Below are 71,927 nucleotides of genomic sequence, written 5' to 3'. Positions count from 1 at the left end.
AGTCCTGCCTAGCCTGCTACAGCCCGGGTTCCCGGAGTCCTGTTAGCCCAGTGCTACAGCCCGGATTCACACGCTGCTGACCGACATGCTCGATGTGATTCATGTATGCCTGTCCCCATAGGTTGGTGCCGCTTTGGGTTCACGACTAGCCATGTCAGCCCGGGTTCTCTGTCATATGGATGCTAGCGACACTCTCATATACGTGAGCCAAAAGGCGCAAACGGTCCCGGGCCATGGTAAGGCGACACCCGTGGGAATACCGTGCTTGAGGCCGGAAAGTGATATGAGGTGTTACCGGCTAGATCGATGTGACTTGGAATCGGGGTCCTGACACCTACGGTATCCGGGAGTTGCACAATCTCATGGTCTAAGGAAATGATACTTGACATTCGGAAAAGCTATAACAAACGAACTACACGATCTTTGAGCTATGCTTAGGATTGGGTCTTGTCCATCACATCATTCTCCTAATGATGTGATCCCGTTATCAATGACATCCAATGTCCATAGTCAGGAAACCATGACTATCTTTTGATCAACGAGCTAGTCAACTAGAGGCTCACTAGGGACGTGTTGTGGTCTATGTATTCACACATGTATTACGATTTCCGGATAACACAATTATAGCATGAACAATAGACAATTATCATGAACAAAGAAATATAATAATAACCATTTTATTATTGCCTCTAGGGCATATTTCCAACAGTCTCCCACTTGCACTAGAGTCAATATTCTAGTCACATTGTGATGAATCGAACACCCATGCAGTTCTGGTGTTGATCATGTTTTGCTCTAGGGAGAGGTTTAGTCAAAGGATCTGCCACATTTAGGTCCGTATGTACTTTACAAATATCTATGTCTCCATTTTGAACACTTTCACGAATGGAGTTGAAGCGACGCTTGATATGCCTGGTCTTCCTGTGAAACCTGGGCTCATTGGCAAGGGCAATTGCTCCAGTGTTGTCACAGAAGAGAGTCATCGGGCCCGGCGCATTGGGTATGACTCCTAGGTTGGTAATGAACTCCTTCACCCAGATTACCTCTTGTGCTGCCTCCGAGGCTGCCATGTACTCCGCTTCACATGTAGATCCCGCCACAACGCTTTGCTTGCAACTGCACCAGCTTACTGCCCCACCATTCAAAATATACACGTATCCGGTTTGTGACTTAGAGTCATCCAGATCTGTGTCGAAGATAGCATCGACGTAACCCTTTACGACGAGCTCTTCGTCACCACCATAAACGAGAAACATATCCTTAGCCCTCTTCAGGTACTTCAGGATATTCTTGACCGCTGTCCAGTGTTCCATGCCGGGATTACTTTGGTACCTTCCTACCAAACTTACGGCAAGGTTTACATCAGGTCTGGTACACAGCACAGCATACATGATAGACCCTATGGCCGAGGCATAGGGGACGACACTCATCTTTTCTCTATCTTCTGCCGTGGTCGGGCATTGAGCCGTGCTCAATCTCGTACCTTGCAATACAGGCAAGAACCCCTTCTTTGACTTATCCATTTTGAACTTCTTCAATATCTTGTCAAGGTACGTACTCTATGAAAGACCAATGAGGCGTCTCAATCTATCTCTATAGATCTTGATGCCTAATATGTAAGCAGCTTCTCCAAGATCCTTCATTGAAAAACACTTGTTCAAGTAGGCCTTTATGCTTTCCAAGAATTCTATATCATTTCCCATCAACAGTATGTCATCCACATACAAAATGAAAAATGCTACAGAGCTCCCACTCACTTTCTTGTAAATGCAGGCTTCTCCATAAGTCTGCGTAAACCCAAACGCTTTGATCATCTCATCAAAACGAATGTTCCAACTCCGAGATGCTTGCACCAGCCCATAAATCAAGCGTTGGAGCTTGCACACCTTGTGAGCATTCTTAGGATCGACAAAACCTTCCGGCTGCATCATATACAATTCTTCCTTAAGGAAACCATTAAGGAATGTCGTTTTGACGTCCATTTGCCATATCTCATAATCATAGAATGCGGCAATTGCTAACATGATTCGGACGGACTTCAACTTCGCTACGGGTGAGAAAGTCTCATCATAGTCAACCCCTTGAACTTGTCGATAACCCTTAGCGACAAGCCGAGCTTTATAGATGGTTACATTACCATCCGCGTTTGTCTTCTTCTTAAAGATCCATTTATTTTCTATGGCTCGGCGATCATCGGGCAAGTCAGTCAAAGTCCATACTTCGTTTTCATACATGGATCCTATCTCGGATTTCATGGCTTCCAGCCATTTGTCGGACTCCGGGCCCGCCATCGCTTCTTCATAGTTCGAAGGTTCACCGTTGTCTAACAACATGATTTCCAAGACAGGGTTGCCGTACCACTCTAGTGCTGAACGTGTCCTTGTGGACCTATGAAGTTCAGTAGCAACTTGATCTGAAGTTTCATGATCATCATCATTAACTTCCTCTCTAGTCGGTGCAGGCACCTCAGGAACAATTTCCTGAGCTGCTCCACTCTCCGGTTCAAGAGGTAATACTTCATCAACTTCTACTTTCCTCCCACTTATTTCTTTTGAGAGAAACTCTTTCTCTAGAAAGGATCCATTCTTGGCAAGAAAGATCTTGCCTTCAGATCTGAGGTAGAAGGTATACCCAATAGTTTCTTTAGGGTATCCTATGAAGATGCATTTTTCCGACTTGGGTTCGAGCTTTTCAGGTTGAAGTTTCTTGACATAAGCATCGCATCCCCAAACTTTTAGAAACGACAGCTTAGGTTTCTTCCCAAACCATAATTCATACAGTGTCATCTCAACGGATTTCGACGGAGCCCTATTTAAAGTGAATGCGGCAGTCTATAAAGCATAGCCCCAAAATGACAGTGGTAAATCGGTAAGAGACATCATAGATCACACCATATCCAATAGAGTGTGATTACGATGTTCGGACACACCATTACGCTGAGGTGTTCCAGGCGGCGTGAGTTGTGAAACTATTCCACATTTCCTTAAGTGTGTGCCAAATTCGTGACTCAAGTATTCTCCCCCACGATCTGATCGCAAGAACTTGATTTTCCTGTCACGTTGATTCTCAACCTCACTCTGAAATTCCTTGAACTTTTCAAAGGTCTCAGACTTGTGTTTCATTAAGTAGACATACCCATATCTACTCAAGTCATCAGTGAGGGTGAGAACATAACGATAGCCACCGCGAGCCTCAACACTCATTGGACTGCACACATCAGTATGTATGATTTCCAATAACTTGGTTGCTCGCTCCATTGTTCCTGAGAACGGAGTCTTGGTCATTTTACCCATGAGGAATGGTTCGCACGTGTCAAATGATTTGTAATCAAGAGACTCCAAAAGTCCATCTGCATGGAGCTTCTTCATGCGTTTGACACCTATGTGACCAAGGCGGCAGTGCCACAAGTATGTGGGACTATCATTATCAACCTTACATCTTTTGGTATTCACACTATGAATATGTGTAACATTACACTCGAGATTCATTAAGAATAAACCATTCACCAGCGGAGCATGACCATAAAACATATCTCTCATATAAATAGAACAACCATTATTCTCGGATTTAAATGAATAGCCATCTCAAATCAAACGAGATCCTGATACAATGTTCATGCTCAAAGCTGGCACCAAATAACAATTATTGAGGTTTAAAACTAATCCCGTAGGTAAATGTAGAGGTAGCGTGCCGACGGCGATCACATCGACCTTGGAACCATTCCCGACGCGCATCGTCACCTCGTCCTTTGCCAGTCTCCGCTTATTTCGCAGCTCCTGCTTTGAGTTACAAATGTGAGCAACTGCACCGGTATCAAATACCCAGGAGCTACTACGAGTACTGGTAAGGTACACATCAATTACATGTATATCACATATACCTTTAGTGTTGCCGGCCTTCTTGTCCACTAAGTATTTGGGGGCAGTTCCGCTTCCAGTGACCACTTCCCTTGCAATAAAAACACTCAGTCTCAGGCTTGGGTCCATTCTTTGACTTCTTCCCGGTAGCTTGCTTACCGGGCACGACAACTCCCTTGCCGTCCTTCTTGAAGTTCATTTTACCCTTGCCTTTCTTGAACTTAGTGGTTTTATTCACCATCAACACTTGATGTTCCATTTTGATTTCCACCTCCGCTGATTTCAGCATTGAATATACCTCAGGAATGGTCTTTTCCATCCCCTGCATATTGAAGTTCATCACAAAGCTGCCATCATCTTTCTTGGCAGCTATGAGGATGATCCTCAGGTTCCGGACCCAGTCCGTTTAGTTGCTACCATCATCTTTCAGCTTGGTTTTCTCTAGGAACGCGTTGAAGTTGAGGGCAACATTAGCGTGGGCCATTTGATCTACAAGACATAGTGTAAAGATTTTAGACTAAGTTCTTGATAATTAAGTTCATCTAATCAAATTATTCAATGAAATCCCACTCAGATAGACATCCCTCTAGTCATCTAAGTGAAACATGATCCGAGTCAACTAGGCCATGTCCGATCATCACGTGAGACGGACTAGTCAACATCGGTGAACATCTTCATGTTGATCGTATCTTCTATACGACTCATGCTCGACCTTTCGGTCTTCCGTGTTCCGAGGCCATGTCTGTACATGCTAGGCTCGTCAAGTCAACCTAAGTGTATTGCGTGTGTAAATTTGGCTTACACCCGTTGCATTCGAACATTAGAATCTATCACACCCGATCATCACATGGTGCTTCGAAATAACGAACCTTCGCAACGGTGCACAGTTAGGGGGGAACACTTTCTTGAAATTATTATGAGGGATCATCTTATTTAAGCTACCGTCGTTCTAAGCAAATAAGATGCAAAACATGATAAACATCACATGCAATCAAATAGTGACATGATATGGCCAATATCATTTGCTCCATTTGATCTCCATCTTCGGGGCTTCATGATCATCGTTGTCACCGGCATGACACCATGATCTCCATCATCGTGTATTCTTGAAGTTGTCTCGTCATCTATTACTTCTACTACTATGGCTAACGGTTTAGCAATAAAGTAAAGTAATTACATGACATTTATGTTGACACGCAGGTCATAAATAAATTAAGACAACTCCTATGGCTCCTGCCGGTTGTCATACTCATCGACATGCAAGTCGTGATTCCTATTACAAGAACATGATCAATCTCATACATCACATATATCATTCATCACATCCTTTTGGCCATATCACATCACACGGCACATGCTGCAAAAACAAGTTAGACGTCCTCTAATTGTTGTTGCAAGTTTTTACGTGGCTGCTATAGGTTTCTAGCAAGAACGTTTCTTACCTACCCCAAAACCACACCGTGATATGCCAATTTCTATTTACCCTTCATAAGGACCCTTTTCATCGAATCCGATCCGACTAAAGTGGGAGAGACAGACACCTGCTAGCCACCTTATGCAACTAGTGCATGTCAATCGGTGGAACCAGTCTCATGTAAGCGTACGTGTAAGGTCGGTCCGGGCCGCTTCATCCCACGATGCCGCCGAATCAAGATAAGACTAGTAACGGCAAGCAAATTGACAATATCCACGCCCACAACTGCTTTGTGTTCTACTCGTGCATAGAAACTACGCATAGACCTAGCTCATGATGCCACTGTTGGGGAACGTAGCAGAATTTTAAAAATTTCTACGCATCACCAAGATCAATCTATGGAGTCATCTAGCAACAAGGGAGAGGGGAGTGCATCTACATACCCTTGTAGATCACGCGCGGAAGCGTTCAAGAGAACGGGGTTGATGGAGTCGTACTCATCGTGATCCAAATCACCGATGACCTAGCGCCGAACGGACGGCACCTCCGTGTTCAACACACGTACGGTTGGGAAGACGTCTCCTCCAACTTGATCCAGCAAGGGGGAAGGAGAGGTTGATGAAGATCCAGCAGCACGACGGCGTGGTGGTGGAAACAACGGTGATCTCGGCAGGGCTTCGCCAAGCTCAGGGAGAGGGAGGAGTGTCACAGGAGGGAGAGGGAGGTGCCAGGGGCTAGGGTGCGGCTGCCCCCCCCCCCACTATATATAGGACCCCTAGGGGGGCGCCGGCCCTAGGAGATTGAATCTCCAAGGGGGGCGGCGGCCAAGGGGGGTGGAGTGCCCCCCAAGCCAAGTGGGGTGCCCCCACCCCTAGGGTTTCCAACCATAGGCGCAGGGGAGGCCCATGGGGGGGCGCACCAGCCCACTAGGGGCTGGTTCCCCTCCCACTTCAGCCCATGGAGCCCTCCGGGATAGGTGGCCCCACCCGGTGGACCCCCGGGACCCTTCCGATGGTCCCGGTACAATATCGATTACCCCCGAAACCTTCCCGATGGCCGAAACTTGACTTCCTATATATAAATCTTAACCTCCAGACCATTCCAAAACTGCTCGTGACGTCCGGGATCTCATCCGGGACTCCGAACAACTTTCGGGTTACCGTATGCTAATATCTCAACAACCCTAGTGTCACCCAACCTTAAGTGTGTAGACCCTACGGGTTCGGGAGACACGCAGACATGACCGAGACGACTCTCCGGTCAATAACCAACAGCGGGATCTGGATACCCATGTTGGCTCCCACATGCTCCTTGATGATCTCATCGGATGAACCATGATGTCGAGGATTCAATCGATCCCGTATACAATTCCCTTTGTCAATCGATACGTTACTTGCCCGAGACTCGATCGTCGGTATCCCAATACCTCGTTCAATCTCGTTACCGGCAAGTCACTTTACTCGTACCATAATGCATGATCCCGTGATCAACCACTTGGTCACATTGAGCTCATTATGATGATGCATTACCAAGTGGGCCCAGAGATACCTCTCCGTCATACGGAGTGACAAATCCCAGTCTTGATTCGTGCCAACCGAACAGACACTTTCAGAGATACCTGTAGTGTACCTTTATAGTCACCCAGTTACGTTTTGACGTTTGGCACACCCAAAGCACTCCTACAGTATCCGGGAGTTGCACAATCTCATGGTTTAAGGAAATGATACTTGACATTCGGAAAAGCTATAGCAAACAAACTACACGATCTTTGAGCTATGCTTAGGATTGGGTCTTGTCCATCACATCATTCTCCTAATGATGTGATCCCGTTATCAATGACATCCAATATCCATCGTCAGGAAACCATGACTATCTTTTGATCAACGAGCTAGTCAACTAGAGGCTCACTAGGGACGTGTTGTGGTCTATGTATTCACACATGTATTATGATTTCCGGATAACACAATTATAGCATGAACAATAGACAATTATCATGAACAAAGAAATATAATAATAACCATTTTATTATTGCCTCTAGGGCATTTTTCCAATAGTATCTTCCTTTGTGTTCATGGATCTAGCGCATGTGTGATCGTACTTGTTGGTTTGAGTGTTCTCTTGTGTTCCCCTTGTGGTTTCCCCTTATTCCCCTCCTCGTGTTCTTCTGTTCATCGCGGGATTCGCTCCTTTCATGAAATATTGGCCGATTAGGGTTCCGACCCAACATCATCTTGGTATCAAGAGCCACGTTGATCACGATTTCGAAGCCTCCCCGTTGTGTTGCTAGCCTAGTTTTTGTTGATTTTGTCCCTAATTCGAAAATTCCCCACAAAAATAGCCCCAATTTTTTTTGTGATTTGTTGGTGTGTTGAAATTTTGTTGGATTTGATCCGTGGATTTGATTTGTTTTGAGTGGATCTAGCTTTTCCCCCCTTTCGCCACCTTTTCGATCCACGAAATTGCCCCAATTCGACGATTTTCACCACATGCACCCCGCCCACGTGAAGTTCATCTTGTGCCTGAATTTCGCCCAGGCACTGTACGTTCGACGACCGGCCCAGCCTGGACGTCCGACAAACCCTGACGAAACTGAATTTTTTTAGTTTAGTCACCACCACCACCCCACAATTCCGCCTACGCACTCCTACCACCTATACACCATCACTACTTCCGCATACCACCACCTTCGCTTACCCATTTCGTACTCCGACACATGTTGCCACTTTGAGCTTTGAGAATTTGAGTTGCGGTTCCATATCCTCTTGCGTTTAGGCTATCTAGGTACGGTTCGACATCAACATCACCGCCGCTCATCTTTGCCACGGACGCGCCATCAACAACGACCACCTCGACTACATCTTGGTATTCGTGCCACCATTTTGACACCATATCGTAAGCAAGAACGGTAACCTCGTCTTGGTATTGAACATATTACTCTTGCCATTACATTGATAGCCATCATAGCCTTACTCCTTTGTGTCGCTTACCCATCGAGACTAGCCTTTGAGTATTGCTGGCAATGAGACTTGTGCACATTAGTGATCATACTTCCCATAGCATACATACATCATTGTTGCATATCTTGGTATCATCTCTTGTGTCACAAGGTTGTCATTGTTGGGGAACGTAGTAATTTCAAAAAAATTCCTACGCACACGCAAGATCATGGTGATGCATAGCAACGAGAGGGGAGAGTGTGATCTACGTACCCTTGTAGACCGACAGCGGAAGCGTTAGCACAACGCGGTTGATGTAGTCGTACGTCTTCACGGCCCGACCGATCAAGCACGGAAACTACGGCACCTCCGAGTTCTAGCACACGTTCAGCTCGATAACGATCCCCGGACTCCGATCCAGAAAAGTGTCGGGGAAGAGTTCCGTCAGCACGACGGCGTGGTGACGATCTTGATGTTCTACCATCGCAGGGCTTCGCCTAAGCACCGCTACAATATTATCGAGGATTATGGTGGAAGGGGGCACCACACACGGCTAAGAATATGATCACGTGGATCAACTTGTGTGTCCAGGGTGCTCCCTGCCTCCGTATATAAAGGTTCAAAGGGGGGGTGCGGCCGGCCAGGAGAGGGCGCGCCAGTAGGAGTCCTACTCCCTCCGGGAGTAGGATTCCCCCCCCCCCTTTCCTAGTTGGAATAGGATTCGGGAGGGGGGAAAGAGGAGAGAGAGAAGGAAGGGGGGCGCCGGCCCCCTCTCCTTGTCCTATTCGGACTAGGGGGGAGGGGCGCGCGGCCCAGCCCTGGCCACCTCTCCTCTCTTCCACTAAAGCCCACTAAGGCCCATATACCTCCCGGGGGTTCCGGTAACCTCCCGGTACTCCGGTAAAATCCCGATTTCACCCGGAACACTTCCGATATCCAAATATAGGCTTCCAATATATCAATCTTTATGTCTCGACCATTTCGAGACTCCTCGTCATGTCCGTGATCACATCCGGGACTCCGAACAAACTTCGGTACATCAAAATGCATAAACTCATAATATAACTGTCATTGAAACCTTAAGCGTGCGGACCCTACGGGTTCAAGAACAATGTAGACATGACTGAGACACGTCTCCGGTCAATAACCAATAGCAGAACCTGGATGCTCATATTGGCTCCTACATATTCTACAAAGATCTTTTATCGGTCAGACCGCATAACAACATACGTTGTTCCCTTTGTCATCGGTATGTTACTTGCCCGAGATTCGATCGTCGGTATCTCAATACCTAGTTCAATCTCGTTACCGGCAAGTCTCTTTACTCGTTCCATAATACATCATCTCAAAACTAACTCATTAGTTGCAATGCTTGCAAGGCTTATGTGATGTGCATTACCGAGAGGGCCCAGAGATACCTCTCCGACAATCGGAGTGACAAATCCTAATCTCGAAATACACCAACCCAACATGTACCTTTGGAGACACCTGTAGAGCACCTTTATAATCACCCAGTTATGTTGTGACGTTTGGTAGCACACAAAGTGTTCCTCTGGCAAACGGGAGTTGCATAATCTCATAGTCATAGGAACATGTATAAGTTATGAAGAAAGCAATAGCAACATACTAAACGATCGGGTGCTAAGCTAATGGAATGGGTCATGTCAATCAGGTCATTCACCTAATGATGTGATCCCGTTAATCAAATAACAACTCTTTGTCTATGGTTAGGAAACATAACCATCTTTGATCAACGAGCTAGTCTAGTAGAGGCATACTAGTGACACTCTGTTTGTCTATGTATTCACACATGTATTATGTTTCCGGTTAATACAATTCTAGCTTGAATAATAAACATTTATCATGATATAAGGAAATAAATAATAACTTTATTATTGCCTCTAGGGCATATTTCCTTTGGTCTCCCACTTGCACTAGAGTCAATAATCTAGTTCACATCGCCATGTGATTCAACACTAAGAGTTCACATCACCATGTGATTAACACCCATAGTTCACATCGTCATGTGACCTATACCCAAAGGGTTTACTAGAGTCAATAATCAAGTTCACATCATTTATGTGATTAACACCCAAAGAGTACTAAGGTGTGATCATGTTTTGCTTGTGAGATAATTTTAGTCAACGGGTCTGTCACATACAGATCCGTAAGTATTTTGCGAATTATATGTCTACAATGCTCTGCACGGAGCTACTCTAGCTAATTGCTCCCACTTTCAATATGTATCTAGATCGAGACTTAGAGTCATCCAGATCTGTGTCAAAACTTGCATCGACGTAACTTTTTACGACGAACCTTTTGTAACCTCCATAATCAAGAAATATTTCCTTATTCCACTACGGATAATTTTGACCAATGTCCAGTGATCTACTCTTAGATCACTATTGTACTCCCTTGCTTAACACAGTGTAGGGTATACAATAGATCTGGTACACATCATGGCATACTTTATAGAACCTATGGCTGAGGCATAGGGAATGACTTTCATTCTCTTTCTATCTTCTGTTGTGGTCGGGCTTTGAGTCTTACTCAATTTCATACCTTGTAACACAGCCAAGAACTCTTTCTTTGACTGTTCCATTTTTGAACTACTTCAAAATATTGTCAAGGTATGTACTCATTGAAAAAACTTATCAAGCGTCTTGATCTATCTCTATAGATTTTGATGCTTAATATGTAAGCAGCTTCACCGAGGTCTTTCTTTGAAAAACTTCTTTAAAAATACTCCTTTATGCTTTGCAGAATAATTCTACATTATTTCCGATCAACAATATGTCATTCACATATACTTATCAGAAATGTTGTAGTGCTCCCACTCACTTTCTTGTAAATACAGGCTTCACCTCAAGTCTGTATAAAACTATATGCTTTGATCATACTATCAAAGCGTTTATTCCAACTCTGAGAGGCTTGCACCAGTCCATAAATGGATCGCTGGAGCTTGCACACTTTGTTAGCTCCTTTTGGATCGACAAAACCTTCCGGCTGCATCATATACAACTCTTCTTCCAGAAATCCACTCAGGAATGCAGTTTTGACATCCATTTCCTGGATTTCATAATCATAAAATGCGGCAATTGCTAACATGATTCGGACAGACTTAAGCATTGCTACGGGTGAGAAGGTCTCATCGTAGTCAATCCCTTGAACTTGCCGAAAACCTTTTGTGACAAGTCGAGCTTTGTAGACAGTAATATTACCGTCAGCGTCAGTCTTCTTCTTGAAGATCCATTTATTCTCAATTGCTTGCCGATCATTGGGCAAGTCAACCAAAGTCCATACTTTGTTCTCATACATGGATCCCATCTCAGATTTCATGGCTTCAAGCCATTTTGCGGAATCTGGGCTCACCATCGCTTCTTCATAGTTCGTAGGTTCATCATGATCTAGTAGCGTGACTTCCAGAAAAGGATTACCGTACCACTCTGGCGCAGATCTCACTCTGGTTGATCTACGAGGTTCAGTAGTATCTTGTTCTGAAGTTTCATGATCATTATCATTAGCTTCCTCACTAATTGGTGTAGGTGTCATAGAAACAGGTTTCTGTGATGTACTACTTTCCAATAAGGGAGTAGGTACAGTTACCTCGTCAAGTTCTACTTTCCTCCCACTCACTTCTTTCGAGAGAAACTCCTTCTCCAGAAAGTTTCCGAATTTAGCAACAGAAGTATTGCCTTCGGATATGTGATAGAAGGTGTATCCAATAGTTTCCTTTGGATATCCTATGAAGACACATTTCTCCGATTTTGGGTTCGAGCTTATCAGGTTGAAGCTTTTTCACATAAGCATCGCAGCCCCAAACTTTCAGAAACGACAACTTTGGTTTCTTGCCAAACCACAGTTCATAAGGCGTCGTCTCAACGGATTTTGATGGTGCCCTATTTAACGTGAATGCAGCCGTCTCTAGAGCGTATCCCCAAAACGATAGCGGTAAATCAGTAAGAGACATCATAGATCGTACCATATCTAGTAAAGTACGATTACGACATTCGGACACACCATTACGCTGTGGTGTTCCGGGTGGCGTGAGTTGCGAAACTATTCCACATTGTTTCAAATGTACACCAAACTCATAACTCAAATATTCTCCTCCACGATCAGATCGTAGGAATTTTATTTTCTTGTTACGATGATTTTCAACTTCACTCTGAAATTCTTTGAACTTTTCAAACATTTAAGACTTGTGTTTCATTAAGTAGATATACCCATATCTGCTTAAGTCATCTGTGAAGGTGAGAAAATAATGATATCCGCCACGAGCCTCAACATTCATCGGACCACATACATCTGTATGTATGATTTCTAACAAATCTGTTGCTCTCTCCATAGTACCGGAGAACGGTGTTTTTGTCATCTTACCCATAAGGCACGGTTCGCAAGTACCAGGTGATTCATAATCAAGTGGTTCCAAAAGCCCATCAGTATGGAGTTTCTTCATGCGCTTTATACCGATATGACCTAAACGGCAGTACCACAAATAAGTTGCACTATCATTATCAACTCTGCATCTTTTGGTTTCAATATTATGAATATGTGTATCACTACGACCGAGATCCAATGAACCATTTTCATTGGGTGTGTAACCATATAAGGTTTTATTCATGTAAACAGAACAACAATTATTCTCTAACTTAAATGAATAACCGTATTGCAATAAACATGATCAAATCATATTCATGCTCAACGCAAACACCAAATAACACTTATTTAGGTTCAACACTAATCCCGAAAGTATAGGGAGTGTGCGATAATGATCATATCAATCTTGGAACCACTTCCAACACACATCGTCACTTTACCCTTAACTAGTCTCTGTTTATTCTGCAACTCCTGTTTCGAGTTACTAATCTTAGCAACTGAACTAGTATCAAATACTGAGGGGTTGCTATAAACACTAGTAAAGTACACATCAATAACATGTATATCAAATATACTTATGTTCACTTTTCCATCCTTCTTATCTGCCAATCACTTGGGGTAGTTCCGCTTCCAGTGACCAGTCCCTTTGCAGTAGAAACACTTAGTCTCAGGCTTAGGACCAGACTTGGGCTTCTTCACATGAGCAGCAACTTGCTTGCTGTTCTTCTTGAAGTTCCCCTTCTTCCCTCTGCCCTTTTCTTGAAACTAGTGGTCTTGTCTACCATCAACACTTGATGTTTTTCTCGATTTCTACATTCGTCAATTTCTGCATTACGAAGAGCTTGGGAATCGTTTCCGTTATCCCTTGCATATCATAGTTCATCACGAAGTTCTACTAACTTGGTGATGGTGACTAGAGAATTCTGTCAATCACTATCTTATCTGGAAGATTAACTCCCACTTGATTCAAGCGATTGTAGTACTCAGACAATCTGAGCACATGCTCACTAGTTGAGCGATTCTCCTCCATCTTTTAGCTATAGAACTTGTTGGAGACTTCATATCTCTCAACTCGGGTATTTGCTTGAAATATTAACTTCAACTCCTGGAACATCTCATATGCTCCATGACGTTCAAAACGTCTTTGAAGTCCCGATTCTAAGCCATTAAGCATGGTGCACTAAACTATCAAGTAGTCATCATATTGAGCTAGCCAAACGTTCATAACGTCTGCATCTGCTCCTGCAATAGGTCCGTCACCTAGCGGTGCATCAAGGACATAATTCTTCTGTGAAGCAATGAGGATAAACCTCAGATCACGGATCCAATCCGCATCATTGCTACTAACATCTTTCAGCACAATTTTCTCTAGGAACATATCAAAATAAACACAGGGAAGCAACAACGCGAGCTATTGATCTACAACATAATTTGCAAAATACTACCAGGACTAAGTTCATGATAAATTTAAGTTCAATTAATAATATTACTTAAGAACTCCCACTTAGATAGACATCCCTCTAATCCTCTAAGTGATTACGTGATCCAAATCAACTAAACCATGTCCGATCATCACGTGAGATGGAGTAGTTTCATTGGTGAACATCGCTATGTTGATCATATCTGCTATATGATTCACGCTCGACCTTTCGGTCTCCGTGTTCCGAGGACATATCTGTATATGCTTGGCTCGTCAAGTATAACCTGAGTATTCTGCGTGTGCAACTATTTTGCACCCGTTGTATTTGAACGTAGAGCCTATCACACCCGATCATCACGTGGTGTCTCAGCACGAAGAACTTTCGCAACGGTGCATACTCAGGGAGAACACTTCTTGATAATTAGTGAGAGATCATCTTATAATGCTACCGTCAATCAAAGCAAGATAAGATGCATAAAAGATAAACATCACATGCAATCAATATAAGTGATATGATATGGCCACCATTATCTTGTGCTTGTGATCTCCATCTTCGAAGCACCGTCATGATCACTATCGTCACCGGTGCGACACCTTGATCTCCATCGTAGCATCGTTGTCGTCTCGCCAATCTTATGCTTCCACGACTATTGCTACCGCTTAGTGATAAAGTAAAGCATTACAGCGTGATTGCATTGCATACAATAAAGCGACAACCATATGGCTCCTGCCAGTTGCCGATAACTCGGTTACAAAACATGATCATCTCATACAATAAAATTTAGCATCATGTCTTGACCATATCACATCACAACATGCCCTGCAAAAACAAGTTAGACGTCCTCTACTTTGTTGTTGCAAGTTTTACGTGGCTGCTACGGGCTTAAGCAAGAACCAATCTTACCTACGCATCAAAACCACAACGATAGTTTGTCAAGTTGGTGTTGTTTTAACCTTCGCAAGGACCGGGCGTAGCCACACATGGTTCAACTAAAGTTGGAGAAACTGTCGCCCGCTAGCCACCTATGTGCAAAGCACGTCGGGAGAACCGGTCTCACGTAAGCGTACGCGTAATGTCGGTCCGGGCCGCTTCGTCCAACAATACCGCCGAACCAAAGTATGACATGCTGGTAAGCAGTATGACTTATATCGCCCACAACTCACTTGTGTTCTACTCGTGCATATAACATCAACATATAAAACCTGGCTCTGATACCACTGTTGGGGAACGTAGTAATTTCAAAAAAATTCATACGCACACGCAAGATCATGGTGATGCATAGCAACAAGAGGGGAGAGTGTGATCTACGTACCCTTGTAGACCGACAGCGGAAGCGTTAGCACAACGCGGTTGATGTAGTCGTATGTCTTCACGGCCCGACCGATCAAGCACCGAAACTATGGCACCTCCGAGTTCTAGCACACGTTCAGCTCGATGACGATCCCCGGACTCCGATCCAGCAAAGTGTCGGGGAAGAGTTCCGTCAGCACGACGGCGTGGTGACGATCTTGATGTTCTACCGTCGCAGGGCTTCGCCTAAGCACCGCTACAATATTATCGAGGATTATAGTGGAAGGGGGCACCGCACATGGCTAAGAATATGATCACGTGGATCAACTTGTGTGTCTAGGGGTGCTCCCTGCCTCCGTATATAAAGTTTCAAAGGGGGGGTGCGGCCGGCCAGGAGAGGGCGCGCCAGGAGGAGTCCTACTCCCTCCGGGAGTAGGATTCCCCCCTTTCCTAGTTGGAATAGGATTCGGGAGGGGGGAAAGAGGAGAGAGAGAGAAGGAAGGGGGCGCCGGCCCCCTCTCCTTGTCCTATTCGGACTAGGGGGGAGGGGCGCGCGGCCCAGCCCTGGCCACCTCTCCTCTCTTCCACTAAAGCCCACTAAGGCCCATATACCTCCCGGGGGTTCCGGTAACCTCCCGGTACTCTGGTAAAATCCCGATTTCACCCAGAACACTTCCGATATCCAAATATAGGCTTCCAATATATCAATCTTTATGTCTCGGCCATTTCGAGACTCCTCGTCATGTCCGTGATCACATCCGGGACTCTGAACAAACTTCGGTACATCAAAATGCATAAACTCATAATATAACTGTCATCGAAACCTTAAGCGTGCGGACCCTACGGGTTCGAGAACAATGTAGACATGACCGAGACACATCTCCGGTCAATAACCAATAGCGGAACCTGGATGCTCATATTGGCTCCTACATATTCTACGAAGATCTTTTATCGGTCAGACCGCATAACAACATACGTTGTTCCCTTTGTCATCGGTATGTTACTTGCCGGAGATTCGATCGTCGGTATCTCAATACCTAGTTCAATCTCGTTACCGGCAAGTCTCTTTACTCGTTCCGTAATACATCATCTCACAACTAACTCATTAGTTGCAATGCTTGCAAGGCTTATGTGATGTGCATTACCGAGAGGGCCCAGAGATACCTCTCCGACAATCGGAGTGACAAATCCTAATCTCGAAACACGCCAACCCAACATGTACCTTTGGAGACACCTGTAGAGCACCTTTATAATCACCCAGTTACGTTGTGACGTTTGGTAGCACACAAAGTGTTCCTCTGGCAAACGGGAGTTGCATAATCTCATAGTCATAGGAACATGTATAAGTTATGAAGAAAGCAATAGCAACATACTAAACGATCGGGTGCTAAGCTAATGGAATGGCCCATGTCAATCAGATCATTCACCTAATGATGTGATCCCGTTAATCAAATAACAACTCTTTGTCTATGGTTAGGAAACATAACCATCTTTGATCAACGAGCTAGTCTAGTAGAGGAATACTAGTGACACTCTGTTCGTCTATGTATTCACACATGTATTATGTTTCCGGTTAATACAATTCTAGCATGAATAATAAACATTTATCATGATATAAGGAAATAAATAATAACTTTATTATTGCCTCTAGGGCATATTTCCTTCAGTCATCGCATACACAATTGCTATCTTGGTTCGTGAAGCATTGCATGAGAAAAGAGCTCAAACTTCAAAGAGCCAAACAAGCTTTTAAGCAAAATGGTAAGATAAGAAAAGAGCTTTTAAGCAAGAACCATAGCAGCATACAACATTAAGATTGTCATATTAGATCATCTTGGATCATATCATAGAAACACCTTGCATAGAGCATACTTGGGATAGAAGTCGTTGCATTTTTTCTTAGTAGGTTGTGCACAAGTCTTTGTATCCGCCTATTGTGCAATTGTGCTAGCGTCTCTCTAGTGTTGTGCAACAAGAGCATTTTTGTGGATTCCACATTTTGGCTCACCCTTGGTTGCACGACCCCACTTATCTTTTTGCGTGTGTGTTTCCGTGTACCTTATATTGCTTGGTCTACTTGTTGCATTGCAATCTTGCGAATCTTTTCCAACATTATTGAAGCTGACTTACAATTGCATCAAATTTTGTGCTAACCAAGCTCCACCATAAGCTTTTACTTGTGTAGGTGTGAGAAATCGACAAGAATTGGTACCAATTGTGCTATTTCCTTGTCCACATTGGAGTGATCATTGATCCACTTTCAACTTCGGTCAAGGTACATTTGGTATTCGTTATTCTCTTTCTACCACTCACATTTTTCTCTTTGAATGATGGATAGGCCAAATACTTCTACCAACCCACTCTTTATTGAGCACGACGACGACATGAACTCCTACGTCACCAAGAGTCACCTCTTTGGTGCACAACGTGCTTTGCATCAAGAGCAACAAGCAATGAGTGAATACATCGATAACCTCGCCGCCGACTTGCGACTCTCCGAGCAACATACAAGGGACTGCTTCGACCACAAGCTTGACGATCACAAGCAAGAGAACGATGCAAGAATGGACGAGATCCGCGCTTTGTTGCTCAACCACTCTTCTTCCACTTCTCTTCATCAAGAAGGACTCGCTCAAGTCGACACTCCGACTTCACCCTCTACGGCTCAAGTACACCGACATTGAACACTCTTCGACGTGCCGCGCGCAACGATCCTCAAGCAAGCTTCAATCCTCTACGCGACACAAACTCTCAAGAGCACCGACAACGTCAAACCCAAGCGGCTTTTGCGCTAGCACGAGAACGGCAACGACAATGCCAACATGAAGAGGAAGAGCGCGTGCGTCTACACCAAGATGCACAAGATGTCGAGGCACAACGCCAAGAACAACAACTTCATGAAGCTCAAGCACTTGCGGCGCAAAGTGCCCTTCAAGATTCAAGTCATGCCGTCGCCACACGCAACCGCCATCGGCGTGAACAAGACGAAGCACTTCGCGAAGAGGTTCAAGAAAGAAGATTTCAAGCTCGAGTGCATCGTCAAGTTCCTCAAGTTCCTCCTCGATCTTGACAAGCTCCTCCACAAGATCGCCAAGAACATCAAGTTCATCAAGAGCATGAATACAATGGAAATCCTCCATGACAAGAGCAACATGAGGTTGACAACCCTCATAGCCAAGAGCAACACGAGTTGGACAATCATCAACAACATGGGCGTCATCTTCCCCGACCCCAACACAATGAAGATCAACGCTACGGCAAGCTCAAGTTCACCATGCCCAAGTTCAGTGGAAGCAACGATCCCGAAGAATATCTTTCATGGGCATTTAAGGTCGACAAAATCTTCCGTTTGCACAACTATGACGAAGAGAAGAAGATCGTGATGGCATCACTTGAGTTCCAAGACTATGTCCTCATTTGGTGGGAACAAGTTATGGAGCGCCGAGAGGCAAGAGGTGAACCACCCATCACTACTTTGGCGCAAATGAAGGATGTCATGAGAGCATGCTTTGTGCCTACCTACTACAACCGCGACCTCTTCAAGAAACTTCAACTACTCAAGCAAGGAACCAAGAGCGTTGAAGAGTACTACAAGGAGATGGAGATTGTCATGATAAGAGCAAACATCACGGAAGATGATGAGCAAACAATGGCACGTTTCTTGAATGGACTCAACCATCCTATCAAGAAGATCGCCTACTTCCAACCATACCCGAACCTCATCGAGCTTGTGCATCAAGCTACAAAAGCGGAACGTCAAGTGCAAGACGATTTCAAGTATGCCAAGTTCTCATCCAAGTCCTACGGCTTCTCCAACGCCCAAGCTTCTACAACTCCAACACCGTCTACCAAGCCTTCTACAAGCAACATCGACAAGTTGAGTTACAAGAAAGCTTCGTCAACTCCAAGTCATCCTCCGACTACAAGCAACTTCAAGATGAGAGCTTCATCATCATCCACTCCAACCTATGAGACCGTCAAGACAAGTTCCTTCAAATGCTTCACATGCGGAGGCTGAGGCCACAAGTCCTATGAGTGCACCAACAAGTGGACCATGATCCTCAACGACGACGACACTTACGACTCAATGAGTGAAGGAGAACTGGAAGCCATCGAGCAAGTCGCCATGCACCGGCAAGTGAACGATGATGAGGAACAAGTCTTTTGCGATGAAGATTCAAGTCCCGCTCTTGTTGTCTCCAAGGTCTTGACTCTCCAACATCACCAAGAATATGACCAACGATGCCACATATTCCACACCAAGGCCAGCATCAATGGAAGATCCGTCAAGGTCATCATCGATGGAGGGAGTTGTCATAATCTCGCAAGTGAAGTACTTTGCTCCAAGCTCCAATTGCCCAAGACGAAGCACCCACATCCCTACAAAGTTCAATGTCTTAGCGACTCCGGCACACTCCAAGTTGAGCATCGAGTACAAGTCTCTTTCAAAATTGGCGCCTATGAAGACACTTTGGAGTGCTACGTCATTCCAATGACCGTTTGCCACCTTATCCTTGGACGCCCATGGCAACTTGATAGAGGAGTCATCCACAACGGCCGAACGAACCACTACATCTTCAAGATGAAGGGAAAGGAGTACGTACTTTGTCCCATGTCTCCAAGCCAAGTGGTCGCCGACAAGCAAGCCACCCATCGTGGAGAGCATAGTGAGAGAGTGAGCCACCAAAAAGAGAGTGAGCGCCATAAGCCAAAATCGAGCGCCTCCATGATGAGAGATAAGAAAAACTTGGTCATATTTGCCTCCAAAAGTGAGATAGGAGGAGTGTGTGAGAACCCATCTAGTGTCCTACACTACGTCCTTTTGTGCAAGGACAATGAACCACAAGCTACCACCTCTCACACTCTTCCTCTAGTGTTGTCTTCTCTTTTGCAGGAATTTCATGATGTTTTCCCCTACGAGCTACCTCCGGGACTACCTCCACTACGAGGCATTGAGCACCACATCGACCTCATCCTCGGAGCACCACTTCCGAACAAAGCTCCCTACCGCGTCAACCTCGTAGAAACCAAAGAAATACAAAGGCAAGTAAATCATATCATAGACCATGGACATGTGCGTGAAAGCTTGAGCCCTTGTGTCGTCCCGGTCATTCTTGTGCCAAAACGAGACGGTAGCTTTCGCATGTGTTGTGATTGTAGACCTATCAATGCTATCACCTTCGTTATAGGTATCCCATTCCACGCGTTGACGATATTCTTGATGAACTTAGTGGTGCCACTATCTTTTCAAAAATTGATCTTAAGAGTGGTTACTATCAAATCCTCATACAAGAGGGTGATGAATGGAAAACCGCTTTCAAAACCAAGTTTGGGTTGTATGAGTGGTTGGTCATGCCTATGGGTTTATTGGAAGCACCGGGTACTTTTATGCCTCTTATGAATCATGTTTTTCACCCTTACATTGGTGTGTTTGTTGTGGTCTACTTCGATGATATCCTTGTTTTTAGCAAGTCTCTCAAAGAGCATGTCACCCATGTCCGCACCGTTTTACAAACTCTTCGAAAAGAGCGTCTCTATGCAAATATGGAGAAATGCCTTTCTGGTGTTGATAACCTTGTTTTCTTGGGTTTTGTTGTTTCTTCTAAGGGTGTTCATGTTGATGAGTCCAAGATCAATGCTATTAAGACTTGGCCACAACCAACCAACTTGCAACAAGTGCGTAGCTTTCTTGTCCTTGCGGGTTTCTATCGTCGCTTTGTGAAGGATTTTAGCACCATTGCTTTGCCTTTGCATGCTTTGAGCAAGAAGAATGTGCCTTTTGTTTGGGGACCATCCCAAGATACCGCTTTCAATGAGCTTAAGAATTAGCTTACTCATGCAACCGTGCTTGCATTACCCAACTTTGACAAACCCTTTGAGATTCATTGTGATGCTAGTGGTAATGGCATAGGAGGCGTGTTAACGCAAGAGAAGCGCCCCATAGCTTAATTTAGTGAAAAACTTTCCGGAGCGCAACTCAATTACCCCATCTATGACAAAGAGCTATATGCTTTAGTCCGTGTTTTGCATGAATGGGAACACTATCTTCGCCCTCATGAATTTATCATTCATACCGATCATGAAACGCTCAAGTATCTTAAGGGCCAAACCAATTTGAACAAGCATCATGCTAAATGGAGTGAATTTATTGAGTCTTTTCCTTATGTCATCAAGTACATTAAAGGTAAGGAAAACATTGTGGCGGATGCCCTTTCCCGCATATGCATGCTTGTTACTCAACTTGAATTGGATGTCATTGGCTTTGAGCATATAAAAGACTTGTATGAGCATGATCCTACTTTTTCTACTCCTTATGCCAAGTGTTTGACGCACACCTCTTGGGAACGCTATTACATCAAAGATGGATATCTTATGAGAGCTAACAAGCTTTGCATCCCCGAGTCTTCTCTTCATTTGTTGCTTTTGCAGGAATCTCATGGAGGAGGCTTAATGGGACATTTTGGACGCGACAAGACTTTCGCCATGCTCTCCAAGAACTACTATTGGCCCAAGATGTTTCACGACGTCAACCGTTTCACCAACCGATGATCTACATGTCACAAAGCTAAGTCTAAAGCTCAATCCCATGGCCTTTACATGCATCTCCCAAATCCATATCAACCATGGGAAGACATTAGCATGGATTTCGTACTTGGATTGCCTAGGACTAGAAATGGAATTCGGTATTTGTCGTTGTGGACCGTTTCTCTAAGATGGCACAGTTTATTCCTTGCAACAAGATAGGCGATGCTTCACATGTTGCTAATCTCTTTTGTAGGGAAATATTGCATCTACATGGAGTGCCAAAGACGATCGTCTCAGATAGCGACGTCAAATTCCTTAACTACTTTTGGAAGACCCTATGCGCCAAGCTCGGAATCAAGCTACTCTTCTCCACGGCATATCATCCATAAATCGACGGCCAAACGAAGGTGACCAACCGCACACTCTCCGCTCTACTTCGAGTACGCATCAAGAAGAACATCAAGGAGTGGGAGGAGTGTCTACCTATTGCCGAGTTCGCCTACAACCGCGCAAGACACTCCACAACCGGCAAGTCCCCCTTCGAGGTTGTCTACGGATTCAACCCTTTGTCCCCATTGGACATTCTCCCTCTACCACTCCAAGAGCGCATCAATTTGGACGCAAGTGCACGTGTGAATCATCTCAAGAAGGTGCATGAAGATACAAGACATACTCTCGAGCGCCAAGTACAACAACTTGCGACCCAGCTCAACATCAACAAGCACCCCATGGTCTTCAACATTGGTGATTTCGTGTGGCTACAACTTCGCAAGGACCGCTTTCCCCAAGAACGCAAGTCCAAACTTCGACCACGAGCGGATGGACCCTTCAAGGTGCTTGCATGCTACAACAACAACGCTTACAAGATCGACCTCCTGCGCGACAAGTATAACGTGAGCGACATCTTCAACGTCAAAGATCTCTCTCCCTACCATGGTGATGAAGAATTTGATACAAGGACGAATCTTCCCCAAGGGAGGGGAGATGATGCGGAGCATCCCAAGGTCATCCCCATGGACCTACCATCGCCTCACCAAGTGCCTAGCGGACCCATGACACAAGCACGTGCAAGAGCTCTCGAAACCGAGGTGACATCTCTCCTCTCACATTTCCACTTCGATGCACATGAGACATGGCTACTACCTCAAACGGAGATATTGTGCATACTCAGGTATCAAGGAGTTGGCCATGAAGAAGCCAAGGAGCAAGGAGGATCAGAAGAGGAAGATGGACGTGAAGACGGAGAAGAAGGAGAGCTTGAGAAGAAGTCCCAGCCACCGGACGATCGGTCGGGACCGGACGTCCGGAGCCTGAAGCTCCAGCCAAACCCCAGCGAGCGGACATCCGGCCCAGACCGGACGATCGGTGCCCCTGCACCCGAGCCAAACGAGCGGACGACCGACGCCACCGGACGTACGGCGACGGGACGACCGGCCTCCTCCGGAAATCCGCTACACCAGCATCCGAGCCAGAACGAGCAGACGACCGGCAACCACCAGACGTCCAGCTGCCCATGAGACACCGGACGATCGGTCCCCAGCGGACGTCCGGTACCTGGCTGTGTCCAGTTTCGGGCCCGAAGCCCATGTACCCCCCCCCCTTTCTCCCCCCATTTGCACTAAGACTATAAATAGACCTCCTATTCATCCTAGCTAGGGTTAGCAAAGGTTTAGCTCATATTTCGTGTGAGAGCTTTGCTCATCCACTTGGTTACCTTCTCCTCGGAGATAGCACCTCCTCGGAGAAGATCCCCCAAGCGGATTCAACACCCCTTTACGGGAAGAACCTCAAAACCTCCTCTCAGAGAAGACTGGCTACCTTTGTATCGTCCGTTGTTGACTTTGGATCTTGTATCTTCCTTTGTGTTCATGGATCTAGCGCATGTGTGATCGTACTTGTTGGTTTGAGTGTTCTCTTGTGTTCCCCTTGTGATTTTCCCCTCGTTTCCCTCCTCATGTTCTTCGTGTTCATCGCGGAATCCGCTCCTTTCGTGAAATATCGGCTAATTAGGGTTCCTACCCTACATCAGCGGGGGCCCTCACGTTTGCGCGGGAGAGGAGGGCACCATAGGACAGCACCATAAATAAAATATACAATCATACCAACCAAGATCATGATTAACCCATAGGAAAAAATGGATCTACTGAAACATCATAGGGTAACCATAGATCATTGGGAAATAATATATGGAGTTGAGCACCATGTTTAAGTAGAGATTACAGCGGGGGGAGAGGTGTTACACCGCTGCATAGAGAGGGAGAAAGTTGGTGTTGACGGTAGCAAGATTGTTGATGTAGATCGTCGTCCTGATCGTTGCCCCGGTGGCACTCCGGCGCCACCGGAAGCGAGGGGGAGAGAGCCCCCCTCCTTATTCTTCTTCCTTGGCCTTACCCCTATATGGGAGGAGAGTTCCTCCTCCGGCCATGGAGTTTCCAGAAGTTAGTCCAATAGGTTAGTCCAATAAATCATATAAAAAGTTGCCAGAAGTATGTAAAACTTGTATAATATTGGCATGAAACAATCAAAAATTCTAGATACGACGGAGACGTATCAATGCCTTTTACGCAAGGCATGATGATTTTGATGATGCTCGCATAAAATATAAGAATTGAAACATGAAGAGAGCATCATGAAACATATTACTAGCACATTTAGGTCTAACCCACTTCCTATGCATAGGGATTTTGTGAGCAAACAACTTATGGGAACAAGAATCAACACATCGTATGCATAGGAAGGCAAAACAAGTGTAACTTCAAAACAATCAACACATCGAGAAGAAACTTGATATTATTGAGATATGTATAAGGGCATAAGTTCCGTTCTCATAATAATTTTCAGAGGCATCATGAATAAATTCAACAATATAACCATCACATACATCACTCTTTTCATGATGCACAAGCATAGAAGATTTATCACTCTTTATGGCATAGATGTCATCATAATAATCATCATAGATAGCAACTTCATTGTCATAATCAATTGAACCTCTTCCAAAATAGTGGATGTATTACTAAATAAAGTCATGACCTCTCCAAATCCACTTTCATCAATATTGTAATAAGATTCAACACCCTCCAAAATAATGGGATCACTACTACCTAAAGTTGACACTATTCCAAACCCACTTTCATCAATGTAATCATCCTAAATAGGAGGCATGCTATCACCATAATAAATTTTCTTATCGAAAGTAGAAGGAATCAAAGGATCATATTCATTAAGCAAAGCTTCCCCAAGCTTAGGAAAAGCATTATTTCCAGCAAATAAATCATCAAACATATCATACTCATCAAACATAGCATCCCCAAGCTTGTGGTTTTACATATCATCACAATCATTTTATCAATAGCATGAATGGTGCCAATAGTATAGCAAACATTATTATCATGTTCTTCCAAGAAAGTGCAAAAAATATTTTCAAGATCATAATTGTTGTCTTCCCAATCATAATAATCACAACAAGCAATAGGCATAACAAAATCATCATTAATATCATCATCCTCCATCAACATATTTGATTCACTTTCATGAGGCACAATGCTGATGGGAGCAACTTTATTTGGGAGAGATACCTTTTTACCTCTATTCTTTCTTCTTTTATTCTTCTTCACCACACCATGTGTGGGTTTAATTAACTCTTTCAAGCTTCTTGTTGAAGAGATTGATTGGATAGGAAGCTCCTCCTCGTTACCTGATTCATCATAATAAACACTAGGAGGGTATTGGGAAATATTTTTCCCTTTCATTAGTAGTATCTTCATATTTCATTTGTTTTCTTGTCTTTAGATAGTTGGCAATATAAGGATTCTCAATTCAATTTACTGCACAAAACATATAAATTTCCTCTAGGTCAAAATCAAGAAATCTCTCGGGATTTGGAAATCCCTTAGTTATATGTTTCATTTCTTCATACCCCAAAAGAAGACTAAGCTCCTTATGATGCTCAAGGGAAATCAAGTTATCATAATTTTTGGACACGATTTGATCATAAACAATTTGTATTGGAGATTTAAATGACGATGTTCATTGCAAAGTTCACAAGGATGGTGAAAAAAAATTACATCTTTCAACACAATCATCTAGCCTCTCTTGCAACTTTTTTCATTTCTAAATATTTATGCTTCTTACAAAATCTATCTTCCCTTTTTGGTGTGCAAATGCACTCCCAATTCACTCCACAAAAAGTGACATGCTTATAAGAAACTTTTTTGTCATGACTTGTGCAATCGTCATTAGCATTTTGGATATTCAAAGAATTCACACTAACAACATTGAAATCACGCTCATCATTCAAATATTTTATGCCAAGCATTTTATTTACGTCTTCTTCTAACAATTGAGCACAATTTTCCGGACCATCATTTTCAAGAAAGATACTATAAAGATGACCAATAATATGGTGCAACCTAAATTCCATTTTTTTGTAGTTTTCTTTTATAAACCAAACTAGTGACAAAACAAAAAACTAAAAGATCCAATTGCAAGATCTAAAGATATACCTTCAAGCACTCACCTTCCCGACAACGGCTCCAGAAAAGAGCTTGATGTCTACTACGCAACTTTATTCTTGTAGACACGTGTTGGGCCTCCAAGCACAGAGTTTTGTAGGACAGTAGCAATTTTCCCTCAAGTGGATGACCTAAGGTTTATCAATCCGTGAGAGGTGTAGGATGAAGATGGTCTCTCCCAAACGACCCTGCAACCAAATACAGGAAATCTCTTGTGTCCCCAACACACCCAATACAATGGCAAATTGTATATGTACACTAGTTTGACGAAGAGATGGTGATAAAAGTGTAATATTGATGGTAGAAATATATTTTTATAATCTGAATAAATAAAAACAGCAAGGTAGCAAATAGTAAACGGGCACAAAAACGGTATTTCAATGCTTAAAAACAAGGCCTAAGGTCCGTACATTCACTAGTGCAATCTCTCAACAGTGCTAACATAGTTGGATCATATGATTATCCCTCAAAGTGTAACGAAGAATCACTCCCGAGTTCCTATTAGCAGAGAACAAAAGATAGGAATTGTTTGTAGGGTACGAAACCTCCTCAAAGCTATTCTTTCTGTTCAATCTATTCAAGAGTCCGTACTAAAATAACACAAAGCTATTGTTTCCGTTCGATCTATCCTAGAGTTCATACTAGAATAACACCAAAGAAAATTCATATTCATAATACTCAATCCACACAAAGAACTACAAGGAGACCCCAAAGTTTCTGTCGGAGAAAAGATAATAAAAACGTGCATCAACCCCTATGCATAGATTACCCCAATATCACCGCGGGAATCCCCGAGTTGAATGCCATAAGATATATCAAGTGAATCGATAAGATACCCCAATTGTCACCTCAAGTATTCATACCGCAAGACATATATCATGTGTTCTCATCTCTGAATATTCAATCCGACAAGACAAAACTTCAAAGGGTAAAGACTCAATTCATCACAACAAGAGTATAGAGGGGAGAAACATCATATGATCCGACTATATTAACCAAGACCATGATATAGATCACGAGAGAGAGGGATTTATCACATAGCTACTGGTACAAACCCTCAGCCCCGAGGGTTGACTACTCCCTCCTCGTCGTGGTGGCCGCCGGGATGATGAAGATGGCTACCGGAGATGATGCCCCCCCCCCTCTAGCAGGGTGCCGGAATGGGTCTAGATAGGTTTTCGGTGGCTACGGAGCCCTGCGGCGGCGGAACTTCTGATCTAGGTTAACCCCGAAGGATTTCGGAATATTTGGGAATTTATAGTGCAAAGAAGGGGTACGGGAGGCCACCGAGGTGGGCACAACCCACTTGGGCGCACCAGGGGGCCTTGGCGCGCCCCGGTGGGTTGTGCCCCCCTCGGGGCACCCCCCCCCCCCCAGGTGCAGTTCTGGCCATTGGGTTCCTTATGATATTGATTTCCTGCGAAGTTTCGCGGTGTTTGGATTCCATTTGATACTGATTTCCTGCGATGTAAAAAGCAAGCAAAAAACAGCAACTGTCACTGGGCACTGGGTCAATAGATTAGTCCCGAAAAATGACATAAAGTTGCCATAAAATGATTGTAAAAACACCCAAGAATGATAAAATAATAGCATCAATACTTCATAAATTATAGATATGTTGGAGACATACGACCCCAGAAGGCTTTTTTAAGACATTCGGCTATTATTTGGGAAACGGGCATAAACTTCGGCAACTTAAACAGTTTTTACATAGCGAATTTAAAATTTACTAAAAAAACAAAGGCCTAGACTAAGAACGCGCTCAGCGCGGCGAAGTCGCCGCCATCGCCGTTGTCCTCGTCATCCTTCTCCTCTTTGATGCGGCCGCCCCTGCTGGACCCCTGCCCGGGGTCGCCCTGATGGACCAGTGGCGGCGCGTCGTTGTCGTTGTCGTCGTCGAGAACGACGACGCCTCCCTCGTCGCTGCCACGGCGCCGAGCGGCGAACTGCTCCAGGGCGCGACACTGGCGCTCTAGCTTGGTCTTCTCCCAGTCTTCACGCGTCCATTTCAATGCCGCCTCGTCGGAGAGCCCCGGCTCCGTCTTCACGGCAGCGAGCCTGGCTTCGTCTTCACGATGGCGAGCCCGAGTTCCGTCTTCACGGCGGCGAGCCCCGGCTCCGTCTTCGGCTTGACGAAGCGGGGAGGAGCCGACGAGGAGGCGCGCCCGCCCTCGTTGATGACGATGCCGGCGATGCGGGTGCGCCGTCCGAGCGATGTCTCCGCGGGCTCGGCCTTGGCGCTGAACAACGCCGGTGACCCGGAGGAAGAGGAGCGGGAGGAGAAAGAAGAAAAGGATGCCGTCCTCCTCGGCATCCATTGACCGCCGCTACGGGCGGCCGGGGCGGCAGCGTGCCTCAAGGGCGGGTCGTTGGCGCCCTCGAGGTGCCGGAGAATGGCGTGAAACGAGCGGCCGGGGGCGCCCCACCACAGGCGGCGCCCCTTACTGTTCTTGGTGCCCCGCACCACCGGCGCCCCGTTGGTGGAGGCCAGCCGCTGCGCCTGCAGGTGCTAGAAGTACGCCTCCCACGCCTCGTGGTTGCCAACAGCGTACTGCGGGAGGGCCCGCTGCTCCTCCGTTAGCAACGCCCACACGCGGTCGACCTCATCGGCGAAGTAGTCGACGTGCACGACGACACCGGGCAGTGGGGGGATGGGGACGCCATGGGCGCTGAGCCTCCACCCGCATAGCCATGCGCACATGTCGGGAGGCTCCGGGATGTTGGCCTCGAAGAGCAAGTAGGCCTTCCATTCGTGCAGTGAGCGGCGGCCGAAGCCGTTGGCCGCCGCCCCATCGTTGGGGAATCGCTTGCACATGGTTTGTGGCTGGGCTTGGGGAGAGAGGGGAGGAACGTCGGCGGCGGCTGTGCACGGGGAGAGAGAGGTAGAGCACGGCGGGGTGTGGCCAGGGGCGAGGGGGAGGTGTTGCTTTTATAGTGGCCGGGCATCGTGTCTACGCGTGGCGGGAGGGAGGGTGTCGCCGCACCGCCCGTGAGGAATCAATGGAAGGCTGACCGTCGGTAGTCTTGGCATTAATTCCCCGCGGGAAACCGAGGCGTTGTGAGGACGACGAGGTGAATGTCGCTGACTCGGCGGGCCCGCAGTTAGTTCACACCAAAATCGCTTGCCCCGGGCGCCCCCCAGCGCGCCAGGTTCAGCCTGGGTCTGTCGGCGTCAATTTCGGCTCAAACCGGTGAAAAACGGACTCCTGAGGACGCGACTGGGTCGATTTTTGGGCGCCGGCACGAAAAAATCACCTGAGAGGGGTGTGTGGGGCGCGGCTGGAAATGCTCTGATACGGTGGGAGGCAAGACCGTGATTTTGGTAGTACTAGTAGGCGGGCGGGCAAGGTAGTCTGCGTGCACTGCAGCGGAGCATAAGGGTGTGTTTGGTTGCGTTCTCGTCTCAGCATAGTTGTTTCCTCTTCATGCATACTCCACTCAACACCCCTCTTCATGCATGCTCTCTTCATGCATGCTTTTAGTGTATTTGTGCTAAGCTAGTGTGGACTCATGCACCCTCCATACACTCTACCAAACACCCAAAAGTGGGTCGAGAAGGGAACTCTTGGGCTCATGCACCCTTCATACATCCTGCCAAACATACCCTAAGTGGCGCCGCCTCGTTGGTCATATTAAAATCGGAGCATGTGATGGGCAGGCGCACCGGATAAGAGGAGGCGGGCATCCATCAGGGTTGGCAGGGAGCGTGCGTAGGATAACACGTACCAGTTGGTAGGAGTAGGCATGTGCGTGAGTGCAGTGTCATCGGCGTGCACTCCATTTCGGTTCAGATGATTAGATCTGTGTGGGTGCTCCCAGTTTTTGGCCTAGCTCGGCTAGCCGCGTCGGCAATCGATCAGGCCAATTCCACCGGCGGCTATTTGGCTGGCGTAGTTTCTCGGCATAATGCTAGTATTGATTTGTTAAAGCGATAAAAACTTGTCATTTTTATTAATTAACAAAAAAAACTGCGTGAACAACTTCATCGCTGCACGCAGGCGACCAGCCACCCCGACATCACCGAAGGACACCCTGAGCAAAGCAATCATCCCAAATAGATGCACGAAATCAAAAGGGCATTCGAAGCGCCCATCAAAAGAGTTTTTTTTTCCGTAATACCCACACTAGTCTTTGGACGTGCTGAAATCAAGTTTAAAAATCAAATGCCCCTTTAAAATCAACATCTTTATACGATTCGTGCATACGGGAGTAATTTTAACAGAGGACAACTTGGTAAGCCCAACTCTAATCGATCCCAAAATAAAGAATGGGGGGGGGGGGGGTAAATTTGGTTTTCCTCCTTTATGCCGCACCTACCCAAAGCACTAAAACTTATATGGGAGCCTAAATTTTACTCCTCCACCTATCCAACCACTAAAATTACTCCTCCTAAAGGCGGCCGGGTAAAATCTGTGGCCTCTCCTAAGACCGCCCGTCCCCACTCTATGGCTACCTGGTGACCACCCGCAGCCTCAGTCACCCCCTCCCCCGGTGACCTCACCGCCACCACTGGCTTCTCCCCGGGTCATGTCCCTCCTCCTCGGCGTGGTCGTCGAAATCATCATGGGTGGCGTTCGACAGCGACAGTGTCCTCTCCTTGCGGTGCTCGGACAGGGACACGTCTGTCGCATCATCGCATGTGCCGTAGTCGAAGGCGATCTCGAGCTGCATCATCACGAGCGACTGTGGCATGAGCTTTTGGCACGACCTCAAGCTGCAGCTCATGCTGCCATCGTGCCATGCAGCACCACACTCACTGCCGGTGCCCATCTCGCAGGCAGTCGACGACGCCATCCAGTTTCAGCTTTCTTTAGGCCTGTCCAACGGAGGAGTTTAGGCTCTTCAGGCGCTACATGGTCGAGCCCGGTGGTGGGGTGCAGTCCACCGTCAGGGGGAAGCAGTAGGAGCTGCAGCACGCGATGGGGATGAGGCGGGGTCCAGGCCGAGCAGGATCATGTGAGTAGCAAGCGGAGCTGGGCGGTGATTGGCAATGTCTAGCTTGCCAGCAGAACCAACAAGCTGCAATTGCCAATGTCTAGCTTGCCATTTCGGTGGCAGCTATTTGTCAATGTCTGCATCCTGGTCAGCTATGTGTTTAACCCGTGTTCCTCGCCATCGGGGTGCTCGTCATGCCGGAGTCCCCAAGCATACGCACACCAAATGTGCGACAAATTGCATAAGACAATTATAAGTTTTACTCTTTTATATTTAGGGGATCGACTATGTCCGGCCAAAAGTTAGTGGAGTAAATACACTACACCAAGCTTTACTCGGACGGAGCATCCTCTATTTTGTAGGGGATCGGTTAGAGTCGGCCTAAAACGTAGGTGGGAGGGGAGTAAATGGTGTAGTTTTGCGATCAAGATGAATCGAGTAAATAGTGTAGTTTTGGAACATTTGTCTCTCATTTGCCCCATATCCAACTTACCTTGACGAACAATACAAGTATCATTGAACGTAACTCCTCTTAATATTATCTCCAATTTGCTTGGTAACTGGCTAGACGGGGTTGACCCCAATACTACGGCATGAATTAGTTTCTGCATTAATTTGTGCTATTTGAAACTATCAGAATGATTGTGTTTTTAACAGGACAAATATCACAAGCTTTTTGCAGGTTATCTACCAGGGCGGCTGGCAAGATCCCTAAGTGGTCATTACTACACCGTGCGGTAGAGTGGGGGCTTATGGCTTTTGGGTGCAACCGATGGGACATGGTAGCACGAGCTACGTACAACATGTTTAGATGGTGGTCCACTAATAAGATAGGTGTTTAGGCATATTCCTATTTTGCCAGTTGTGGCTATTTGTTTGATTTCTTGTTCTTGTTTGACAACTTGAGATGCTACTCATATTGGAGACCCGATACTTTTTAATAAATGACTATGTGCATCGCTTGATGCAGAGGCCGACACTGGTGATGGTTAGAACTAAACCCGGGCATGGACAGGTTGGTCCCGGCCGAGCTTGACATTCAGGCTGGGCTCGGGCCTTGTTTCGCAGCCCAGAAGATAATTCAGGCCGGGCTTGGGCTTCTCTTTATCTGTATTTCGGGTCGGGCTTGCACGTGCGTACACTAAAAACAACGTTCAAGCAGGGCTTTCGGGCTTGATTTTGGGCTGGGTTTGGGCTAGAAAATAGAGCATTTTGGGCTTTGGGCTGGGCTTGGGCTTGAGAAATGAAGGTTGGGCTTTTCTAAGCGCGACCCGGCCTAACGTTTGCCCGGGTTTAGTTAGAACAACCAAACCGCCTACAAACGGTTGGTAATAACAAACAGCATCTAGTGTTGAAATTGAGTGCGCATAGTGAGTAGCTTGGGGCATAGACTTCGCTTCTCTTTGTCTATGGGTTCTCTGCTTCACTTCATTTTTCGTCTATTTTCCTTACGTAAGACCCTATACCAAACCCCTAGGACCAAAGCCGTTATCTTGACCTCACCCGCAGATCGAGTTCGGACACACCATTGAAGAAGGCCTCCGCCAACGACCAAGACCGTCGATCGCAGATCCAATGGACAGTGCTATGCGTGACCATGGAATATATGGAGATTGCTTCCATTTGATGACCTTTTTAGTGGGGAGAGGAAGAGACTGTGTAGTGCCTATATTGAGATGGGAGTTCTTTTTTTTCTTTTGAATTGTTGAGACTAGAGAATGAATTGTAATTTTTTAGGGTTCTATTTTTACAACTAAGTTTTGAGTGATTATTATTTGGATTTACTAGAATGGTGCAAAATTATGGCCAAGGACAATATGGGTTGATCTAATAACTTAGTCCCACCAGATGGGTGGCTTAAAATTACTGTATAATCTGTATTAATGTGAGAAAATTTTAAAACATCTACACCGTAATAATTCGGTCCCAGTAGATGAGCAGTTCATATTTTCTGATTAATCGTGGGAATTTTGAAATAGTCTCTAATTAGTATAGTAATAGATTAACAGATAGAATACACATATAGGATCCACGGCAAACAAACCTTCGTGCTCCATCAAAGAATAAAAAGTTGTATCCATATACTGTTTATTTGACTATTTTTTGAGAAATTGAGCACTCACTTGAAAAATGTAGAGAATGATTTACCCTGGCTCTAAGGTTGTTCTGGAAATCCAAAGGCGACGTCGAGCTTTGCTAACACCGTACAAGTCTGGAAGGAAGACGCCCTTGATATAACCCAGGATATGTTTTCTATTTTCTTCTTTTGTAAGGATGGTGTTGTAAGGGTTGGACAATTTTAATACGTGGCCTTGGCCTTCTTGCAAAAAAGGAAGAGAGTGTGGATCCCTTGATTCATTAACAAGCATCGCCAAACAGTGGTTGGTTTCTATTAATTGGTGATGTACTCCATCACTCAATAAATGATATAAAAAGTTATGACCTCTGTGAAAAATAAAGCATGTTGCCACGACCCCAGACAATCTCGACAAATGGAGGACCAACGGAACGATAAAACAGAAATTCCCAAAGGCACGCACCTCACCACACGTTTTTTAGCCACAAATCAATGCGGCCAAGTAATCTTGTTTCCAAAAGGACTAAAGTAAACATAAATTTGAATCTCTTTGCAGTATATTTAAAACTATATATATAATAATCTCCTCCAATTTTATTAGATAAGTAGCTAGTACAATATATTCTTGAAAATAGCATCACAAATATTCGGGAATAGGTAACACATGAAACAATAACACTACATATATCATTTATATGCCAAGCTTACTACCGCGAGGAGAATAAAACCACACATCATGGCTCAATGGATGGCGCGGGTGCATTGGCGAATGCGCCACCGAACCCGCAACAGTAAATGTTCCTAGGGCAGCACACTGGATTGTACCCCACTGGCCTAGCACCTGCATGTGCTGCCGGTGCTGCCATCATCATGAGCAAGCAGACTTGCACCATAAGAAAAACAATGATCACTTGGAAGATGCTATTTTTCGCCATTGCTTAAGAACACAGACCAACGGAGAATATGTATTATGCAATAGTCTATCAATCGATATGTTTTTTGTGGTCATGACTAGTACCGTTCAGTCGTCTTATATAGATGTGGTTGCATTAAGATTGTCCTTATCCAATTAATGTCATTAAACGACATGTTTCAGTTTCTTTTGCATCAAGCTTATCCTTATCCGACCCACAACAAAAGTTTATCCTTATCCAAATAAATGCCAATAAATCCTAGTAAATGTCACGAGTAGTATAGAGAAATCATCAATAGCCATGGTCATGATATCTTATTGATATGGCATACTCCCTACATTTCAAAATAGAGTGTATATTAGTTTTGTCTAATAACGCTTGGATCTAGTTTATAGGAAAGGAATATTAACATATAGATTTCCAATCAATATCATCAAACCCATCAGACTTTTTTTAATATTATATCTATGGAAAAATCGATCTATGCCGCTGACAAAGTTACATATTCGAGTCTTGTCACTCAAACTTCTGTATTTTAGTCGACACCACTAGCGATTACAAAGGAGTTAGATGTGCCCCACACACCATCTCATTCCATCTAGGACCCACGTCAACCGCAGCGACGAGAAGACTCGATTAACCCTTCCGGCAGATGTGGCGGAACACCGTTGAGGCAATAATTTCCAAAAAAAAAATCCACTTTGACATCGTGCCACCAATATTGATAAGGAGCCTCTTTGACCATTCCGGCCAATGTGGGGAAACACAATTGAGCCCATAATCTCCATTTTGCCAACCTGATGTCTTCGTCTGTTGTGGGCCACCTACAGCCGTCGATAGTGGCACGTTCCTAAATTTTGGCGGGTTGGGCCCTCTTCTTCCCACCACTTGCAGTCGCGTTCCCCCACTGTTCCGCGGCCACCACCGCGTCTGCCTAGTTGTTCTCATGACCTCCGCTCGGACGGATCTTTACGATGGCCAGGGCCTATGGAGCCCGGTGAAAGCGTTGTTTCTCCCATGGGGGTAAGAAATCCACCATGATCTTGTACCTTTTTGATGATTCACCTTTTTTACTCTAATATCGCGGTCATGCTTTGGTACTTTGCGTTGGATTGTACCTCCAAACAACTTCATGATGTTGTTGAAGATTCTGCATGGGTGTCACACCCATCCCTTGCCCGGTGGTAGCTTGGCAATTAGTGGCGGGTCTCACTATCAATTGCATGTAGACACTATTGTAGTAACTCAGAAGGATCCGATTAAGCAATTGAGAAGTATCACTATCATCCCAACGAGCATTACCTGATGAGGCACTATGACACTAGAGAAATTTATTGACGTAGCCGATGATGATTGTTTGTTGTTGATGTTTGGTAGACACGTGTCTATGAGGACTGTGTGGATGTTGTTTCATGTTGTTAACAATTAGACTTGTTAACATTTAGTCACTAATGATGAGAAAACTTATCGACATGTGTATGCGGTTGGCTATTTGACTGACGAGGACAAGGAATAGGCTGTGGCAGCTCACGGTCTAGAAGAAGATGATAGATCTATGATCTCCTTTGACAGGGTGACTCTGATATGAAAGTGGGGACTGTCATTGATTCCGTGGAGGACTGCAGATATGCACTTGTAACTTATGCCTATAGAAGGGAGTTTGAGTTTATCACTAAAAAAGATTAACCAAAAAATGCTTAGGGTGCATTGTAGGCAAACGAAATGTTGTAAATGATGATTGCATGCACCTGCAATGAAATATGATCACCAACTTTAGGTAATCCCCTATGTATAGTGGGTATTTCCATATCTTATTAATGTTGTTCTCCCTATGATATCATAATTTTTGTCCATTTCAGGCCAAGGTTAACACGGAGTCACACACCTGCCCTACTCTGCTATCAAGCGAGAGACGCGGACCTGCTTCAGCATAGTGGAATGCATATGAGCAAGAGTGGGAAATCAATTGCAGGAAGAGAAGAAAGACTGTGCCACTTTCGTTGTATTATTTTTCTACATTCCCGGAGAACACAAGTACAAGGAGTAAGCGGAAAAGGTAGGGATTTGTAGTTGTGGTAATGTATGGGGATCCCTATTAATACGCTGGAGTTGATGTGTTATGTTTCCGTTTGGCGAACAATGTATTTCAAATGGTTGAATGCTTGTGCTATGCAATTATATGAATTTCTAAAATATATATTTTTCAAATGGTTGAATGCTTGTGCTATGCAATTATATGAATTTCTAAAATATATATTTTTGGAGAAATTTTGGCCTATATTAGTGAAATCTGCCCAAGGTTTGAAACTACTAAGCATGTACCAATATTCGGATGCCGTGCCTAAAGGGGCCATTTCTAGTGAAATGATTTCTCCACTTTTTGAGAAATCATGTGAGATTTCCATGGCAAGTTCATGTACCAATATTAGGACACCGTGTCAAATTTTAACCTTTTGACAACTTTTACTTATTATTACTCCATCCGTTCCTAAATATAAGCCCTTTTAGAGGTTCCAATACTGACTACATATAAAGCAAAATGAATGAATTTACACTCTAAAATATGTCTACATACATCCGAACATAGTTCGTATTAAAATCTCTAAAAGGGCTTATATTTAGAAACGGATGTGTTTTTCAACTAAAAAGTCAAAGAAAATACTAAATGTAGGTTACTATTGTATATGAAAAGTGGTGATTTAAACTCACATTTATCATCACAAATGTTCAAAATAGCAGTACACAACATTTGAAGTGAAAGATTACAGGGGCCACCCTACAGAGCCACCTGCCTCCCTCAGCCCGGTCTGCAAAAGATTTAACAAAGTGGGGTGGCATCATCCTGACGTCCATCGCAGAACAGGGGAGGAGCAGGGGATGTCAAAGGATGCTCTGCCAGTGAACAATTCAAATCATAACCACCAACAAGTTCACCACATTTGAAGCAGAGTTGTACAAATGCTAGTCATTATTAATTCAAGATCACTTCATCAGATAAGTTCTTGCGCGCAGAGAAGCGCGGTACTACACCACTGCCTGTCTGCAAGCCTCGCCTGATATCACATAAGTGCTGCCTGAACATTACAGTACTACTAATAGATCTATTATAGGCTGATTAGTTGAAGGAGGTGTTCTTCAGGTGGTCCGGCGCGTCCTCGAAGGAGTGCTTCCTTGCCATGGAGAGGATGGTCTTATCGGCCACGATGAAGTAGGCCATCCCGGCGACGGTGGAGATGATGAGGGCCTGCCCGGTTGGGTTCAGGTGCGCCCTCGCCCACGGCAGCATCCTCACGCTCGCCAGCTGCAGACAAATCGCACGGACGACATCAGACGGTATTCTCTACTTGCCGTGCAGAGTGAATGGTTGCTTGTAATGAAGTACTTACGGTGGGCACTGCGGCCGCGACGGAGGCGACGGCCGCGGCCTTGGCTCCGGCCATGGCAGCCTCTGCAGTTCGGAATGAACAGAGGGATGTTAATGATCACCAAGTTTCAGCACAGACAGTACAGAAAGCTACAATGTAATACTAGAACAGAACGGCAGGCCAGCATATCGTTTTGGTTACCTTTGGAGCAGCGGTTGGCGGCGGCGAGCCTCTGATCGAGGTAGGCGCGGGTCACCGTCGACATCTTCGCCGGAGAGAGCTTGGTGACGAAGGAAGTGAACTTGTAGCTAGCTAGTGAAGAAAGTGAACTAGTAGCAAGCGGCAGCAAGAGGAAGAGTAGTAGGGAAGTTGGAGGCAAGATGAGTAGCGGTGTGTGTGAGAGATGAGATGCGGCAGAGCTGGGTGCTCCGGCCCGATTTATAGGCTGCAAGAAAGCGCGAAACCGGCGTGCGGAGACCGTGGTTTTCAGACGAGCGGCGGGCGGGCGGGATAGATGGCCGGCGCTACGCTGCGCTGCGGCAGAGCACAGGTGGCGCCGCCTCCTTGGTCCGCATATAAAAACCATCCTACCCCGCGGTCTCTGATTCCTTTTGGTGACCACTACACTGCAACTGGGTAAAGATAAGGCATCGATGGATCGGGTTTGGCAGGGAGCATGTGCGTGAGTGTGCCCTCCGTTTTGTTGGCGATCTGTCCCGGCGCTGCCTGTTTTTTTAAAACGAAGGTTCAAAAAGAGCCTGACTTTCAATTAACAAATCCATCAACCAGCCAGGATTACAAAAACACCAACTAACAAAGAAAGCAAGAAGAGAACCAAGCGGCTGATACAAGGAGCAAAGCGAAACAGACTCATAAAGGCAGCAGCGATAGCAAGAACACGCCATGCTGCCGCCAACACCCTACAGGACGACCTACACCAACCGGACAAGCTACGGACTTGAGAGGATGCATCACCGCGCAAGCTTCGTGATCGTAGCCAAACTCGAAGACAATACTGACACTCCTCTGGAACTGCCACTGCAAAGGGCCCCTGCCCTCCCATCCTGGCTCAAAGGATGCCGCACCGGCAGGCGGCAGCTCGGTTCACCCTAGAACCCAGAGGAAGACGCCCAAGCTGCACATGAAGAAAGAACTAGGAGCAGACCTGCTAGCTCAGAGCACACCATTCCGAGCACCGTCGTCGTCCGCGGTTAAGCCACACCGAAGAGCTAGAGCTGTCGGCCACAGTCGCAGCAACAAGGGCAACAGCGATGAGCCACCGAAGAAAAGGCAGTGAAGCGCCGAGCCAAACTGCCACCCTCCACCATCACACCCACAACCCGACTCTCTCGCCGCCCCTACAATCCCCGAACTGTGCCTCCAAGAAGGAACACGACACGGATGTGTCGCCGCCGCCCGAATCAGGGGACCTAGGCTTTCACCTAGCAGGGAACGGAAGGAGGGGGGAAGGATCCTCACCACAGCCTCCAGGAAGGGGTACGGCGCCCAGGGCGTCGCCTGCGGTGTGGCTGCGCCGGCCAGGGGTTTCCCCCGGAACCAACCCCCTCGACGAGATCCGCGCTGCCGACGCCCGGAGGACCCGGATCCGGCGCTGCCTGTTTTCCGCCAGCCCGGACGCAATCCAGTTCGCTGCAAATCCTTTGTTGATCACCTTGCTTGCCGGGAAATATAAAGTTGATCACCTGTTCAAATAACGTAAAGGCTTTTTTTGCGGTGCAAATGACGTAAAGGTTTTCACTGTCACTGCTCGCACCACCACCGTAGATCTCCCGTCGTCGTGGATCTTGACCCTCACCAAGGTTTTCGCAATACCAAAAAGAACACCCAGAGGGGGCGAGAAACACGTGTACCGAAAAATACCAAGTGGATGCCGCTCAAAATTTTCACATGAGTTCAAATTTAAATTTATTTCAGCTAGGTATAACTATGCGCTATACTCATTTGGGCTGAATTTTAGTATTAAACAAGTTTAGAGTATCTACAGCCAGACTCTTATATTGACCCTATATGTCCGAGCGGACGGTTCGATCACTGACAGAAATAGCAACCCAGCCGGCTCCTTCAAACAGGTTCTATATGTCTGGTCAAGCACGGGACTTTAGTAGCATCTACAATTGACCCCCTATATTGACCCTATATGTCCGGGCGGACGGTCCGGTCACTTATTACCGATCAAGAAATAGCAACCCAGCCGACACCCTCAAACCGGTCTTATATGTCAGGGCCGACCGGCACCCCTCATATCCAACCTATATCTGGAGCAAATATGTGGAGGTATGGATGCGTCTGCTATGTTGGATTCGACAGACGCACCACAAATTTCATCAAATCGCCCCAACCTAGTCAAACCTGCCCTTTTTCTCTCCTCTCTTCTCCCTCGTCCGTGCCGGCCCTTCACTAGCTTCGCCGCCGTCCTCAACATTGGCATCACCGCCACAAAACTCTTACCCGCCATTCTCGGCGTCGCGGTACGTCTTGCTCCTCCCGTCTACATCTTACACTCTATGTGTTCAATAATGTCCGAGCAGTTTGTTTGGATTCTTTTGTAGGTAAAACGATGGATTCGTCGAGCTCATTGGATGGGGAGTATAAAGACAAGGAGCTTGATGAATTCATTCGAAAAGAGTTCATGGATTCTTTTGTAGGTAAAACGATGGATTCGTCGAGCTCATTGGATGGGGAGTATAAAGACAAGGAGCTTGATGAATTCATTCGAAAAGAGTTCATGGATTCTTTTGTAGGTAAAATGATGGATTCGTCGAGCTCATTGGATGGGGAGTATAAAGACAAGGAGCTTGATGAATTCATTCGAAAAGAGTTCATGGATTCTTTTGTAGGTAAAACGATGGATTCGTCGAGCTCATTGGATGGGGAGTATAAAGACAAGGAGCTTGATGAATTCATTCGAAAAGAGTTCATGGATTCTTTTGTAGGTAAAACGATGGATTCGTCGAGCTCATTGGATGGGGAGTATAAAGACAAGGAGCTTGATGAATTTATTCGAAAAGAGTTCATGGATTCTTTTGTAGGTAAAATGATGGATTCGTCGAGCTCATTGGATGGGGAGTATAAAGACAAGGAGCTTGATGAATTCATTCGAAAAGAGTTCATCGATTCATCGGAATTGGACGACGATGATGTAGAGTTGATGATGATGATCAACATCGGGGAAACGCCGTATGCGTACGTCATGCTCTTGTGCTCTGCTTTGTTAAAATGAAGGAGTGCTATGAGATTTTTTTTCCTTTTTCTTTAAAAACTTTCCTAATTTGCCACAACATCTATTAAATCTTATCAAATGATTTACAGCTGTGCTAAAGCACATCTAGATGTGTCGTAAGTATTGCACATCTAAGTCCTATGTCATTGATTGTGTCACTTAGATATGCAATAAGTAAGGCACATCTAGATGTGTCCTAGACAAATCCGATTTAACAAGTGAGATGGCATGATCCCCATGTGCATCGCAAAACAGGGGAGGATTATTAGGGGTCCAAAGAATGCAGAGTTATTTCGGTCTTGTGCATGTTCTGACACTGCCACATGTCAAATGATAACCACAAACAAGAAAATGCAATATGGGTGATGGTAGGTGAACCTAAGTTGGACAAACGCAAGTTATAATTAGTTCAAGATTACTGGCTGGATACATGCATGATTACTTCATCAGCAGTGGCAGAGCTTCATGGGGCCAACCTGGGTGGTGGCCCCCCAGCTCACAGAAAAATACATGTATATATCTTAGTTTTAGGCCTATTTTTGCACCAAAAATCAACCTATAGTGAATTTGTTTGCCCCCCCAGCCAGTGGCCCCCATGATTCTTGCCCAAGCTCCGCCACTGTTCATCAGATAAGTGCTAATTGCACGCAGAGAAGAGCAGGTGCACCACACCACTCACTGTCTGCAAGCCTCGCCTGATCTCGGGTAAGTGCTGAACATTATACTATCTTTCAGCGGATACGTACGATAGAGCCGGCGCATACGGCTTATTGCGCACTACTAATATGGATCTATTACAGCCTAATTAGTGGAAGGAGGTGTTCTTGAGGTGCTCCGGCGCTTCCTCGAAGGAGTGCCTCCTGGCCATGGAGAGGATGGTCTTGTCGGCGACGATGAAGTAGGCCATCCCGGCGACGATGGAGATGATGAGCGCCTGCCCAGTTGGGTTGATGTGTGCCTTGGCCCACGGCAGCATCCTCACGCTCGCCAGCTGCAGAGAAAGGCACGGAGGAAGAACTTGGTGAGATTGTTCGTCCTTGCAACTAGCCGTGCCGGCTGAGCAATGTGCACTTACGGTGGGGACTGCTGCTGCAACGGTGGCGACAGCCGCGGCCTCTGCAGTTTCGAATCAACACCGGGATGTTAACGATGACCAAGTTTCAGCGCAAACATTACGCAAACCCGCAATGTACTGGAGTAGAACAGAGTGGCAAGAGCATCGCCAGCATGGTGAACCGGCGGGCCATGCATCATATCGTTTTGGTTAGTACCTCTGGAGCAGCGCTTGGCGACGGCGAGCCTCTGGTCGAGGTATGCGCGGGTCACCGTAGACATCTTGGCGAGAGAGGTTGGTGGTACGAGAACCCAAGGAAGTGAACTGTTGTGAAGGGTGTCAGGCAAGATGAGTAGTGGTATGTGAGATGGGATGGGGCACAGCTCGTTGCTCTGGCCGGATTTATAGGCTGCAAGAAACCGCGAAACCGGCGCACTGAGAGGACGGTGAGCTCAGCTGATACGGCGGGAAGCGAGAACGTGGTTTCAAGACGAGCGGTGGTATCGGCACGCAGGGGCGGACCCAGGACAAAAATGACCCGGGGTCACATGTCTATCACATATATGTGAATATCAAGTCATAATATTCACGGTAGGAAATTAAACGGTAAAGGAAATATTTATTCACTGTAGGAAATTGAACGGTAAAGGAAATCAAATTAAAGTCCCCAATTAGTGAATAAAGTATAACTGATGACGAGGAAATGCAGCACTTGATCTTGATTGCCTACAAATTAAAAGAAATGAAACCACTTAGCAACTAGGTATACATATTAATTACAGTTATGTAATAAGTAAGTTAAAACCATTACCTTTCTATAATGGTTTCCTAAATTCTTTGATGGCCTCAAAGCGATCACAATTACCGGATCATTACTAACCTTCCTCATTTCATTTTTCTGCACATAACAAATAAGGTTGTGCATCAAGGCGTCGCCACCAAGACAAGTCCGCAAATATGTCTTCACAATTCTCATAGCTGAAAAATATATCTCAACTGTAGCAGTGGCAACAGGCAATATTAGTACTAGCTTCAAAAGTCGATAAACTAAGGGGTATACCAGAGGAGCGGTCATTTGCTCGGACATACGCAATGTAAAGATGAAGGTGATGTCCGAGGTCCGTGAGTTCTCCATCATCGAAATCTTTTGGATAATGTTTAGCTAGACTCATCAAATGCTCTAAGTTGAAATCATGAAATGATTCATGTGGGATCAAAGCCGCCGAGCAGACAAGTAGTTCAATTTTTTGGCAAACTGTATAAAACTACGAATCATGTCTACTTGAATTGCAATTGCATGGCTGTAAAATAAAGCTTACTTACATGTTGCCGGTGCTTCCAGCCGTCTTAGTCTCCTAGAGTATTGAAATATTCTTCTCCACTTACCACTACAATAGCCAAATAGTCCAACAGCCAATACAATCAAAATTTCTAGTCTTATCCAGTAGCCCTAATTTCCTAGGGTTAGAGAAAGAACGCAAGAATTAGAACAGAATTTGGAAATTGCAATAGAGGCGGACGCATAGTGCAAGATACCTATTATCTGTTTCTACACTGATTGGGCGAATTGGGGCGATCTGACGATTGGCGGCGACTGCGAGCGAGGCGTACAGGGGCACGAAGCGCAGCGGCGATTAGAGGAACAGGCGAGGCGACAGGCGAAGGCAGGTACGTATCGATCAATGTGTGTAGTGGGCCTTTTCCAGGGCGTCACGCGCTGCCTGTCGGCTGGGCCGTCTGGGCCCTAGTTGGCTAGCTGTAGCCGTTTGGTCTGGACGGGGTGTCCCTTTAGGAAATTTAGGGGTGTCTAAGCCTACATGGGCTCTAATGTATAAGGTAAGATGATTTTTTACCCGGTGTCATGGGCTACCTCCTGGGCCAACGTGGGCCTGCCCCTGTCGGCAGGCGGGATGGCCGGCGCTGCGGCAGAGCACACGCGCCTCGCCTCTGCAACCGCGTAAAGATAAGGCGTGGATCGATGATTGGGGTTGGCAGGGAGCGTGTTCGTGCGTAGGATAAGACATAGGTAGGAGCATGTGCGTGAATGCAGTGTCTGTCAGCGTGCCCTCCGTTTTGTTGGCGATGTGTGTGGGGTGGGCGCTCCCAGTTTACCGCCAACCCGACGGCAATCATACCCCACCAGCGGTTCCCTGCATATCCTTTGTTTGGCTGGTATCGTTCCCCAGTGTTCATGCTAGCCCTTTTGCCAGGTGTTGATCGCTCATTCAGAAAATGTGAAGTCTGTTTACTATAGCTATCATTTAACTCACTATGCTCCTTCATTTCGGAGCCCTCCTACTGAATTGAAGTTTTAAATTCTGAATTTGATTTACAATTTTGATCAGGTCAACTATTTCTCAACAAGCTCTTTCATTTAGTTGAGGCATTCAATTTTGTATTTGATTCATGATTTTGATTGGGTGAATGATTTCTCAAATTAATGGACAACAACCAGCTTGTAAAAGCACACTAGTCCTGTGTTGTGCACCCTTTCGCCATCTAAAAAAAGAAGCGCCAGCATGTGACGCTATGGCGGCAATATAGTTCATGAGGCAACCAACGCAAGAAACTTTCCTAAGTATTTTTTTTTGAACAGAACTTCCTCACATAAGTATTTATTGATTAGAAGATAATACATAATCACACCGCCAACAAATCCCACTAACAACCACATTAAAAACCACTCCATCATCTTTCTTCCACACCAAACCAAAAACTATCTTTCTGAAATCCAGCAACAGCAAAGCGAAGCGCGCTTGTAGGGATGAAATCGCAAAAGGAAGTTATGTAGCAATGATAACTTATATGAGAACCGTGTCATAACTGGACTAATGTTGTTCAAATCCAAAGAATTTTAGACGAACTGATTCTATATTAAATTCTACATCGTATAAAATTCGGAGATTTTGGTGAGATCTGAAATAATTTTGGTGTCGTGCAAATATTTACACTAATCTATTCCAAATTTAAGTAAACAAAATTGTGACCACTTTCACACCAATGGCATCGTGTTCATAACAAAAAAACATATATACTCCCTCCATTTTTTTTAGCCTGCATATAAAATTTGGTCACGGTCAAACTTTGAAAAGTTTGACTAACTTTGTAGGAAAAATATCAAAATCTTCAATATTAAAGCTATATGATATGAAATTAATTTTTCGTGATGCATCTAATTTCATGTTGTAAATGTTGATATATTTTTATATAAACTTAGTCAAAATTGACGAAGTTTGACTTCGACCAAATTTTATATGCAGACTAAAAAGAAATGAAGGGAGCACATCACATGTGCATGTCTGCCATTCACTTAAATTTATGTACTATAAATAAGTACACATAAAAAACATATTATACATCGCATATGCATATACAAAACGAGATGTGTGATTCGCCGGAGTAATTGCCAGATTGAGCACGAAGCTGGCGTTTGGTTCGTGGGCGAGAATGACTTGGCTGAGGATATCCTTAACCAGGTGGTTGGGGATAGCCAATTTATGCCGTTTGGTTGTGAGGGATTGGGTGAGTTGGATGACCACATCTTATTGTTTGGTTGGGAGGATAAGAGGTGGCTAGGGATAGGCATTTGTATGTTTGCTGTGAATAGAATTAAAGTTGAACTTCATAATCCAACACTCAACACTATAGTCCAACATCATAGACAAGTTACAACTATTTTCTTCACTGGCACGATGCTACGGGTGTCTTCGTCTGACCTGCAAAAAGAAACGAGACAGAGAAGAGCATCAGGTCACATGTACAGAAAGAACAGAGAAGCTTGCCTCTCGTGTTCCTAATTAGCCAAAGCTCTCTCCAATCCCCACAACCAGATATCTCGCGGTTCCCAGCCACCGGAGCTTAACGTTCCCCGCCGCCAGATCTCCCCGTTCCCAGCCGCCGGCGCTTCCCACTCCCCACCAGCCCATGGCCACATCTCGCCACTAGGAGACGGAGAAGAGAGAGGGGGAGGAGAGACGCTGAGGATTTGAACCTGAAATGCACCGGAGTCCTTGTTGACTCGTACCGCCACCCCGATCCAAATCATCGCCGCCGCTTCTTTGTTCGGGCGAGGGAGCGGTGAAGGTTCGCTCGGGTGAGGGGTAAGACAGAAGAAGGAAAAGGAAAACGATTCGCACGCGAGTGGCTGCCCTCATCCGCGAGAATCTCGCGACTTTCCTCAGCCAGCTTTTAGCCGAATATTCCCAGGCATCTGGCTATCCATATCCTCTCTTGCTCTCCAACCAAACGAGTGGCATCCTCAGGAAAACTGCTTATCCCTGTCCCTATGGTGGATAACCACACAACCAAACGCCACCGAACATGACGATTCAGTTGTGTGGACTGACTTATTGATAGTTAAACAACTATATATTCTGGGAAGATCACTGGCAGCAAGCAATGAAAATGTAATACTGGTTTTTGACATGATGCATGGTGTGTAAATACCCCGCTTTGAGAAATTTCGGCATCTTTCTGAGATCACCTCGGATCAAAACAGCACTGTCGGTGAATTTGCTAAGTGGAAACTAGGATGTGAGTACTAGATGTTCTTAGCTGATCAAGTCAATGTCCTGGTGCGTGTGTGCATTCACAGATGTGAGTGCATGCGCGTATGTATGAGCGCTTGTGTATGTACTATTAAAAAAAAGTTGATGTCCTAGCCACGTGGGTGGCAGCGAGCCAACAAGATTAAACTAAACGTCAGCTTGAGGTTGCTTAACTTTTTATATAATCTGACTGATTCATAAAAATAGCCACGATAGTTGGAAAAATTTGGTTAAACAAATGCTGGTGCATCATTCAGTATTGCCAGCTCAAAAGATACTGTACATGGCTACTTGCATGATGAAAAATATATTACGAAATGAGCAATTGCACTCGCAGTACAAGACTATCCGGGACGGGAGCATCCCTGACCTCCCTTGCTGATCAGTACGCTATGCACTTTGGCGTACAAGGTTTATTGGGCATTACTAATAATGGATCAAACTAGTGGAAGGAGGTGTTCTTGAGGTGGTCCGGCGTGTCTTCGAAGGAGTGCTTCCTGGCCATGGAGAGGATGGTCTTGTCGGCAACGATGAAGTAGGCCATCCCGGCGACGGTCGAGATGACGAGGGCCTGCCCGGTCGGGTTGAGGCGGGCCTTCGCCCACGGCAGCATCCTCATGCTCGTCAGCTACAGAGAAAGGCATGGAGGAAGAACTTGGTGAGATGATTGTTCGTCCTTGCAACTAGCTGTGTTGGCTGAGAAACGGGGGCACTTACAGTGGGGACTGCAGCAGCGACGGTGGCGACAGCCGCGGCCTTGGTTCCCGCCATGGCGGCCTCTGCAGTTTCGAACCAACACCGGGGTGTTAATGACGACCAAGTTTCAGCACAGACAGTACAGAAAGCTGCAATGTACTACTGGAGTAGAACAGAGTGGCAAGAGCCGGCACGGTGAACCGGCGGGCCAGGCCATCGTGTCGTTTTGGTTACCTCTGGAGCAGCGATTGGCGGCGTCGAGCCTTTGGTCGAGGTAGGCGCGGGTCACCCTCGACATGTTGGCGAGCGAGGTTGGTGGCAGGAGAACCCAAGCAAGTGAACTAGTAGCTGGCAGTGAAGTGTGTGAGGCAAGATGAGTAGCGGTGTGTGAGATGAGATGGGGCAGAGCTGCACTACCGGAACAGGGCTCTAAGCCGACAGCCAAATATATGCCGACGGCTACCGTCGGCCTAGTCCGAGCTATGCCGACAGCTAGCTCCTGGCCGTCGGCGTACAACGGCCGTCGGGCTATCCACGTCTACGCCGACAGCAGCCATCGGCACACAACAGCCGTCGGCTTATCCGAGACTACGCCTACAGCTGCCGTCGGCATAGATGCGGGCCCGCCGACAACGGGCATCACAGCCGGCTAACGACGTCAAATCTATGCCGACGGCCGTGACGGGCGGCCGTCGGCATAGATACGGGTGACACGTCACCGATCCAGAGCGCGCCGACCAGGACCTATGCTGACGGCAGCCGTAGGCATATCTGACACGTCATCGATCTGCGGCGCTGTCCATCTGCCCTGGCCGCAGCTATGCCGACGGCTTTGCCGTTGGCATAGTTTTTTTTCTTTTTTTTCTTTTTTTCCATATAGTATTATTATTATTAAGCATACAGTATGTGTTAATAAGCATACATATAGATTGTGTTAATAAGCATACATATAATATGTGTTAATAAGCATATAGTATGTTAATAAGCATATAGTATGTGTTAATAAGCATACATATAGTTTTTTTTTCTTTTTCTTCACTGTTTTCTTTATTATTATTATTTAACTAACTTACATACCGTATGTGTTAATAAGCATACATACATTATTTTTTGGTTCTATACAGAGCGGTGTGACCCCCCTCACGAACGGTGCCGCTGCCAGCCGGCAACTGGAAGGGGAACAGCCGCATCGGGTCTATACGAAGGGGACTTTGCTCCAAGTGTTTATATATATATCGGATGACCTACCACAACCGGGTGGTGTTGTGGCATGTCCGAAGAGGCGGCACACATCTCCGGGGCGTGGTCCCCCTAACGGACGGCGCCGCCGCCGGCACCTGGAGGGGGGAAACGGATGCATCGGGTCTACAGGAGGGGATGTAGCTGTCGGTTTGGCCCCGAATGTTGCTCCCAGGTGTCCCTCTGTGCTGACCTAACACAACCGGGTGGAGAGGCCCACTAGTCAAAGCACGTCTGTGGGAAGTCAAAGGGCTAGATCTCGTGGTCAACCGCTCCAGGGTTAGGCGGGACGGGGCCCTGGGGGGTAGCAATGCCACTGGAGCGTCACACCGGCCCCTCATACATGCGGGGTGGTGTGGTGGCATGTCCGAAGAGGCGGCACACGTCTCCAGGGTGTGCCCCCCCTCACGGACGCGTCGGATCTACACGGAGGGGATCTTGTTGTGGGTCTGGCCCGGATGTTGCTCCAAAGTGTTCCTATGGGCTGACCTAACACAATCGGGTGGGGAGGTCTACTGGTCAAAGCCCGTCCGTGCAAAGTCAAAGGGCTAGATCCCGTGGTCAAACGCTACAGGGTTAGGCGGGACGGGGGCCCTGGGGGGTAGCAATGCCACCGGAGCGTCGCACCGGGCCCTCATACATGCGGGGTGGTGTGGTGGCATGTCCGAAGAGGCGGCACACGTGTCCGGGATGTGCCCCCCCTCACGGACGGCGCCGCCGCCGGCACCTGGAGGGGGGAAACGGACGCGTCGGGTCTACATGGAGGGGATCTTGTTGTGGGTCTGGCCCGGATGTTGCTCCAAAGTGTTCCTATGGGCTGACCTAACACAAGCGGGTGGGGAGGTCCGCTGGTCAAAGCCCGTCCGTGCAAAGTCAAAGGGCTAGATCCCGTGGTCAAACGCTACAGGGTTAGGCGGGACGGGGACCAGGGGGTAGCAATGCCACCGGAGCGTCGTATCGGGCCCTCATACATGCGGGGTGGTGTTGTGGCATGTCCGAAGAGGCGACACGCATCTCCGGGGTGTGCCCCCCATCACGGACGGCGCCGCTGCCGGCACCTAGAGGGGGGGGGGGGAAACGGACGCGTCGGGTCTACACGAAGGGGATCTTGTTGTGGGTCTGGCCCGGATGTTGCTCCAAAGTGTACCTATGGCTGACCGAACACAACCGGGTGGGGAGATCCGCTGGTCAAAGCCCGTCCGTGCAAAGTCAAAGGGCTAGATCCCGTGGTCAAACGCTACAGGGTTAGGCGGGACGGGGGCCCTGGGGGGTAGCAATGCCACTGGAGCGTCGCATCGGGCCCTCATACATGCGGGGTGGTGTGGTGGCATGTCCGAAGAGGCGGCACACGTGTCCGGGGTGTGCCCCCCTCACGGACGGCGCCGCCGCCGGCAGCTGGAGGGGGGAAACGGACGCGTCGGGTCTACACGGAGGAGATCTTGTCGTGGGTCTGGCCCGGATGTTGCTCCAAAGTGTTCCTATGGGCTGACCTAACACAACCGGGTGGGGAGGTCCGCTGGTCAAAGCCCGTCCGTGCAAAGTCAAAGGGCTAGATCCCGTGGTCAAACGCTACAGGGTTAGGCGGGACAGGGGACCTGGGGGTAGCAATGCCACCGGAGCGTCGTACCGGGCCCTCATACATGCGGGGTGGTGTTGTGGCATGTCCGAAGAGGCGACACGCATCTCCGGGGTGTGCCCCCCATCACGGACGGCGCCGCTGCCGGCACCTGGAGGGGGGAAACGGACACGTCGGGTCTACACGGAGGGGATCTTGTTGTGGGTCTGGCCCGGATGTTGCTCCAAAGTGTACCTATGGGCTGACCGAACACAACCGGGTGGGGAGGTCCGCTGGTCAAAGCCCGTCCGTGCAAAGTCAAAGGGCTAGATCCCGTGGTCAAACGCTACAGGGTTAGGCAGGACGGGGGCCCTGGGGGGTAGCAATGCCACCGGAGCGTCGCATCGGGCCCTCATACATGCGGGGTGGTGTGGTGGCATGTCCGAAGAGGCGGCACACGTGTCCGGGGTGTGCCCCCCTCATGGATGGCGCCGCCGCCGGCAGCTGGAGGGGGGAAACGGACGCGTCGGGTCTACACGGAGGGGATCTGGTTGTGGGTCTGGCCCGGATGTTGCTCCAAAGTGTTCCTATGGGCTGACCTAACACAACCGGGTGGGGACGTCCGCTGGTCAAAGCCCGTCCGTGCAAAGTCAAAGGGCTAGATCCCGTGGTCAAACGCTACAGGGTTAGGCGGGACGGGGGACCTAGGGGGTAGCAATGCTACCGGAGCGTCGTACCGGGCCCTCATACATGCGGGGTGGTGTTGTGGCATGTCCGAAGAGGCGACACGCATCTCCGGGGTGTGCCCCCCATCACGGACGGCGCCGCTGCCGGCACCTGGAGGGAGGAACGGACGCGTCGGGTCTACACGGAGTGGATGTAGCTATGGGTTTGGCCCGGATGTTGCTCCCCGGTGTCCCTATGGGTAGACCTGACACAACCGGGTGGAGAGGTCCACTGGTCAGAGCCCGTCCGTGGGAAGTCAAAGGGTTAGATCTCGTGATCAACCGCTCCTGGGTTAGTCGGGACGGGGGCCCTGGGGGATAGCAATGCCACCGGAGCGTCGTACCGGCCCCTCATACATGCGGGATGGTGTTGTGGCATGTACGAAGAGGCGGCACGCGTCTCGCGGTGTGGCACCCCTCATTAACGGCGCCGCCGCAGGCACCGGGAGGGGGGAAACGGACGCGTCGGGTCTACACAGAGTGGATGTAGCTGTGGGTTTCGCCTGGATGTTGCTCCCAGGTGTCCCTCTGGGCTGACCTGACACAATCGGGTGGAGAGGCCCACTAGTCAAAGCCCGTCCGTAGGAAGTCAAAGGGTTAGATCTCGTGGTCAACCGCTCCAGGGATAGGCGGGACGGGGTCCCTAGGGGGTAGCAATGCCACCGGAGTGTCGTACCGGGCCCTCATACAAGCAGGGTGGTGTTGTGGCATGTCCGAAGAGGCGGCACACATCTTCGGGGTGTGGCCCCCCTAACGGACGGCGCCGCCGCCGGCATCGGGAGGGGGAAACGGACGTGTCGGGTCTACACGGTGTGGATATGTAGCAGTGGGTTTGGCCCGGATGTTGCTCCCAGGTGTCCCTCTGTCGATGACCCCCCTCCCCCTTCACTCACCTGACGAACTAAGCTACCCCCGCCCCCGCCCCCACCCTCACCGTCGACGACCCCCTCCCCCTTCACTCACCTGACGAACTAAGCTCCAGATCGAGCACGCGATCGAGGGCGGCCATGGCGCTCCCATACCAGCGACCAAGCCACGGCCTTGGCGGACGAAGCTGCTCGAATTCGACGCCTCCCCTCCCCTCCCCTCTGTGTGGTTCCGGGAGAGGAGAGGGCTGAGCGGTTTAAAAAAAATAAAAAATCTATATGAAATAATAATACATAAAAAAGGAAAATTATAACTATAAAAAAATTTAAAAATCTATATAAAATAAAAAAGAATAAATATATAACTATAAGAAAACATTAAAAAATTTATATAAAATAAAAAAGGAAAATAAAACTATGCCGACGGCATGCGGCCATACGGTAGGCGTTACGTAGATCAGTGACGTGGGTAATAAAAAAATAAAAAATAAATAAAAAAGTATGTCTACGGCTAAGCCGTCGGCATAGGTGCCACGTGGCCTCCTCACGTATGCCGACGGTTTAGCCGTCGGCATAGGCTACCTTATCCACCCGCGGGGCGAACCCCCTCCACTCATTCCCCATCGCGCCCCCGACCCGCCACGCTACGCCGCCGCTCCACCCGCGCCGCTCCCCGCCGCCCGCTCCACCCACGCCGCTCCCCGCCGCCCGCTCGACCCGCGCCGCTCCCCGCCGCTTGCCGCCGCCGCCCGTGCCCGTGCCCCTCCCCGCCCCTCGCCCGACCCTCTCCGCCCCCTCCTCGCGGCGCCGCCGTCCACCCGACCCCGCCCCGGCCTCCCAACCCCACCCCGACCCCGCAACGCCGCCATCCACCCGCCCCGCGCCGACCCCGTCTCGCGCCGCCGCCGGCCGCAGGGCTCCCTGCCCCTGGCTCGGCCTCCTGGAGCCCGCAGGCCGCCCCGACGAGCACTCCTGGGCGCGGCTTCGGCCGGCCCTGCTTCGACGAGCACTCCCGCCCCAGTGAGCTCCTCCCTCCACCGCCAGACGCCGCCGTGCCCCCTCCCAGCCCCAGTGAGCACCCGTTGTTCTCGTTGCTTGTGTTCATGGTGGCTGGATGAATAGATAGATGCTAGATAGATGGATGGATGCTAGATGAATATATAGATGGATGCTAGATGAATAGATAGATGGATGGATATTTAGATACATACTAGATAGTTTTGTGTAGTTTTATTAGGTATTTAGATACATACTAGATAGTTTTTACTAAGTTTGTGAATATAGATGAATTAGATGTTGGGCAAATTTGTGATAGATGGATGGATATTGGTCAAGTTAGTGTTATGTCATGTTGATTCATATATAAGAAGCAAATCGAGGCACTTGGTTTCTAAAATACTTAATAAAGATTTGTTTTGCAATTTGACATTTTGTTTCATGTCAATTCATAATGTTGTGCCAAATGGTTAATGTGAGGTGAAGACCTAATTTTTTTCACGTGATGGAATTAACAGGATTTGTGGTGTTCCCATCTTCGTGGAGTGACCGTCGACGTTGGAGGTGTTGGTCCAGGATCGTCCCTCCTTTGATCGACTACATCCTCTACATCGGAGGGTGAGCAGCAATTCCATGACCTCGTCCACTTTTTTCCATGTCACTAGATTAAATTTTCACATCAAGTCGCGTAACCTAGGTCTCCCGTCCGAAAGGGTTGCATCGATAAATATGCATTCAATTGCATATTTATCACCGCAGCTCTTTCGGATTGTCCAACGCTTTCCACGGACTGCCCGAGAATGTGTAGATTGGGTACGTTGTTCATGCTCTACCCCATTCCGAGACAAGATTTCGGCGGCGCCTCCCTGTTGTTCTCCGGATGCACATTCTCTCGGCATTTTGCCGAGACATGTATTTGGAGAACAGCAGGGAGGTGCTGCCGAAATTTTGTCTCGGAATGGGGTAGAGCATGGACCATACTCAATCTACACATTCTTGGGTGGTATTAGGACCCATCTTTACGTATTAGAGATGTAGGTGTATTAAATGTCGTTTCTCGTCAACCTTGTAAAAAATAAAATATTGATGTGGGTAATTTAAATGAATCCTTAATTTTGTTGTGTGGCTTCCAATAAAGCAGAGATGGCAGATAATCAGTGGATGTATAGTGGGTTTTTCCATCGGAATCAAGTAACAACAGAGTGGGTCGAGAAAACTGATGTGTTTTTGAAAGAGATATTCCGTAGTCCAATGAGGATGGTGCCAGAATGCCCGTGTGCCAGATGTAAGAGGCGTATCCGCAGAGATAAGAGTGAGATGACTAAGCACCTTCGCACGCATGGATTTAAGCCCAACTTTAATATGCCGATAAACTTTGCCTAGCGGGACCGTGGTAGAGAGGATGTGATACGACAATGCGTCGCTATTTATGAGGACGATGGGGTTAGAGACATGCTAGGTGATGTATTTGCTGCACAGCCGACACCTCCATCACATTCAGCGAATGAACCGGAGGAGCCGGAGGAAACCGCAAAGGCCTTCCTGGAAATCTTGGCCTCGTCAAAGAAACCTCTCTATGAGGGTGCCAAGCTGTCTGTGCTGGATGCCATCTCGCAACTGATGGCAGTCAAGGCTGAGTATGGCTGTAGCCGAGGTTGCTTCGAAGCATTTCTGGGAGTATGGGCTAACAGCCTGCCTGAGGGCCATGAACTGCCGAAAACCATGTACGCTACGAAGAAAATCATGAAGGCGCTCTCGATGGACTATGAGAAAATACATGTTTGTCCAAAGAATTGCCTTTTGTTTAGGCATGAGTATGCGGATGAAAAGTACTGTAGGAAGTGCGGTTCCTCTCGGTATATTGAGGTGGTCGATAAGCATGGTCAGAAGCAGCAGCTAAAAATCCCTGTGAAGGTTCTTCGGTATCTTGATTTTATAAAAAGACTGCAGCGCCTTTTCATCACCGAGGAGTCTGCCAAAATGATGAAGTGGCACAAGGAAGGGAAAAGGTACAATCCAAAAAAAATTGTACATCCATCAGGAGGTGAAGCATGGAAGTCATTCGATATAGAGTACCCGGAGGAAGCAACCGAGGCTGGGAATGTCAGAATTGCTATAACAGGTGATGGGTTCAATCCATATGGTATGTCGTCTAATCCATACAGCTGTTGGCCTGTATTTGTTATTCCGCTGAATCTCCCTCCCGGCGCCATAATGCAACGCAAGACCATGTTCCTGTCGCTTATAATTCTGGGGCCTGAATATCCGGGGAAGAATTTGAGTGTGTTTATGCAGCCGTTGGTGGATGATTTGCACCATTCTTGGTACTTCCCGAGGTTGACATACGACCGACATCTGCAGAAAAATTTCTTGATGAAAGTTTGGCTACAATATTGCATGCATGACTTTCCCGCTTATGCCCTGTTCTGCGGATGGTGTACAAGTGGAAAGATGCCTTGCCCAGTGTGCATGCAGGCCTTGATTTTCATTTGGCTGAAGAAGGGTGGCAAGTATGTTGCATTTGACCTGCATCGACAGTTCCTCCCTCCAGACCATCCTGATAGGGAAGACAAGAAGAACTTCACAAAAGGTAAAGTTGTCCATGAAGTAAACGAGATTCCAACGTTTTCTAGTGCGGATGTGCTTGCTCAGCTGAAAGCTCTTAAGCCTGCCGGTGAGGGGAAAGGCAAAGGCAAAGGCAAAGGCAAAGCCACAGGCGAAGACGAGGGCGAGGGCAAAGGAAAAGGTAAAGGGAAAAAAATTTGAAGGATATGGTGAGACGCACAACTGGACTCACATTACCCCCTTCACGCAGCTTCCCTATTTTAAGGACCTCAAACTTCCATACAACATAGACGTGATGCACACCGAAAAGAATGTCGCAGAGTCCCTTTTTCGCACGATCCTCAACATTCCTGATAAGACAAAGGATAATGTTAATACTAGAGTTGATCAACAGAATATTTGTGATAGACCACGTCTACACATGCAGCCTCCCACAGGAGTCGAAAATCTTGGTTCAAGCCAGATGCTGAATTCGTACTTAAAAAGGATCATAAGATGGAGACATTTAAGTGGCTGAAACACGTCGTGAAGTTCACTGATGGTTATGCGTCGAATATAAGTAAGGGGGTCAATCTTTCAACTAGCAGAGTGACCGGGCTCAAGAGTCATGACTATCATGTACGGATTGAGCGGATTATGCCGGTGATGGTTCGGGGCTATGTTCCCGAGCGTGTCTGGCGTGTGCTTGCGGAGTTAAGCCATTTCTTCCGCACGCTTTGTGCTAAAGAAGTATGTCCTGAGAAGATAAAAGAAATGCATAAGAAGGCGCCGGAGTTGATATGCAAGCTAGAGAAGATCTTCCCACCAGGCTTCTTTACTCCGATGACACATCTCCTTTTGCACCTCCCGAACGAGGTATTGTTGGGGGGCCCTGTGCAGAATCGTTGGCAGTATGGCCCTGAGAGACAGAACAAGCATCTGAGACAGAAATGTGGAAACAAAGCTAAGATTGAAGCTTCCATAGCTGAGGCAGTTATCCTAGAGGAGGTGGCAGACCTCAGGACAGCCTACTATCCGAACCATGTTCCCACGTTGCATAATAAGGTGTCTTGATACAATACAGAAGAACCCGAGTATAAACCCAAGTTGCCTCTATTCATCGGGCAAGGTGGTAGGGCTGGATGCTCGAAACCTTATCTCATGCCACGAGATGAGTGGGAGGATGTCGTGTTCTATATCTTGCACAACATCAAGGAAGTTGAGGATGAATGGATGAGGTAATACCTTTGCACCATTCTTTTAGTCAATTCGTTATGTTCACTTTGCCTAGTTCTTATACCGCTTTTCTTATTGTAGTCGATTCATTGAAGAAGAATGGACGGGAATGCTGCCTCCTACTGAAGCGGAGGCACTTGCTCTTCTCCGAAAGGGTGCTGATGGAAGGAAAAATTTCGTTGCGTGGTTCATGGAGAAAGTAATTTTTCACACTTTCAATTAAACTCATGCACCCTATAATTTCAATTAAACTCATGCACCCTATAATTTCAATTAAACTTGTAGGGAAATGATCCGACCGAATCAATGGATGAAGAATTGAGATGGGTTTCCATGGGTTTTGATCCTGTCGTCATGACATGCGAAAAGTATGATGTGAATGGGTATCGCTTCCATACAGAGGAACACCAAAACAGTCGACCTGATCCCAAAACCATAAATACCGGAGTCTTCACTGAAGGAGATAATAAAGTAGATTACTACGGAAGGGTAGGAAAAATATACGAGCTTACATTCAAACGTGGCCGCGAACACCTAAGTCTCACTGTGTTCAAATGCCGATGGTTCGACCCCAAAAAGGGTCTGAGACATACGCCTTCTGTTGGTTTAGTTGAAGTTAAACCATCAATCGTCTATGCCGGAGCTGATCTCTTTATCGCCGCTACCCAGGCCACACAAGTATATTATCTGCCTTACCCATGCCAGAAAGAGTACCTAAAGGGTTGGGAAGTTGTGTTCAAGGTGTCACCGCATGGTAAGCTACCGGACCCGAACGATAATGATTACTACAACATAAACCCCATGACATACGAGGGAGTGTTCTATCAAGAGGAACATGATGACGTGGTCCGAAACAACGAGGATGATGACTTGGGTTATGTTGACCTAGACCCAAACGACGACGACGCACGGATTGATGGTGAGGCAGTTGTGAATCAAAGAGACATAATTATGCTTGAAAAGTTAAATGAAGACGCTGACGATGAGGAAGAGCCTCCACCTCCGTCAGACAACGAAGAAGATATGCGTGATAGTGATGATGAGACCGGTCCACAAATAGATTACAATAGTGATGATTCATATGGGTTCTAGAAAATGTAAGTTCTTTTAATGATCATTACAATAGTATGCTTAATGTGCTCTTCTGGTATTAATGTTTTTCCTGTATGCTTGTTTAATTGATATCCTTACTAATTGTTTATTCTCTTCTCAATGCAGGTTTGCTAATCATGGGCATGTCTAGCGGCGCTAGTTTCCTCAGTAAATTTAAAGGACTTACTCGGAGTGGACGAGCCCACAAGGTTCCCTCCCGACTACGCGAGGATGACACCTCACAGGGAGGTGGAGGGGTCGGGGGAGGAGACCCTAGAGGAGGAGGCGGTGGGGGGAGAGCCCCTAGAGGAGGAGGAGGTGGGGGGAGAGGCAACCGGGGCAAAAAACTCCGGGCCGTGTCTGAAATAGGAGGGTCTTCTTCGATGCCCTCCTATACAGAGGCACCTTCTGAGTCTGAGGAGGAGGAGTATGTTCCTGATGGCGAGGAGGAGGAGGCCGAGGAGGAGGGTGAGGAGGAGGAGGCCGAGGAGGAGGGTGAGGAGGAGGAGGCCGAGGAGGAGGGTGAGGAGGAGGGCGAGGAGGGTGGAGGGGAGGTTGATCCCGCGTTGTGGGGTGACTTGCCACCGGGTGCTCCGCAGGGGTGGCTGCATGGTAATGCCGGACTACCTACACCACCTTCTATCGAGGAGCACAAGTGGCTCATTGAACCTGTGGGGATAGAGTAAGTGCCTCTCAATCATATTTTCAACACATGACAACATTTTCTTATTGTACACATGGCAATCATTTGATTCTTTTGCAGAAACTGGATCCTTCGCGGAAAGGGCCGTAAACCGAACGGCCTTATCACTGTCCTGTTGAAGGAGTTTTGGCCTGGCCTATTCTGCCCGCGGCCAGACAGGGACCCGCAGCAGCGGGTTTTGGCCACGAGCTGGGCCCACTATGAGACTTGCAGCAACGCGGAGTACGGGACGGCCGCTAAGGCCGTGATCACCAAATTTTGGGTAAGTTCTCTTCTGAATCACTTGTCTTCAGTTTCGTTCATAGTTTATCATTGAATCACTCAACTCATGCCTTGTTTGCTTCTGGTTTATGCATGATTGCAGCAACTCTATAGAGTTCTTGACGGGCATAAGGCTAGAGCTGACGTGGTCTTGCTTGCGGCTGCGAAGAAGAAAGCTCGTCAGTTGCAGTACGAGGTGCGCTGGGTTGCCGTCTCGCAGTACTACCACATCTACCTGCACCAAAAGATGACCAAACTCAAGCGCAGAAGCTACGACTTACCTTGAACAGGGAGCAGTTCATGATGGTAACTAATACTAACTTTTCATTGTTTCAAGCAGTCAACTATATGTTTCATGCTCACATGTCATGCTTCCAAAATTTGCATAGGTTGTTCCTCGTTGGTGGTATGGAAGGCATGACGGATGGGCGAGTTTGGTGGATAGGTGGCTCGGCGCCGATGCAGAGTTTGCTGCCAAGAGCATCAAGGCCCGGGCTAACCGTGGAGACGACGGGACACACGGCCAAGGAAACAGGAACCACTGGGGCTTCAAGGCCATGAAGGTATATCTATGTGCATGATGCATTTTTGTTCTTCTTTACCGTCATGTTCTTATGTATGGCTGACTTCTACTTGCCATTGTAGGAGGACAAGTTGAAGAGGCCGCTCTCAGACATGGAGTCGTGGAAGCTGGCCCGCGAGCGGAGTCATCGCAAGGAGGGCGAGAGCCAGTACTACGGCAAGACCGAGGAGCACCTGGGGTCTTACATTCATCACTATCAGGAGTTGCATCCGGATGTTCCTGTTGCTGAGGTCGCCCAGTCTCAGATCGACGACACGGCGGTGGTGGCCATCCAGGGGAAGAAGAATGGCTGGTATCCGTGTTTCGACGGCTTGATCACTCCTTCGATCTCGTACACACAGCTTCGGGCTACCAACCCGAGCCGGTTAGAGAGTACGGGGCGTTCACAGATTCCATTAGCCCGCCAGCATGCTGTAAGTACTTCCTCTTTATCTTTTTCTATCTAGCATTCTCAGTTTATTTTCAGCATTGCTCACTTAGAAACAACCTAAATTATGTAGGCATATAAGGAGTTTGTCGAGCATAGGAATCTCGAGGTGCGGGAGTACTTGAAACGAGTGAAGGCAAACAATGATTACAACCGTCAGATGATGACGGTTAGTTTTGCCCTCTTAAAACCAAGCTAAATTTTTGCACTTTCATTCCTTCTGATCTTCTAGTTTGCTTGTTTAACTAACATTCAGGCTATGTTGGCGTCTTGGACTAACCGCACGGATCCACCACAAATGGGACCCCCACCACCACCTGCGGGAGAACCCCCACACGTGCCCACGTTCGATGAATGGGTGGCACTAGGCAGTGATGGTCCGGTTAGTACATTTGCCTAACTACTGGCAAACTAGTTCTCGTTCATGAAACACTATCATATCATATTTACCGTTAGAATCTTTTCTGAAACATGTAGGGGACCGGTGGCTCGACTCCTGCTCCGTCGACCCCAGTCACTCCGATCTGGCAGAGTGGTGGTGGTCGCGATGGCGGTTTTGGCGGAGGTGGTGGTGGTTTTGGCGGAGGAGGTGGTGGTTTTGGCGGAGGTGGTGGTGGTTTTGGCGGAGGTGGTCTTGCTTGATGATTCCGTGCATGTGGCCATCGTGCCATGCCTTTCATATTCCTACTTTTATGATGTTTCATGTCTTGCACTACTTTTATGTTCATGAACTTCCGTCGGTGATGATCTTTAGATGATGTGATGAACTTGAGTATGTTTAGATGATGATGGTGAACTTGAGTATGTTTAGATGAACTTGAGTATGTTTACATGATGAATTGTCATATTTCTGCATAATTTCATATTGTTCTGTTTTGAAATGCTGTCAAATGAATTGGAAAAGAGAAAACAGGGAAAAAAACTATGCCTACGGCAAAGCCGTCGGCATATATACGCCCAGGAGTTACCAGGGCTTGCCACATGGCACATCTATGCCTACAGCAAAGCCGTAGGCATAGCTGAAAATCTATGCCGACGGCTTTGCCGTAGGAATAGCCCTGCTGCCAGGAGGAACCAGGAGATGACACGTGGCAGAGATATGCCTACGGCAAAGCCGTCGGCATAGATTCATCTATGCCTACGGCTTTGCTGTAGGCATAGCCCTGCCACCAGGAGTACCACGGGTTGCCACGTGGCAGAGGTATGCCGACGGCTTTTGCCGTCGGCATAGCTCTGCGACGTGGCATTGCATGATTTGTCAGCGCTTTTGACGGCGCCGTCCGTTGCCGTCAGACGAAAAACACTGCCACCGGCTATACTATACCGACGGCTGACGTCAGGCCGTCGGCATAGGCCCCTATGCCGACGGCTATACTATGCTGACGGTCTGACAAGACTACGCTGACGACATCTACGCCGACGGGCCTATGCCGACGGCAACCGTAGGCATAGACCGCGAGTCCGGTAGTGCTGGGTGCTCCGGCCGGATTTATAGGCTGCATGCAAGAAACCGCGAAACCGGCGTGCGGAGAGGAGTGCTAGCTGATACGGTGGGAAGTGAGACTGTGGTTTTGAGACGAGCGGCGGGCGGGCGTGATGGCCGCAGCTGCGGCAGAACACAGGTGGCGCCGCCTCTTTGGTCCACATATAAAAACCATCCCACGTGACACGCCTCTGTTACTTTTTGGTGACCACTGCACTGCAACTGGATAAAGATTAGGCATCGAGATCGATCGGGGTTTGCAGGGATCGTTTTTTCTGTTCGTGCGTAGGTGCTGCCTCATAGGAGTTGGCAGGGAGCATGTGAGTGAGGGTGCCCTCCGTTTTGTCGGCGATCTGCCCCGGCGCTCCTTGTTTTCCGCCAACCCGGCCGCAATCCAATTCCGCGAGCGGTGTGCTGCAGATCCTTTGTTTGGCTGCCGTCGTTCCCCACTGTACAAAGCCAGTGGTTGATATGCACCTTTGAGCATTATACATGTGCGTCGATCACCTTGGTTGCCGGAAAATATAACGTTGATCACCTGTTCAAATGACGTAAAAGGTTTTCACTTAGCTAGCCCCGTCACCGCTCGCACCACCACCGTATATCTCCGGTCGTCACGAATCTCGATCCCACCCAGGTTTTGGCTACCAAAAACCCAAAAAATACCAAAGGAGGACTAGAAATGCGGTTACCAAAAAATACTGATGGGATACCATTCAAAATTTACAAATGAATTTTAAATTCAAATTTATTTGAGCTACATATAACTATACACTGTAGTCATTTTAGCTAGAAATTCCCTAGCATTGTAGTGGTTGTCTTTGCGCGCGTCGGTGAACACGGCCAGTCCTTAGAGCATCTCAAGCCTCGCCCTAGAAAAGCCTTCCCTGACGAATTTTTCGCGCCGGCGTCGAAAAAACGGCCCAATCGCGTCTCAGGAACCCGATTTTCGCCGGCCTGAGCCGAAATCAGCGCCGGCGGACTCAGTCCGAACCCGGCGTGCTGGGGGGCGTTCGGTGGCGTCGGGCGAATCGTTTTTGGCACGAAAGAACCGCGGGCCCTCCTTGCCAGCGACTCGTCTCTCTTCTAGCCGCTTCGTCGTCCTCATCGTCTCGTTTCCCGCAGCGAATTAATGCCAAAGCTGCCGCGCGTTGCCGCATCGGTCAGCCTCCTCCATTGATGCCTCACGGGCGGTGCAGTGAAGACCGGACGACGCGCGTCCCTCGCCCGCCACGCGTGCACACGGCGGCACGCGTACGCCCTGCGCCCCCGCATATATAAGCCGACCCCCAGCGGGCCGGAGACCCACAAACTCTCCACCGCTGACGCGTCGTTTCTTCCCCATTCCTTCCTCTCTTCCCGCCGTCCCCAGTTCAACCATGGTCGAGCGCTCCCCAGGTGACGACGCTGCGGCGAACGGCTTCGGCCGCCGCCATCTTCACGAGGACGAAGCTCAGCTCCTCTACGAGGCCGAGTACCCGGTCTCGCCGGACATGCGGGCGCCCGATTCGTGGAGGATCAGCGTCGGCAGGGTCCCGGTACCACCACAGCCCACCGAGGAGGCGCGGCGTGCGGAGGTCGCGCGTATCCGCGCCTTTCTACCGCGGGCGGCGAGGGAAGGTCCACGGTACATCCCCGACAGCCCGCTCTGGGAGCCCTACTTCCGCTACCGCCACGCCGAGCAGCTCGAGGCCACCAACGGCATCGTGCCCTCCGGAAGGCTCAACTCCGAAGGCCGGCGCCGATGGTGGAGCGTGCCCAGCCACACGCTGGAGGCCGTCCTCGAGTACATCAAGGGCGGCAACACGCCGAGGCTGTAGTACCCCGCTCCCCCGTCCATCTCTCGCTGGCGTGGGAGCTCGTGGACGCCGAGGCGCATGGACCCGGGGGCGTCCTCCTCCTCGCCGGCCGCTCGTCCGACTCTCCCTGCCTCCGCCCCGTCAAGCCGGAGCCCCAAGACACGCCTGTCAGCACGCGCAACCGCAGCTCCGGTGTCCGCATCGACGACTCCGCCCCCGCCTCTGGCCGCCTCGTCCTCGTCAGGCCGAAGCCGGAGCCCGGCCTCCCCGCGGAGTACGAGGAGATAGCCCGGCACGGTTTCTCCGACGAGGACGCCCTACGGTGGGCGCGGGACGACTACTTCCGCGACGAGATGGTCCGGCAACGCCGGGCCCTGGTGGAGATAGTGGGCGCGAGGACGAGCACAGCGTGGTGATCCTCGACAGCGACGAGGACGAGGTCGCCCCCGGACCGTCCAACCCGCCGCGCCAACCTGGGGAGGGTTGCAGCAGGGACGACGGCCGTGGAGAAGGCGACGACAACGGCGGCGGCGACTACACACGGTTCTACAGCCTCCTCAGCATGTAGAGCTGCAAGGGCGGCGGAGGCGAGGAGTGGCGAGGGAGACGGCGGGCCTAGTAGCGTTTTTTTCTTTTTTTAAATACTTTAAATATGTATGAACTCGCCGAAGTTTCGTTGAATTTGCGCCGTGTTTGTGCCAGAATTTAATTTTTGAAAAAAATGTGGGCGCCGCGACTAGGGGGCATCACGCCCCAGGACGCGGTTTGCGCCGGTGCACCCCCAGGGGGCGATTTTTAGCGCCTCCTGAGGGGCCAACGGCTGGAGATGCTCTTAGCGCTGAATTCTTAGAGCATCTACAACCGGACACCTTATATTGGCCTTGTATATCCGGGAAGACATTCAGTCACTGACTGCTCAAGAAATAGCAACCCAGCCGACTCCCTCGGATCAGTCTTATACGTCCGGGCCGACCGGCACTCCTCTTATCCAGGCCATATCTGGGATGGATATGGGAAGGCCTGGTTGCGTCCGCCATGTCGGATATGATAGACGGGACCCACCACAAATTTAATAAAATTGCCCAGGCCTAGCTAAACATACCCTTTTTATTCTCCTCTCTTCTCCCTTGTCTGCGGCGGCACCTTTTGCGGTCTTATACAAAGTTGATCGCTTATTCAAATAATGTAAAGGTTTTTACTAGCTATCATTTAACTCACTATGCTCCTTGATTTTGGAGCCCTCCTACTGAATTGAAGTTTTAAACTCTAAATTTGATTTACGATTTTGATCAGGTCAACTATTTCTCAACAAACTCTTTCATTTGGTTGGGGTATTCTATTTTGGATTTGATTCATGATTTTTACTGGGTCAATGATTTCTCAAATTAATCGACGGCAACCAGCTTGTAAAAGCAGACTTGTCATATGTTGTGCGCCCTCTCACCATCTAAAGAAAGAAGCGCCGACATGTGACACTATGTCACCAATATAGTACATGAGGCTACCAAGGCAAGAAACTTCCCCACATAAGTAATTTTTGTTTGAACCATAACATCCCCACATAAGTATTTGTTGATTAGCAGATAACACATAATCACACCGCCAACAAATCCCACTAAGAACCACATTAAAAAAACCTCCATCATCTTTCTCCCACGCCAAACCAAAAAATATCTTTGTGAAATCCAACAACAACAAAGCTAAGTGCGTCCAACCCTTCTTGTAGGGATGAAATCGCAAAAGAAAGTTATGCAGCAAGGATAACTTCTATGGGAACCGAGTAAAAAAAACTTCTATGGGAACGGCTCATCTTCTACAGATAAACAATTAGCGCCAATCAGTTAAAATAAAATTTGGTAATGTTAGTGGTCATTGAAGTAGATTTTACCCTAATTGTTTTTGGCCTACATCCGAACCAAAGTTAATTTGAAGTCATAATTGGACTAATGTTGTTCAAATCCAAAGAATTTTAGACAAACTGATTCTATATTAAATTCTAAATCTTATAAATTTCAGATATTTTGGTGAGATTTGAAATAATTTTGGTGTTGTGCAAATATTTACACTAATTTATTATAAAGTTCAGTAAACTAAATTGTGATCACTTTCGCACCAATGGCATCGTGTTCATGACAAAAAAAGATATATACATCACGTGTCCATGTCTACCATTCACTTAAATTTATGTATAAGAGCATCTCTAGCAGACCCCGCACCCCGCCGGCCCACAAAACGCGTTTGCAGTTCATGGAAAAAGGACTTTGCGGGTCGGCGCGAACGGCCGTAGAGGCAGACCCCCCCCCCCCCCCAAACGGACCCGTATAAAAGGATATTCGTGGAATATACTTTTTTACGGGTTCTGCTCGGGCACCGCTGCATCGACCCGCAAACTAAAGATGTCCAATTCTCGAATTTGGCATAAGTTCTCACAAATAAGTTCAAATTCAAACAATGTAACACAGTCTCGGCAGTTGCACTAGGACCCAATGATGACAATAGGGAAAATAATTCAAGTACATCACTACGAGACTCTCCTCAATGATAACCTAAGTGCCCTCATTTTTTGCATTTATGCTGCAATGTGGCATCATTATTTTCATTCAATAGTTTATACCAATAGTCAATCTAGTTACACGTTGTGAATAATACCAATGGAAGGGTCAGGTGATCTTATATGTGTTCGAACCACCGCTATAGTGAACGACAACAAGTCATGAGCTATCGCAAATGGCGAAAAGCAAAGCAAATTGCCATGACCGAAGACGCATACCTTCCGGCCATTTCGTCAAACACCTCGATCGCGGTGGGAGCAGCACCGTTGAGCGGCATCGCCGGGGAACCTCTTTCCGGGGCGGAGGGAGTGGATGAAGGAGGCAGCTTCTTTGTAGCCGGAATCCTCTTTCTCATTACACCGATCGGGATCGCACAACGGCGTTCACTACTAGGAAAAACCTTATACACAGAGGTATATCAGTAGCGCTAGTCAAAACTAAGCGCTACTACTAAGTAGCAGTAGCGCTTGTCACAAAAGCACGCTACAACTATAGTTGTAGCAGTAGCGCGTCTGCACAAAAAAGCGCTACTACTATAATTCCCACACTGTTGCCGGTAGGCTAGGAATAGTAGTAGCGAGCCTGCTGAAAACACGCTACTGCTAAGTGCCTTGTAGCAGCGCGTTTCTGTTGTAGAGCGCTACTGCTAAGACAAAGAAAATAAGTAGAAAAGTAAATGAAAATGAAAGTAATAGAAAAAGGAGAAATGAAAAAAAAGAAAAAAAAGAAAAAAAAATAATAATGGAGAAAGGCATAGCAGTAGCACTTGTTCTCACAAGGCTCTATAGCTACATTAGTAGTAGCGCGTTTCGTTATCCCGTGCTATAGCTAAGTTCCTTAAATAAAAGGAAAAGAAAAAGAAATAGAAATAGCTACTTCATGTAGCAGTAGCACGTTTTGGAGGAAATCGCTATAGCTAACGTAGCAGTAGCGCTTTTTCAGACCAGCACTCACTAGTAGAAAAAGGGCCATTTGTCCCGGTTCATAAGGCCCATCTGGCCCGGTTGCGGAACCGGGACTAAAGGGTCGTTACTAATGCCCTTGGCCTTTAGTCCCGGTTCTTATACGAACCGGGACAGATGGGCCTCCAAGTGGCAGCTGTGGTGAGCCCAGGCAGGAGGGCCTTTAGTCCCGGTTGGTGGCACCAACCAGGACCAATCGACATCCACGCGTCAGCTGTTCAGGGGCTAGGGTTTTTGTTTTTTTCTGAAAGGGGGGTGGATTTGGGGTTTTGTATGGTTAATTAAGGTGTTTCATATATTATGTTAGGTAGCTAATTAATTAATAGAGAGAAGTGTCCTCTCTTATCTCCGTGCTTGGTCGACGCTACGTACTATACGTATAGAGAGGCCCTCGACACGCTAGCTAGTAAGAAAATGAAGGAAACCATTAAGTACAGAAGTTCGTCATGCATGCCGAGAGAAGTGATCGACCTTTCCTTCTCCGAGAGATTGGTCGAACAACAAGTTTTCGTATTATCTATCCGATGCTACTGGCTACATACATATACAATATGTAAGATCTATTACAATCCCCTAGCATCTGAAATCAAGTTCCACATGGTATTCTCCGGCTTTATTGACGACGTGGTCAAGAAAGAATCCCGCTAATTCCTCTTGAATTGCTTTCATGCGATCTTCTGGTAGGAGTTCATTCTGCATCTCCCACGTCTAATTTGAAGAAGGGGGTTAATACATATATATGAATGAAACTCAACAGAAATGATGGTGTAATAAAATGAAATTGTGAATATTATTGTTTACGCACATCAAATTGTCTTTTAGAGTAACCCCGCTTATCTTTGCAAGTCGCATTGTAGATGAACTCGCACATGTAGTATCCACAGAAATCATTCCCTTGTTCCTGCCACAAGCACTTTACGAGAAATAGAGGTCAATCAAACTGATAATGAAGCATTAAATGGCATTGATGAAAGTAGCTAGAATCAACGGGATCGAGATGCGCGGAACTAGCTAGCTAGTACTACTTACTTTCGGGTATGTCCATCGTAGCTACCCCGGCAGTCCTGGAGCTTGTGCGGTGAATACTTTCCAAACCCTGCGAGACAAAGAAAACAATTACTTGATATCAGGAAATGAACAAAAAGTTGCCGATATGGTGCGATAATGATCAATTGAACTTACTTCTCGAGCATTTTAGTCATGTCTGCATAGGTCTCGGGAGATTTTCGTCTCGAGTCTAAGACGGTTACTAGTCCCTGCTCAAGCTTAATCTCTAGGAGAATATAGTGAAAGCTGCGCACGCATGCATAACTCATCAATTACATTACTATAACCTCGCTCGAGTAATAAGGGAAACCGAATATGCACAAGACAGTAACACTCACTCAAAGTTGTAAGGAAAGAGTATTTTATCTATGTTTTGATTTACTATCAATGATTTGAGCAAGTTGGCCTCAACATCATCGGCGTTCTTTTCAACCTCAAATTTATCTATGAGATTTGTGTTAATGAACCCAATATCATACATTTCTGCTTTTCTGCACTTGACGATCTTCAATCTACATAATATAGTGAGGATAATCATATATACATGCAATGAAAGAGCTGACCTATATATTAACACCTTATGCTAGCGACTGACTCTTGTGTGGACCACACCTTTGTGGAAGGCACCCTCACATCGATTGATCAAGATCTTCGCGTGGCAACTTCCACAGAATTGTCTCCATCAGGAATAGAGGTTGTCAAGCGGAATGGTCCTGGCAATGGTTTATGCGTCTTTTGTGGTGTCCTAGAGACTAGGACCCATATATTTTTCGCTTGCCTGGCTGGCAAATTTCTTTGGTACTTTGTACGTGAGGCTCTAGGGCCTAATTGGAAGTCTAGACTTGTTTGGGGTTGTCAAAATTTGTTCCAACCAGACTAGGAGGAGAAGTCTCCTCTTTGGATTAGGGGGGTGCACACCACGTCGTCCCGCAGTTCTTGTGTCGAGCCGACGACCCACCAACAACTGAAGAATGGACCATGCATGCGCTGGTCCTCGACGTCATTAAGATGGAGTTCTCCAAACTTTGGCATACACTTCAAGCTGTATTTGAATGATTGGCATGTTTATCACCAGATTGTAACCAACCATGTGTAAACCCTAGATAACCTCGATGCCTATTTAAGCAGAGGGGCTTAGTCTGTAGAGGCAGAATTTCAAGGTCTAGCTCTTGGAACTCATTCATACAATCTTGAGGTAGATCATACTTTACTTTGTACCCCATCCACAGTCAATATAACAAGAGAAGGACGTAGGGTTTTACCTCCTTGAGAGGGCCCGAAACTGGGTAAAATATCGTGTCCCCATTCTTCCTATTACCATCGTTCCAAGACCACCAGCTCGAGACCCCCTACCCGAAATCCACTGGTTTTAGCACCGACACCCTCCACTTCTAATATTTTTGTATCGTGCCCTCTACTTCTATTATGTATTTTGAATGCAACGAAAGGCATGTTTAATACTCCCTCCATTCCACAGTGTAGTGCGCCCGCGTTTCTCGAAATCTAAATTTGACCATAAATTTAGCCAACGAGACCGATTGCGGCGGGAGCAAAAATTATAACACTGAATTCGTATCGAAATACCAATTCCCGGAAAGAGCGGGTGCACTACATTGTGGAATGGAGGGAGTATAGAGTGAATAGGCCGATTTGATCATTTTGCTTTTTTCCTCACCTACGTATTGTTTTGGTCCTAACTATCAAGTCAGTGTTGCCAGTGTTTTTGTGTGCGTGTGTGTGTGGGCGCGCATGCGTTGGTGTTGGCTATGTGCATCCTAACTATCAACAGGCCGAATGTATGCTCATTGTGTTTGTATCATCTTGATATCTTATTTTGAGTCAATAAATTCAACTCTTTATAGAAAAATGTGTGGTCTCCTGAAGCCATAAACTGCCGTTTGCCAGGAACGCCCTGTTGCACAGGGGGGGCGCCCACTAGGCCGTGCACTTCGAATACGAGTGTGAAAAAACTCAAAAAAAGGTAGCTCGGTGGTAACCACTGCGATAGAACTGGCTTGTTGACTGAAATACAACCTTAATCTAAAAGAAACTAACTACGGTTCTGGGCTTAACACTGTTTGACAAAATCCCGATATTTTCCCCAGTTTTTTAAACGTACGAAGTTTTCACAAACGAAAACAAAATTGATGAAAATGAACAAATTTTCAATTTACCAAACGTTTTTTGAAAACATGAAGGTTTTGGAATTTGTGAACAATTTTTTAAAGCATGAATATTTTTTGAATCTTGAAAACAAAGTTCGAAATGGAGAACAAATTTCGAAGCGTGAACAATTTTCTATAGCACGAACATTTTTTGAATTTTGAGAACAGATTTTGAAACGGAGAACAAATTTGAAAAATTCCGAACAATTTTGGAAGCGTGGATTTGTTTCGAATACATGAACAAAAAATATAACTTTTTGTGTAATGACAACTGTTTTTGAATTTTGAGAGAATTTTTCTGAATTTTGAAAACATTTTTTCGGAAACTGAACATTTTTTAAAAAACGGAACTTTTTTGTGTAATGAGAACAGTTTTTAAATTTTGAGAACATTTTTTCAAAAACTGAACATTTTTTGAAAACATTGGAATTTGTGAACAATTTTTACACCATGAACGTTTTTTGAATCTCGACAATAAATTTCGAAATGGATAACAAATTTAGAAGCGCGAACTATTTTTTAAAGCACGAACATTTTTAGAATCTTGAGAACAAATTTTGAAACGGAGAACAATTTTGAAAAACCCCGAACAAATTTGAAAGCGTGATTTTTTTAATACGTGAACAAAAAAATCAAATCTGGTACATTCTCCGAATTGTTTTGAATACGTGAACTTTTTTGTGTAATGAGAACAAATTTTCAATTTTGAGAACATTTTTTCGAAACACGAACACAACTTGAATCTTTTGAAAAAAGTTTGAAAAAAAGAGAAGAAAATGAAAAGAAATAAAAACCGATGAAAGCAAATTTGTTGAGAAGAGAAATTAACTCAAAAATGAAAACTGAAAGAAAGGAAAAAAGTAAGGAAAAGAAAAGGAAAAAGAACCAGAAAAAGTAATAAAAAAAACAGAAAGAGTAAAAAAGGAAAAAGGAAAAGGAAAAAATAAAAAAACGTTTCCGGAACCTTCTAAATAGTTCCCAAAACCAGTAAGAACCAGTTGAAAACGCTCTAGAAGGTTCCCGAAACCGGAACCTGTACGGACGCTACGGATGGGCCGGCCCAAATCGCTCGCTAGTCGGTTCCCGTGTGTGATTCGTCGATAGTTTGACGCATTATGCGTGAAATAGGTTTTTCCCCATTTGCCAACCTATCATACTAAGAATTGAACATATAAACCCTGGTAGACTACCCGCATAACTGGGGCATCGCTCGCGCTCGCACTTTTGACCGCCCGATCGAACTTCCACAGTAATTTTTTGGCTGCTGGCATCTGGTCAACCGTTCGCTTTTTTTTCACTTTTGCGCCTGCTTCACAAGAGAATGACAAGTGGAGCTTGTAGCCGTGGGGTCGCAAGATCAACGTGAGTTTTCTTCAGATTTTGGTACGCGAAGTCTGGGTCGCGTGGTCGCCAATCGCAATCCGGGTAAAAGGAACCCTAGACCCACGAGCCAATCCCGCTTTCGGCAGCTGCTTCCCTCGCTTGGAGAAAGGCATTCTGTGGTCTGCTTCGACAGGTTACATGTATTTTTCCCACTGCTTCTCCTAATTATGCCCAATGCCAAAACCAGACAGAAAAGAGTGGGCACTATTAGTTTTACTTTCTTATCTGCTATCATATTTTATTCTTTACAGAGCATCAAATCTGAGATCAATGCAATTTTGACACCCATTAATGATGAATTCATGTTATGATTTACAAAATATAAAATCTAAAATGACATATGGTTTTAGAAAGCTGGGTGGGTTGAAAGAACCAAACCGTTTCAAGTTACACGTCTTCTCTGTCGTGGGCTAAAGGCTCTGTATGTTTGCCTCGATGAATTTTCGAAAGAAAATACAGTATGCCTTTATTTACCATGGATTGATGGAGCTCACGTGTGTTTTCATTGGTTTTTTAAATGATTTCTTAAGCGGCCTTTTATGATTGCGCACTATTTGATTTAATTGGGCGTGAAGGGTAGCTCTTTTGAGCGCATGTTTGGAATATGCAGTATGGTGAATGGTGCCGGAAATAACTCTATCCTGGCAAGATGTGAGTCCCCGCTGTCCAGTCACTATACAACAATGAGGTGGTGTTGGAAACTATGAATTTAGCTTTCTCTTAATTTTCTAATTATAGAGGTGCATTTAATTTGGAGCCTCGATGATGTCTATATCTAAAAGTTGTTTTTGTGTGTATTATGATCCCCCGTCAGAACAAGAATAGTATACATTTACTGTTTTCGACCATAACTCATTGAGTGAAATTGCAAGCATTCACAACTGTTCACCAGTTAGAATTTCAAAGAGGGTTTTATATAGGCCCTATTTTCATTTTGATCTGTCCATGACATCCTTGCATTAATATTGTATGATATTGATTATTCATTTTCAGATGTTCTACTCAGTGTAATGCTACATGTATGTGCTTATTAGGTCATCCTACTATTTGTAATACAATTCACATTGCATTATATTTCCATTTACATCTCTCTACTTATTCACTAATAACATTGCTTCTAACTGGCTTCTTACGTCATTGGCG

General features: G+C 46.9%; 3 protein-coding genes and 2 long non-coding RNA genes across 5 annotated transcripts; all 5 read right to left on the bottom strand.

Annotated features, from left to right (window-relative positions):
• Positions 1 to 37,143: 37,143 nt before the first annotated feature.
• LOC147957925 (uncharacterized) lies at positions 37,144 to 38,229 on the bottom strand. The gene is made up of 3 exons (XM_087531403.1): positions 37,830 to 38,229; positions 37,650 to 37,711; positions 37,144 to 37,564 (listed from the first exon to the last, which is right to left on the bottom strand). The coding sequence occupies exons 1-3, from the start codon at positions 38,212 to 38,214 to the stop codon at positions 37,379 to 37,381; spliced, it is 633 nt and encodes a 210-aa protein (XP_087387529.1). The 5' UTR covers positions 38,215 to 38,229; the 3' UTR covers positions 37,144 to 37,378.
• Positions 38,230 to 41,575: 3,346 nt separating this feature from the next.
• Positions 41,576 to 42,313, bottom strand: LOC125526691 (early nodulin-93-like). The gene is made up of 3 exons (XM_048691334.2): positions 42,141 to 42,313; positions 41,945 to 41,985; positions 41,576 to 41,860 (listed from the first exon to the last, which is right to left on the bottom strand). The coding sequence occupies exons 1-3, from the start codon at positions 42,202 to 42,204 to the stop codon at positions 41,675 to 41,677; spliced, it is 291 nt and encodes a 96-aa protein (XP_048547291.2). The 5' UTR covers positions 42,205 to 42,313; the 3' UTR covers positions 41,576 to 41,674.
• A 204-nt stretch (positions 42,314 to 42,517) lies between these two features.
• On the bottom strand, positions 42,518 to 43,628 carry LOC147957924 (uncharacterized). Its single transcript, XR_015609647.1, has 3 exons — positions 43,460 to 43,628; positions 42,735 to 43,381; positions 42,518 to 42,649 (listed from the first exon to the last, which is right to left on the bottom strand). It is a non-coding gene; the product is annotated as an uncharacterized LOC147957924 (long non-coding RNA).
• A 1,567-nt stretch (positions 43,629 to 45,195) lies between these two features.
• On the bottom strand, positions 45,196 to 46,186 carry LOC125519743 (uncharacterized). The gene is made up of 2 exons (XR_007288297.2): positions 45,915 to 46,186; positions 45,196 to 45,639 (listed from the first exon to the last, which is right to left on the bottom strand). It is a non-coding gene; the product is annotated as an uncharacterized LOC125519743 (long non-coding RNA).
• A 218-nt stretch (positions 46,187 to 46,404) lies between these two features.
• Positions 46,405 to 47,488, bottom strand: LOC147957923 (early nodulin-93-like). The gene is made up of 3 exons (XM_087531404.1): positions 47,401 to 47,488; positions 47,188 to 47,249; positions 46,405 to 47,098 (listed from the first exon to the last, which is right to left on the bottom strand). The coding sequence occupies exons 1-3, from the start codon at positions 47,462 to 47,464 to the stop codon at positions 46,913 to 46,915; spliced, it is 312 nt and encodes a 103-aa protein (XP_087387530.1). The 5' UTR covers positions 47,465 to 47,488; the 3' UTR covers positions 46,405 to 46,912.
• Between the last annotated feature and the right edge of the window lie 24,439 nt (positions 47,489 to 71,927).

The sequence above is a fragment of the Triticum urartu genome, chromosome 7A, assembly GCF_056163025.1.
Source record: "Triticum urartu cultivar PI428250 chromosome 7A, HENAU_Tu73, whole genome shotgun sequence".
Taxonomy (NCBI): Eukaryota; Viridiplantae; Streptophyta; class Magnoliopsida; order Poales; family Poaceae; genus Triticum; species Triticum urartu.
This window is presented reverse-complemented; position numbering and strand designations above follow the sequence as displayed.

Coding starts and splice junctions, on each gene's coding strand:
- LOC147957925 (XM_087531403.1), bottom strand. CDS start 38,214: ATGGTTTTTATATGCGGACCAAGGAGGCGGCGCCACCTGTGCTCTGCC. Junction 37,712..37,829: donor CGCCAACCGCTGCTCCAAAG/GTAACCAAAACG, acceptor TCCGAACTGCAG/AGGCTGCCATGGCCGGAGCC. Junction 37,565..37,649: donor TCGCGGCCGCAGTGCCCACC/GTAAGTACTTCA, acceptor ATTTGTCTGCAG/CTGGCGAGCGTGAGGATGCT.
- LOC147957923 (XM_087531404.1), bottom strand. CDS start 47,464: ATGTCGAGGGTGACCCGCGCCTACCTCGACCAAAGGCTCGACGCCGCC. Junction 47,250..47,400: donor CGCCAATCGCTGCTCCAGAG/GTAACCAAAACG, acceptor TCGAAACTGCAG/AGGCCGCCATGGCGGGAACC. Junction 47,099..47,187: donor TCGCTGCTGCAGTCCCCACT/GTAAGTGCCCCC, acceptor CTTTCTCTGTAG/CTGACGAGCATGAGGATGCT.
- LOC125526691 (XM_048691334.2), bottom strand. CDS start 42,204: ATGTCTACGGTGACCCGCGCATACCTCGACCAGAGGCTCGCCGTCGCC. Junction 41,986..42,140: donor CGCCAAGCGCTGCTCCAGAG/GTACTAACCAAA, acceptor TCGAAACTGCAG/AGGCCGCGGCTGTCGCCACC. Junction 41,861..41,944: donor TTGCAGCAGCAGTCCCCACC/GTAAGTGCACAT, acceptor CTTTCTCTGCAG/CTGGCGAGCGTGAGGATGCT.